Raw genomic sequence first — 72,089 nt, 5'->3', positions numbered from 1 at the left:
TGACCAAATTCACTTGGAAATATTCGGCATGAGTTCGAATCGCTTATTCGAGTAAAATCCCGAATTTTAAGCCGTCGAACGACACCAATATGATCAAATCCGTAAATGTCCTCATTGGGTTCCCACCAGAACCGGCTCCAGGTTGGCCACCTGAAGGTGGTCAAACACACTTTAAAGTATAATGCATGAGCTCCTTTTGCTTTTGTGAGTGAATACAAGTCATTTGGGTATTTAAGCGGTTCCAATATATCCATTTCGGAAGTGTCCACTTTAGGTCCCTACCGGAACCGATATCAAGCAGCCATGTACCCGGAACCAATTGCTGGGTCCTTGAAATCTCAAATATAACATATGATTGCATTTAGATTCACCATTCATAGATTTTTCATGAAAAAAATCATTTTTTCGTGAGTTTCTTCGAAAAATTAGGGTAAAGTGCCCAATAGTGGACCCCCAACCAATAGTGGACCCTCCAGCCATTTTTGCATTATTACAGCAGATTGTAAACATTTTGCTATGAAATTCCATCGGGAGAACCTACCTTACAGTCCTATGATTTGATTACATGCATTGGAAATGCTATGGAAAGTAAAATTAGATGATTTTTTACAATTCTATAAAAAATAAACACGAGAGTGTCCATTATAGGAATATTTTAGGGGGTCCATAATAGGGCAGAAGAACGTTCCGAAACGGAACATAAAAATCAAATGGAGTGTCGACTATAGGGAAGCAAATTCCTATTATGGACCCCCAGGGGGTCTACTATAGGGCGAATTCAGTCAGACTTTAAAATGTTAATTTCAACGAATAACGTCGGGTATTTGAGTGTTTCATGTATGTATCGTGAAGAGGAGATGCAGAGCTTGATATTAGATAACACGCAAAATTAATATTTTGAAAATTTCCACTCCTTATGCCAGGAAGAGCAAAATTTCGCTACTAGGGGGTCCACTATCGGGCATTTTACCCTACATTCTGGGTTACCATAGGTACCCCACCGGGTTTTGGCCTCAATCCGGAACCATTACGAAAATTCACGTCCTCAAGCCATTTCCTGAAAATATATTAAATTTTCGATCCAACCATGCCTGTTTCGTTAAAATCGGGTGATCATTGACGAAATGAGAGCAAATTGAAAAATAATATTTAGTCGTTTTCGTCTGCTGGTATCGTAAAGGTTAATATGCATTTTTTACTAAGCCTCAATTCAGCTACATGTGAATTCTTCGAAAATAATAACGCATAGAAGGTAATATCATCAAGATCTCCAATGAACGTATTTTGAAGCAATTGCTATTTACATATAATCATTTTAAAATTTTCCTAAATCGGGTCTCGAACTGCTGTCATTTGTTCATCCGCCGGTAACGTTGTCATCCGCGCCATCCTTGATTTGTTAGATATGGCTCACTCAATGCATAACATAAATAATCTTATTGCTGAATATGAATCATAATTGGACTCTTATTCAATATGTCGATCTGTCAAACTACAGTTTGTTAATAACTGAACAAGATTTTTATTTCAACCATTGTTCAGCCAACCATCGCACACTAGGAAAAATACGTAAAAATAATGTCGATAAACGATAAAATAAAATCCACCCTAATGCTATTTATGAATTTATGAAAATAAAATCAATGTATATTCGGCCTTCCTCAGAATCTCTTGATAAACGGTTGCGATATGATTGTCAAATGCTAAGATTATTCCAATTTCGCCGCAATACAGTTCGACATTCATGCGATAATATTGGGATTCCACACATCAAAGATTCAATAATTTTCCGACGTTATTCAACGGCGTTATGTCCGGCTTCTATTATTGTCGCGCTTATCTTTTTTTTTAGAGTGCTGCGGCGGTCTTACACTCGCAGGCTCGACTGCGAAGGTAAACGTCAAGATAGCCGCCGTGTTAAAATATAGGCAGAATTTTCCCGCTCAAAACAAAACCACGTGATTTTCGCGAAATGACAGCAGTGCTCGATTGTATTAGTGAGAGGCAACCGGAGTCACTGAGTACATGGAGAGTGTTTATCATGGCAAGTGCATACAGAGGGTAAGATTTTCATTGACTCTGTCATGTTTAGTGACCGTTGCGATTACCTGAGAAGCAACCAGCAGGAAGCCGCAGTATTCTATTTTATCTCGAGATGCATAATAAATTTATTTCCGCATGAATGAAGGATTTTTTTTATTGCTCCAGCAGTTTTGTTCGTTATAATCTCCGACAGCTTAATAAATCACGAATATAAAAAGCATGTCCGCACGTGATGGCATATGAGCAAGTCAAACCACCTTCCTTTTGCCAGTGGAGATATATCAGCTTCCACACTGATATTCTTCCCTCCCCCTTCATACGGGAGCTTGGCAGAAGGAAGGTCGTGTGATATGTGCCATCACAAATATTGCCCTCCGCTCGCTTTCAAATCGACTTCTATAAAAACATTCTTCATGCCTGCCGTATCCTAACGGAACTATCAATTCTATACTTTCGCCTCTAATGCTATCATGAACATGTACGTCCAAGTTTGGAAGATGATATTAGCATTTCCATATCATTGTAAATCGTTTAACTTCACGTAGAAGTAACACACACGAAATCATTAATTTAATGTCTTGAAAATAAATCATTATTTTATTGTCTTTATTGATTTATTTATGTCTATTTGTATTATTCAGCATCTATTTTCCTATAAATCAAATTTTCCAGATCTAGAATCCAGATTTTCTCTCAAACTGAAAAAGCATAATGTTTTTTTCCACTGTGCGATAGATCAGATAAATGTGAAATCCAATGGTTAAGAAGGACAAAGGTTAAAAAGAATGTCTAAATGCTTGCTTATTAACTTACTATTCAAACTCAATTCGACCACCCTTTCAGAGCATCACATCATAGTCGAACAGAGAACTTTAAAAATCATTAGTTCAGCACATTGTTAAACTTTCCCAGTGTGCTAAAATGTGATAAAACGAAAACGTTAATTCGACTTCAAATAAAGGTAGTAAACAAATAAATAGGTCATGTCGAATATTAGTTAGATTAAATACTGAAATGAAATCTGTCTAGCGAATTATCAGCATCCATTTTATTCAGCTACGAAGATCACAAATGAACAATAATTCAACCTAGATGCTTATTTGTAGCTTTTCGTTGTTTGTTGGGCAAACACAGAAATAAATAAAATCCGGAAAAAAATATTATTTATTTTCAAATCTTTCAGAACGCGCTCCAACTTTTGTAATATAAATATGTGCGTAATGCATTTTGTTATTATCAGATTAGCTGGACACACATTTGCTAAGTGGCGCTAGCTTATATGCAATAATTTATGGCAAGTTACTTTGTAGAATACGGCAATATTCTGAAAATTCCAGATTTCGAGATATCTAGCCTATCAGGTTATTTCATATGCACTAGCGCCGCCAATCAGTTAAAATCAGAACTAAACTGACCTCCACCACAATGGTTTTGATGATGAGTACCCGAACAATTTTTCAGCAGACGGCAGATTTTTTATTTATGGGTTACTTTATATTTCCGTGTGATGGTTTGGCAACGGTTGGAGCGGGTCGCCAAATTTGCCAACTCGCTATTCACCGAAGGTTGCGTTTACATTTCCCAAACCCGTTTACCAACGACCGGTGCGAGTTCGCGTCATGATAGAGGTTGCTATTTTGGCTTTATTTACGCACTGGTGGGGATCGTCTAAGCTGGGAGGCGGCTCTGTCCCAGTGTGGGGATGTAATGCCAATAAGAAGAAGAAGAAGGGAATGAAACGATGATTTTTCAATAACTTCAGAAGGCAATGCCCGATCAGTCCAATTTTCAATGGGAAATAATGGGACCCAATTCTACGAAAGCAACTTGTTGCGAGCATATCGACCGATGCCAGTGGTTCCCCCATAGATCATAAATCCAAAAACACGACTTTATCGAAATCCAACAAGCTATCCCTAAACTGCTACTTTATGGTATACTATATAAGATGCAATCGTCATTTTTATAGAATTTGAGCTAATATGCTCTGTATAAGGCTTCGAATTTAAGATAATCCAGTTAAATAAACTATACGTGAAAATGTTGGCATACCTCATGAAACTTATGTTTTACCTCTGAATTCCCTCTAGAAATATCCTCTGAGTAAATATTTACACTCTAATCTGTCATCTACATGCTATTTCAGCTGGGACCGTTCGCATCCAAGAAAATGGTCAACGAAAAAATCTCCTTTGTTTTATGAACGGATTCACAATTTTCTTCTGAATTTCATTATTATCTTCCACCAATAAAATATGTTTCCCCTTCAGATCCCCTTCAGAAATATCCTGTGAATAAATATTTACACTCTAATCTGTCATCTAAAGGCTATTTCAGCTGCGACCGTTTGCGACCAAGCAAATGGTAAACAAATAACTTTTCTATGTTTCTTCAACGAAAACACAATTTCCTTCTAATTTTTGTTATTTTCATCCTTTACGAAAATATGTTTCCCCTTCAAATCCCCTCCCGAAACATCCTGTGAGTAAATATTTACACTCCCATCTTTCATCTAAAGGCTATTTCAGCTGCAACCGTCCACGAGAAAGCTGAAGGTAAACAAATAACAAAATATTTTCTGCTCAATTTAATCGTGTACCGCTTCAATTTCTTTTTGAATATCCTTTAATTGTATTCATATTTCTGGCTGCTACCTAAATGGCATTTCAGTTACCACAGTATGCGACTGAGCTTGGAAATAAATAAACGATGGTAAAAAAATACCAAAATTGATGAACACGAATATTATGTTTTCTTTATCATGGTCAACTTTATGAGACTGAAAAGTATGTTTCTCCCTGATTTCCATTCTCAGACATCTCTGAGAAGATATTTAGATTCTTAGCTGTCATTCAAGAGCTATCTGTGTGCAGATTATTAAATAGTATATCGTGGATTATGGATAATTTATGTGAAAATATATCATATTTAACTTTAAATTGATATATTAAACCTTTTTGCCTTTCTCATATACTAAGTATACATAAAGGCTATACGTTTGAGCTTGAGCTTGAGCTTGAGCTTGATTGACTGCTCGTAGTTGCTACTCCATTATGACCAGATCAGCTGTTCTTGCACAGGGAACCAACAGATGTTTGCTTGGGACTAGCACACATCTTCAATGTACAAGTACTGGTGATCTCATTTGTTAGGTCATACTGGCGCCTGCCACGTCAGAATGCAAGTCAATGTAGGGAAGGGGGAGGAAATGATGATGCAATCACTCGCCCACTGCAAGCCGAATATACCTCTGCACTTGCCACGAGTTTATGCGGAATTTGTTGGAATTTATGGGTTAGGTTGGAGAGGCAGAGGTCCGTCTTGGTTAACGAGCTGCCAATGTGCTAGATAGGAGAAGGTAACTGATGGAATTTCTAATTGGATGTAGGAAACGAGCTATATAAGTTCATTTCCGATTCTAGCAGATTACTGTTAGAATACTCAAGTTGAAGGTATAGGAATAGTAATGGAAACGGTATGGAAGTCCATTTCCAGTTCTAGCGATTGTTAGAACATGAGAAATAAAGAGAAAGATACAAAGTAGGAGAATGGAACGGACCTGGGATTTAACCCACGACCTCCTGCGTATGAGGCAGAAGCAGTAGCCATATGACTACCAAGCCCGCTTCTATACATAAAGGCTATACGTTTGTTCCAAAAACGAACTGTGATAGGATGCCCGGAGATCCATAGCATTAGATACCAGATGATATATGTCTGTGCGTGTGTATGTGTGTGTGTGTGTGCGCAAAAAAACTTATACTTCTAGACCAACATTTGGAAAGGGCGTAACAGCCAATATTTATTCCTTCTGATTCTTCGTCTACAATTTTAGTCTATTATTCTATATATGTGGACAAAGAATCAGAAAGAATAAATTTCTGTTCCGCCCTTTTCAAATGTTGATCTAGACTTAACCGATTTGTTCGGAACAAGTTGCAAGTTGTTGTCGACGTGGAATCATATCCTTTTGTTTTCTAATAAAAATTGGCCAGATCGCACAATGGGTCTAAAAGTTATGGCAAAAATACTATTTTTTCATATGCACTAGAAAGGCATTAACACCGCTAGGTGGATTAATCAGGTTTATTTTCGTTTACTACTTTCACAATAACAAGCATCTTCCCACCCACGCATCTTCCTCAAGAATGTAAATTGAACGTTGTTTGTTGGATTTTTGCATATAATACTGAAATCGGCTCCGTAAAGTATGATAATGACTGAGCCTACAAAATAATTAAAAAATAGGCTGTTTGACCCGACAAATACTAAAAGTACACCAATTTACCGTATAATTTCCGTAACTTATATTTATGACCGCCCTGCTAGGTGAATGGAATCACTAGGCGATGCTTAGTTCCAAAAAGTATGTATTTAAACAATACCCAAGCAACCAAAAGTTCACATTTTACTTAAATTTGTTCCTAACCGAACCAATAAGTTCACTCTTGGTTCACATCGAGTTCCAAGCACTTTAACAGAACTTCAAAGTTCACTTTTGCGCTCCAGCCATACAAAAAATTACTTAAAATGCAAGCTGATTAAGCCAAAACATCCCATCTTATCCGTACTTTTGGTTGCTTGGGTAGCTAAACATGCCTAAAAAACTAGGAAAAGCTTCATTATTTCTATCAATTATATCCAAATAATTCTTAAGAAAAGTACATAAAAACTAAAATAAATTATGTTATAACCTTAGTTATATTGAACGATTTGTCAACAAAAGAAGAGTGCTCACAACCAAATTTTGCAGCCTACTTGGAATGTGGTGAAAAACATTTTGGTGCTAATATGTTGATGACATTCGACATTGCAGCTAAAAATAGACTTAATTTACTGTAAAATACTCATTAGAACTAACTTTTTCAATTAAATCACTCCACACGGTGTAACAAATGGATTTTTATCGAAGTTTCTTCTTCTTCTTCTTCTTCTTCTTCTTCTTCTTCTTCTTCTTCTTCTTCTTCTTCTTCAATGGCTCTACATTCCAACTGGAACTTGGCCTAGCTTTTCAACTTAGTATTCTATTAGCATTTCCTCAGTTATTAATTGAAAGCTTTTCTATGCCCGCCATTGCATGAGTATGTATCTTGTGTGGCAAGTACAATGGATACACTATGCCCAGGGTGTCGAGAATGTTTCCAACCCGAAAACATCCTAGACCGGACCGAGAATCGAACTCGCCATCTCCGGATTGGCAATCCTACGCCTTTGCTCGCAAGGCTACTGGAGACCCCTTATCGAAGTTTCATGTACCTCTAATTTTTTTCACAGAAAGTTAGGCAAGGTAATTAGAAATGAGGTACGGGGTAATTCAAAATATTTCATCGGCGATTTTTTGAAAAAAAAAAGTGATTTTTATTGTTTTTTTCTTTAACATACCGTACAAAAAGTCAATTGTTAACCCAACAAAGGATGTATTTTTGTAATTTACTCCTCAAATTTGATTATATATACATTTGTAGCCTTTTACCTTTTTCGTATCTATATAGATAGCCTATCTTGACACGGGTATAAAGTTTTGAAAAACAGTTCAAACGTTCCTAAAGTATTTTTAGTGTTATTTTGTATGTTTTGAAATCTTTGCTGAAACAATAATCTATCTCTGGCATCAATATTGTTCTCTGATGAATATTGTTTTTGCAATTCTATCTTCTGACATGACACGACCTACTCGCAGAAGTGCGCCGTATTTTATGAGATTCAGAATGTTTTCTCCTTTGAGGATGGATTTTGCTTGTAATTCATGCATATGAGCCACATGTCTTTTTTTTTTGGCCTCTCCCTGAGTATTGTACGCAACACCTTCCGCTAAAAAATTCTGAAAGTATCCTAGCTTTTAACGTTTCAGGTCCGTAATTGCCCACCCGAATCATTGGGGAATTATTGCGGATCTTTTCAAAATTTTCCATTTTGCGGATTCCGCAAAGTTCTTCCGCAGCTGTCAAAGTTCTACCGCAAGCCTGCAAATCTTCAATACACTGAAACAAAAACCTGATATTTGGCGTTGTGATCATAGAATACCATGCCAAACAACAGAGAAAAAGTATGAAGTGACAGCTGCGGTAGTTTGAAAATTCAACCGGAAAGAGGAAAGTTTTCTCTGGAAAAGCAATATAAAAAGCGAATTTCATTTCCATCTGAATTCTTTTTCTTAACATGTATTGTATGAGACCTAACTTAGGCCTAAAACTTCCCAGGTAACCATTAAGCACTTTAATAAACCTTATATAAACCATATAATAACTTTTCAGTGCCTATAAGCTATATAATTGATTTTCAAGTGCTTATTGGCAGTATAAACTTCAAGCAGTAAAAGAAGCCGTCTATCGGTATATAACGCTTCGATGCAATCAAGGATGTTATCGATCATTTAGTAATCTGCCTTCGATCATTTAGTAGTTTGTCAATAACTCATTCCAGAGGCTTAATTTCAAAATGTGTTGTATTGTGTTCTTCTAGTGCAAAGGTTTATCTACAACTCTGCCTAACAGTACGTTGTTTGAATTTCACTAATAACGGAGCTTTAGCGCTAGTAGCAGTAACTCAGACTAAAGGATTGCATATTTTGTAATCATTTAGTATAAGTATAGCAACTAGCACCGTAACTCCATTAATAGTGGAATTCGAACATCGACCTGTTAAAGAGAGTTGTAGAAAAACATTCGCACTAAGATTCCATCATACAACACATTTTGAAATTAGGCCTCTGAAATGAGTTATTGACAAACTACTAAATGATCGAAGGCAGATTACTAAATGATCGATAACATCCTTGGATGCAATGCTGATCAGCCCTGTTGATACAAGCCGAATAAGGGAACTATATTTTCTAATTTAGAGCTACAATCTATGACGTTTGAGTGCAATCAATAACAACAACGCAAAGAATTTCATGATCTGTCTCTTTTACTCGCATTTGAAACAGAGATTGTTTTTAAAGCTGTGATGTATGCCATTCAGTAATAATGGTAATAATTATGATAACGATGATTATCATTTGTATAGAGAAAGAGAACTGCAGCAACTTATGCAAGGAATATGCCTGATGAATGATTAATAAGCTGTAGATTTAGTCTAGAGTGATATTTATTATTTATCTCTTAAAGAATGCTTTATAAATACGAGAAAATTTCCATGTAAATTAGTTACAGATTCATCATGTTTTCATTTTACCTCGCCCTTGATGTGGAGGCAAATAGAATCCTTCAGTTTATTTACCCTTCCCAGACATACATCTACTCAATTCTTTGGTAGATCAGATGGCAAACTCAACAACCGAAACCATATATCCTCCCACCAAACACAGCAAGCGGTTCAAATCCGGAAATAAAATATAATTAACAAAAAATATCAAGTCTCCAATGGGAAGAAAAAAGAAAGAATGAATTAAAATTGTAAATAAATCTCGGGAACTTTTTCAAATCGGCGTATGTAACATTTTGATCAAGCTGAGAAAATGAGCTTGGAAGTTTTCAGATTTCATTTTTATTCCTATTTAGAAACTAATCATTATTATTGCAATTGAATACACCTCAACGATACATTATGAAAAGGTTCATCGTCACTGACTCTGAAATCTGCACTGCGTGTGAACATTCCAGTTATTTTGATAAAAATATATGTTACAACGTTCTGCAGCAGATAAATCACATACGTCGTTTTGATACGTCAGCATGACCGAGGTCATGCTACTTTCGTCGAAATGTTACGCTGCTCCGTACGCTGCATTGTTGATACGTCGAAATGTTGCGTCAAGTTGAAACGTTTCACGCACATGCGACAAAAAAATTGCAACACTTACAACACGACGTAACAACATTTGCTGCATTTTCTTAACGAAAATCAGAATATTCAAGCAATATGCTTAATTTTGAAATCAGTGATGAAAAAGTACAAGCAGACGCACGTTTTAAACTATTTAGTTGTTTGAAAAAACTTTTTAAAGTACATTTTCTGCTAAGCGGTGTATGTGCAATATTTTCAACAATGATGTTACACCGTTTTGCAAAAAATTGATTTACATTTTTAATAACACATTTTCATGTAGCTTTGAAGATATACACATTTTTAGATGAATTTTATACCATATGCTGTTGAAAACGGGTTTGTTTACAATTTGCGACATACGCCGTTTTGAAAAAGTACCCGCGAAATACTTTTCGTTTCATTTTTATTTTCGTTCCATTCCCACTCGTCTAAAATTTTTGACATTTTTGGCATAGGCGTGGAAAAATAGGTAGGGGCAAGCAGTATATCAGCCAAATAATTCGCCAAAAGTGGCTTTTAGGTTCCCCCAAACACACGCGACGCGACAGTCGCGACGCGATTCTATCGCTTGGCGACCGCGATTCTGTCGCCATTGGTATGGAAGCGTAGATAGAAAATTGCCTGCAGCGACCCAACGATAGAATCGCGACGACTAGTTGTCGCCGTCGCGGCGATGAAATCGCTTAGGTCTGGGAGAGCCTTTTGAGCAGCACTACAGCGTAGTTTAGGATTTAATAGCACTGTTAACCATGTTCTAAATACGGCTATAGAGCCGAATTAAAGTCATTTTTAACGGCTTAATGGTTACTTGGGTTGTTATGTACGTCAGAAGTAACCCTGCTTAAAGCAGACATTGATTCAGCTTTGCTGCGTCGCAGCATGCGTGAAAAAATAAAAATGACAGTTGTGCGTTGCTTCCGTATCGAGTGGTGTGCACGCGAAAACGCGAGCACTTTGAAACTTGGATTCTGTCAGGAGTGACCTTGAAGACTTTTGTCTCACTGAAGATTGAGATGGTGAGAAATGACATATCAATTCACACTACCAGTATGAAGTACATTGTTACGTATAGAAATAATAAGAGGATGTACAGGAGATGATTGGAGGCGTTGAAGGAAAAGTTCGCCTTGGAATGCTTGTGAAATGGGATAATGATCCTTAGTAACATCGTTGTACTTTTGTATAAAGGTTTCATAGCACACCTGAAAAGTAAATCGCTATCCTCTAAAACCATTATTATTACTTGAGTGCAAACAAGGTTTTTTATAGCTTACCAGCTTACTGCTCATAAAAGTATGAATGACCCACACAAATATGGAATCAACCAAATGTGAGACAGTTGTGCTTGTAGAACAATATAGCTTCCGTAACATGCAACCGGCAATGGAATTTGCTCTGTATAACTTCATTTAATAGCCTATTTTGGGCATGAAGCGTGGTAATTATAAGAAGCAAGCCAGTAAGGTTTTGGGGTTTTCAAGCAAATTGTGCTGCAACTACATTCGGTAAGGTTATTGTACATTGTATGTACCCCACAAATGAAGAGACACTGTATCTAGAGGAAAATATGAACCCTTTGAAATATGGCAGACTGACAATGGGCTGGTCTCATAGTGCGAATGTCGGAAAAAATAAATGTGAATACAACATTCAATTGAGAACCATATTTGGACTGGAAAAAGATGATAATTGCTAAAAAAATTGAAAATAACGCAAAAACAAAACAAAAATAAAACATAGTTTAGGAAGGCTTGAATTACAGAAATTGATATTTTCCAAAAAATTAGATCTATTTCAAGATAGGTTTTCTACTCAAAAAGTCTACAAATGCGTATACTTTCAGTTTTGATGATTAATTACAATGATTGATCCACTGCTGGTTTATCAATTGACTTTTTGTACGGTATATTAGAGAAGAACACAATAAAAATCACTTTTTCAAAAAATCGCCGATAAAATATTTTGAAACACCCCGTACCTTATTTATGATGCCCTTGCCTAACCTTCTGTGAAAAAAAAATCAGAGGTACATGAAACTTCGAAAATCCATTCCATTTTTTTACACCGTGCTCCACTTTATAACACTTTGAAAACGATAAAAAAACAGAATAATCTACCTAGCGGTGATGATTGCAGTCATTTATTTCACAAACATAAACCAATTAATGGCAGGGCGCTGAAAAGTTTATCGGCAGTACAAGTTTTTAATTATTATATAGACTTCCAGAAGATTTGACAGACATCTTGAACGAATTTATAATAAGCAACATACGATGGGAATCGTTAGTTGTTTTCAGTATTATTTCTGAGAATAAAATTATGTAGAAGAAAGAAGGAGAAAGAAGAAGAAATAAGGAAGAAAAGATGGAGGAAGGAAGAAAGAAGAAACGCGGAAAAGAAGAAGAATTACGAAAGAAGAAGGAGAAAGAAAAAAAGAAGAAGCAAGAAGGAAGAAAAAAGAAGCAAGCAAGTAGAAGGAGGAAGAAAGAATCAAGAAGGAAGGAGGAAGAAGGAAGAAGGAAGGAGGAAGAAAACAGAAGGAAGACGAAAGAAGGAAGAAGGGATAAGAAAAAAGGAAGAATGAATAAAATAGAAGGAAGAAGGGAGGATGGAAAAGGGAGAAGGAAGAAGGAAGAAGTTCACTGTTCTCAGTTCTCAATTCACTTTTCTTTTTTCAATTTTCGCTTCTCACTTCCTTCTGTTCTTCTTCTTCTTCTTCTTATTGTTATTACGTCCTCCACTGAGACATTGCCGCCTCGCAGCTTTTTTTTATATCGGGACGAACCACTGCGTCCAGCTTATTGAACTTTTGTAGTATACCTGTGTCATTTGTTTAGTGCATGTCTTTCTGCTCCATTTCTATTAAGAAGACATGAAGAAGCCGTTTTTTATTCAGATATTTCTCAAACTTAATGTAAGGCCTCTTTGAATTAAGGTACTGCTATTTATACCGTTCGAGAAATGGCTTATACCAACTCTCAAAGGCGCGCCCCTCAATCAGTTTCAGCTCAACAATAAGTGAGATAATACTGATTTTGACCATGCATCGGTACTGTAGCTCAAACATATTTTTGCTTCTTATGACTTCCGAATTCGTTTTTGTACAGAGATCTGATTTCATTGCGTTTGGCATTTCTGAATCTCACCTTTACACAGAGCTCTAATCAATCAGAGGGTTCAGCAGATCCACCAAATTCGTATCCGCTTCTTTCCTAATTAATCAGAGCTCTGGAGCTTGGAGATTCATGTCGTCGGCTTCGAAACCAACCTAAGATTGAGTTACGTTTCTATATTTTACTCCATTGACTCCATCCAAAAGGAGCAAAAGGTGGGTCATCTAAAAGCAATCACCGACCATCACACATAAGTATTACAAGAATAGTAAGAACTAGAACACAGTGTGGTAGATCTTTCTCCGTAATGCAGCACGAAAAGGTGTCTACCAAGCATTACAGGCTCCGTTAACTGCCTGGCTAATTGTTTCACCCCCCAGGCCATTCATACCCTCGGCACGAGTCGCCTGACACCTTGGGATTCAGGGTTAGGGACGTCATATTGTCAGCTTCAGTTTTGTACTGAGCCTGGCGATATGACTGGATTTACACCGCTACGCACTACTTCAGATTATCCATATCCCAGCGTAACGGGAGGCCTCGCAGCTTAGTGTTCATTTAGCACTTTCGCAGTTATTAACTGCGAGGTTACTAAACCAAGTTACCGTTTTTGCATTAGTATCCCAGGCGGGCCCTGTCGCGCTCGGACCACCACTTCAACTTTTGTTGCTTCACGTTTCAGGCGGGTGTACTACAGTTCTGCCACCTTTGCAAATGTTCGGCCGATAATGTCCATGTCACCCGCGAAACAAATAAATTGACTGGATTTGTTGAAAATCGTACCCGGCTGTTACACCCGGCTCTCCGCATGACACCTTCTAGCGCAATGTTGAACACACGAACAGGCACGAAAGTCCATCACCTTGTCTTATTCCCCGGCGCGATTCGAACGAACTGGAGTGTTCGCCCGAAATCTTCACACAGTTGTGCACACCATCCACCGTTGCTTTGATCAGTCTGGTAAGCTTCCCAGGGAAGCTGTTCTCGTCCATAATTTTCCATAGCTCTACGCGGTTTATACTGTCGTATGCCGCCTTGAAATCAATTAACAGATGGAGCATTTTGGGACCTGGTATTCACGTCATTTTTGACAGATTTGCCGTACAGTAAAGATCTGGTCCGTTGTTGAGCGACTGTCAACGAAGCCGGCTTGATAACTCCCCACGAATTCAGACAGACGTCGGAAGATGATCCGGGACTTCACTTTGTAGGCGGCATTAAGGATGGTGATCGCTCGGAAGTTCTCACGCTGCAGCTTGTCGCTTTTCTTGTAGATGGGGCATATAATCCCCTCCTTCCACTCCTCCGGTAGCTGTTCAGTTTTCCAGATTCTGACTATCAGTTTGTGCTGGCAGGTGGCCAGCTTTTCCGGGTCCATCTTGATGAGCTCCGCTCCGATACCATCCTTACCAGCTGCTTTATTGGTCTTTAGCTGTTGGATGACATCCTTAACTTCCCTCAAGGTGGGGGCTGGTTGGCTTCCATCGTCCGCTGAACTGACGTAGTCATCTCCTCCGCTGCCTTGACTTTCCACTGCCTGTACTCTCACTGTGTGTACTCGGCTCGCGGCACGAAGCCTTTGCGGGATGCGTTGAGCTTCTGATAGAACTTGCGTGTTTCTTGAGAACGGCATAGCTGTTCCATTTCCTCGCACTCCCTTCTTCCAGACGGCGTTTCTTCTCCTGGAAAAGGCGGGTCTGCTGTCTCCGCTTCCGTGTATAACGTTCCACGTTCTGCCGGGTACCTTGTTACAACGTGACCGCCCGCGTTGCGTCCTTCTCCTTCTAAGGTTACTCGTATCCCGGCCAGGGCCACGAGGACGTAGGGATAAGAGGCTAAAGTCCGCGAGATGGAGTCTATTTTATTCCTTCCGGTTCGTGAAGTACCAATGGTACGCTATACCCAGCATTTGCCAACCAGCAACCTTGCTTAAATATTTGCAATGCTTATCATTAGGATGTTTTGGGAATCAGAAAGTTCATTAACAGCCCTGTGAATAAGGCCTCCATTAGCATGTTCCACTAAAACTATTAATTTCCATACTGACGGACAGTCCACACGAGAGAGATAAAATTGAAAATTTATTCGGTTTCTACTGGTAACAATCGTTTGAAATATGGTGGTTTATATTTCATGCACCTACAGTCTACACGTAACTGACCATATGTATATGGTGAATGCAAAAAGACTTGGTTATTGGAACAAAAATTCACACAATAAACTACCGAATAGTGCCAGCCCGGATATATGAAATTAACAGCGCGACTCAAGTGTCGGCAATAAATACGATATTTTTTCAGTCCCAGAGTGCTCATTTGCTTTTTGTCCGGACAGTCTGCGGCGGGAGGTGGGTTCCCTCAGAAACGGAACGACACAGGCCAAGCAGGACATGACAGATGATGATGAGGATGGTGATGATGACGATGAAGCTACAAATGGGATGTGGCATTTCCTTAGACTCCTATCTGAACCCAACCCTCTCTGGGCACGATCTATCAACAAGTACATTTACGTGACCTTAGCCACAGATAAACAAGCGAATAACTCTGTAAGGTATTCTTTTGTATAACAGATGGAGGATTATATCCAGCAGTGGCTATATTTTATTTCTGCTGATTAGCAATGTTTTGTTCTTGAAACATGCATAAACATCTGTTTCCTGTGTCCATACTAATAATAGTAATGACGATGAATAAATTCATTAATTATATTTTTTATACTTCCGCCATGCCGCCTAAACGGCAACACAGCTGGGTAAATGGGTGGTGCTGGCGCATGTTTGTGGCGAAAAAACATCTATTTGTGTCATTAGTCAGTAGTTGCAGCGACGAACGACGAGTAACAGACTCTATGGCATAAGCACACACTTCTAGGAAGAAAAAGAATAAGTTATTTTGCAGTAACGATGATGATAATGATAATGTCGTCGGCTATAATAGGTTCAATGAATCTCAACTCACTTATGCATAGAAATAACCACTGACTGGTCAGTTATGGCTTAAACTACTTCCGCATGAGGTGCGAACGGAAGGATGTGAAAAGTTTCCTCCTGAGTGATCGCCTGCAGTCGAGTTATCGCTTTGAAATTTCGCCTGTTGAAATTACAGTTCACTAAATTATTTGTTTTTTTTTTCTAAAAGTTTATTTGTATATCAAAAATTTGTTTTTAAGATGTAGTTTCGATTTTCTTTTTATAAGGGGATATAGACGGGTTACGAAATGTTGAGTTGATATCTGGGAAGGGGCGACAAACATAGCCCTGGTTTTCACAAGTTCCAATTCTCACGCTTCCGATTACAATAGACCGCCAGTTAAGGATTGCGTACTTAGCTGGTAGTGTAGCATAGGCTCTATTGTCCTTCTGACATCAGCTAGAGTTGGGAGGTGGGACCTGGGGGCCTGGCTACGATGTGGTGGGGTTTGACAGTGGTCCCTGTTGAACTTCTATAGATAGCTGCTTGGATTGTATTCGCAAAAGCAGGCCCTTTCAAAGCAACCATGTGACTTTAATCAAACCTGCATGAGCGTCTGCACCGCATGTCATAGGCGTAACTAGAGTCTCGGTCTAGGGGGTGCCATGGCACCAGCTGGTGGGATGTAATTTTCAAAGGCGATTTAAAGCACTGTGCGCATGGATTGCAATAGAAATTGTTTGACTAAGTTTATCGCTCATTTGTCCTAGAACTAACATAAAAAAACCCAGATTAATCCACCTAGCAGTGATGATGCCTTTCTCGTGCATTTAAAATATATTGAAAAAATCACTTTAAAAAGGTCAAAAAAGCTCTTTGGGTGAATAGATCACATTTTTTCGATCATTTTTAATATTTTTGCCTTGCCACCATTCAAAAACAATTGTTTTTTGATTTTTTTTTCCAAGGGGGCCTGTGGGGAAAAAACCATTGTTTTTCAATAATTCCGAAAAGCAATGATCGGGCCCATTTTCAATAGCAAACAATTCCCTGTCGAATGCAACTTGTTGCGAGTAAATCGGATAATTCTAAGTTCTAAAACGTGTGTCTACAAAATTTGTACACATACACATATATACACAAAAAAAAACAGACATCACCTCAGTTTGTCGAGCTGAGTAGATCGGTATATAACACTATGGGTCTCCGGGCTTTCTATCAAAAGTTTTTTTGGAGCAATCATATAGCCTTCCGGTACAACTTTGTTGTACGAGAAAGGAAAAAATGCATATGTTACAAATATGCGATCGTGGGTAAGCGCAGCGTCACGTTTTAAAAAATACATTATAAAATACAATATGGATTAACTGTCCAGACAGCGCGTCTACAATTGTTTTAGGGCCGATTCCCACGTAGTGTTTTTTCACCAATGTAATATTAAAGTTCAATAAAACTAGTTGTATGTCATACATTGATTTTGCATGCCTTTGTGTAATAATTGTACAAGTACATTTGTGAAAATTAACAACACAATTCACATAAATATCAATGGAAAAAAGCCGCATAATATGGAAATAATGAGGTGTATGAAAATGAACGTTAAGTTCAAATCACCCAAATGCCCAAACTACACCATCATTCCACCCAAACCACCCAACCCAATAAGCAGTTAGCCTCAATGACACGCCTCTTCTTTCCTTCCAAAGCAGGAAAAAAATGGCAGCGAATGCGATTTTTATTTCCAACGATGAAATTTTTACAACTGTGTTGATGCGAGCGGATAAAGTCATCGGCTTCGGTCTCTATAGCGCGTGTGTTAGTTTTCGTGTTCCACATTTGAAGCTTTGGAAAGCTTTGCTTGAGAGGTTAGCATCATCAATAAAGCACGAAAGAAGCAACACAAACTTTAATGCTGTCAGTATACACGGTGCGAAATTTATTCATTGAATGTGGAAATGCTACACACTTAATTTGTTTTACTCAATATTGTGCGGTTACTTGCTGAGTTTTTTTTTTACTTTATTAAACTGTTTTTTTTATCTACAGATTATATTCAACACCATAAGGCTATCTGACGTTTATCTTCTTTCACTTGCACGCGCACAGACGGGATAGGGTTTGTTTTCATACGGAAACGTGGCTGGTCCTTATTGCCTGATTTTCTCAAAATTGCACGCGGCGAACCTTTCATGAAAGGTACCGCCGCGCTTTCTGCACCCCGTTTACTTGATTCTTATGGATGAGGTGTATCGTTTGTCGCGGCCGTACTTTTCGACAGTCATTCGCCGCGTGAAGTTTTGTGCAAGTACCCATTTGGGAACATTACAAACGCCGCGCAGTGTATCATATCCAGAAAATCTGACAATAAAGTGTTCGTGAAAGTAGTCGTTAGATTATTCGCTGTTGGTTTGAGCGAGACAGAGTATATGACAAAAAAAAATCAACCAGCAACTTGCGGTTTTTGGTTCGAAATGAACGTTTGTCAGCAATGGAATAATCCATCTAGATTTTCTACTAGATGGCTTTTTGCTGTACTATAAATCTCGCATAACTTTTCAAAAGGGCCTAAGTAACATTTTTTTAATTAATTAATTTGAGTACTGCAATCAACAGAACAACATGAAAACTATTGATTGCAGTGTTCAAATTAATTCATGAAAAAAATGTTACTTAGGTGCTTTTGAAAAGTTAAGCGAGAATTCATGAAAAAATGTTACTAAGGTCCTTTTGAGAAGTTATGCGAGAAATGTAATAGAAATGCATGAAGCCAAATAGGACTTTTTGGGAACTTGCAAGTGTTCTTATTGTTAAGTTGACTTTTTGTCAATTTATTGGTCAATACTTAAAAGGTGCTGTAAAAGAAAAGTGCATACTTAGGTTTTCCAAATCTGATGCAGACTATCTTTTGAAAAGGGTCAAACTTGTTTTTACTGATTTTTTCAAATGGATATAATCGATAAACGACGCTTCCTACAAAAAGTGTTGTATGGGTGACTGTCGCAAAATCATTCAAACTTTCTAATAAAACTTTTGAAAAACTCTTAATAAAACCCTACACTAAAAAAATCAATTTAAAAAAATAAAAGTCAATTTGCAAAAAACGCTCTTTTTGATTTGGAAGAAATTTTGTCTCAAGATAGGTAATTATATTCCCTACCAACCGTCCATACATCGCAAGCCGGGCACTTTTAAGGGAAAAAAGTTTTTCTAACAAAAACTTTTTCTTGACGGAATTGATTTTTTCAGTGTCTTTAAGGGGTGGATTTAACATATGTATACATATATACTCATATTAAGTATTCCTGTACAGTCAGGCAGAGTACAATGTTTTGGTCGTAACTGGTCGCAAGTAAAGAAGCTAATAATGGAATATAATATTTTTTTGAAGATATAAACCCCTTTTTAATATTACTCTTAATTTAAAAACAAACTATATTTAGTGACTAAATTAGACAATGTATCATAAAAATAGATTTGCTTGGGGTTCTATAACGATGGCTTTCATTGGTTTAGTTTCAGATGAAAATACACTGAAAATAATTCCGACAAGAAAAAGTTTTTGTTAGAAAAACTTTTTTTCCTTAAGAGTGCCCAGCTTGCGATGTATGGACGTTTGGTAGGGAACATAATCACCTATCTTGAGACAAAATTTCATTCAAATAAAAAAAAGCATTTTTTCGCAAATCGACTTTAAAATTTTTAAACTGATTTTTTTCAGTGTAGGGCTCAATTTGGATTGTTTCCGATATTTTCACTAGAAATTTTGACTGATTTTGCGATGGTCACCCATACAACACTTTGTTGTGGGATGCGTCGTTTTTCTATTATATCCATTTGAAAATATTAGCAAAAAAATTTCAGCTCTTTTCAAAGGATAGTCTAGATTAGAGGCCTGAATAAGAGAAACGCGGATAGAAAATATGAATCTGCCAACACTGCAGTCAATCTTCTTCATCAAAGACCAGCACATGAAAAGAAAGAAATGGTTTATGTAGATACAATCTTACAATCCGCTATTTAATGTGTCCACATCACATAACAATAGAATCCAATGAACAGTGCAGTTTTATTTCATAATCTATAAATGACTTGCATATTTTATTGCAAACCAATGAAAAATTAATTAAATTTTGCTTATTCAAAAATGGTATAAAATCGAATTTAGCCGTTTTCAGTATTTGAGCCATCATATTGGCTGCTTGACAGGTCTCCTGCTCGATTGGCTGCTGTTTTTTGACGGTTCGATTGGCGGCACATACCTATCCGCGTTTCTCTTATTCAGGCCTCTAGTCTAGATTAAATTTGGAAAAACATTTTTGTTTTCATTTCGGATCATCTGGTGATTTTTCATTTCTCATTTTTCATTTCTTACTTCTTACTTTTCACTCCTCACTTCGCACTTCTCACGTCTCACTTTTCACTTCTCACTGCTCACATCGGCCCATAGGGGAAAGAAATGGCAGAAATGACGCTTAACTTTTAAAAAGAACATATGTCACCTTTTTTTCATGAATTAATTTGTGTACCGCAATCAAAAGTTATCATATTGGTCTGTTGATCGCAATATTAAAATTCATTCATGAAAATATGTTTCTTAGGGTATTTTGAAAAAATAAACTAGAATTTTCAGTGTATACATGAAATCTTAAAATAGGTACTTTTTAACTCATTAATGGGTTTCTATGTTTCTTTGTGAATTTTTTTTTCTTCCGTGTAAGCTGTGTATTCTATGCTGTCAGTGTGCCGGTTTCGAATAAATTGTGTCTTGGGAGAACATAACCTAGAAAATCGATAGCTTATTTGTTACGAAATAATGATGTCTCATAACTCTTTGAATATTTACTATTTTTCGAGCCGTGCCATCATTATGAAATTCAATAGCGAACAAGAAGAAAACATTCCCCATCGAATGCAACTTGTTGTAGCAAAATCGATTCAGGTTTAGTACTAGAAAAATTGTCTAATGTTTCAATGTGCACACACATACGCACACACACACACGGACACACACACGGACAGACAGACATTTGCTCAGTTTGTCGAGCTGAATCGAATGGTATATAACACTAGAGTAGAGTGGGGCAAGAGTGCGCGTGGGGTAAGAGTACGTTTTCGATTTTTTGAAGTAATAAAAAAGAATAAACTAGCAGCACTGCATCAGTTTGACAGGTATTCTGGCCAACTATTATCATGTGTAATTGTAAGCGATTTGAATAAACAACAAGGGAGATATGAAGTTAGATAACTTTTTGGTCATTTTGCTAAAAATAATTGGATTTCCGCAACTAGTATTTCATAACCATATATACGGTCAATCAGGTGAACATTATACCATTTTGATAACCTATTGTATAGAGTACTTTATGGTACAGAACAACAATCCGGTTGGTTTTCCAAGAAGTCAAAACCATTACTTGAATAATTTTTGGGACTGTGGGGTAAAAGTACGCAGGAACCGGTGGGGCAAGAGTACGCATATGAATCTTCAAGTTATGATGTCAAACACGTATCTCCGGCCGAAATAAGACTTCTTCCAAAGCGTAAATATCCACAACTAAGAAAAAAGGGGCAGAATTTGAAATTATCACAAGTTTTTAGGATAAGTTGAATTAATTTGGTGTTAGAAAGGACTTAGCGAACAAAGCACTGAAGCGAAATAATGAAAGTGTATTAGGACTTGTTGTACACCTAAACATAGTACAAAAACACAATTTCATCTAAATGATAATTTCATTTAATCAAAAGAAACATTCATAAATTACGCAACGTTTAGCTGGGAGGGGTTGTGAGATGTGTGACGATTCATATAATTTTTAGAGGATTCATACAAATAGTATAAGATAGGGGTGGAGGGGTGATGAAAAAGCCAAATTTTACGTTACGTGATTGGTGGACTTTCTTTAAGGAAAATGCATTTGTATACGCCACGCGAAACCTGATATATATTTTTACCTCTGTAGTTTTTTGTATATATAAAAACCAATGGTTTTTCCGTATGAAAGTGCACATTTTTAGGACCCCCTCCCCCTTTAAGAGTTACGTAATCTTTAAACATTCCCTAATATATGCTCATTAAACATCAATTAAATGTTATTAACTCTTATTTATGTTAATATATACTTAAAGCACATGATTGGATAAATGCGTACTCTTACCCCACCCGATGCGCACTTTTACCCCACCGGTGGGGTAAGAGTGCGTTTTTCACTTGTCTTGCAATAAGGGTTCTACTAAAACGAATCCCAATAATTTCAATATTTTTTCCACTGGGTAACATAAAGGAAGAGTATATGAATCATCGACACTGATTTGATATGCAGAAGCTTGCTTCATAAGGGCCACATGATCGATTGAAAACTAAGTGCGTACTCTTGCCCCACTCTACTCTATGGGTCTACAAGCGCTCTATAAAAAGTACGTTTTGGGAGTGAAATGAAAGCCTTTCAGGTACAACTTTGTTGTACGAGAAAGGCAAAAATCGCGAATAATACAATTGGTTTCCAATGATGCTGTGATTGCTTCAAAACGCTGTGTCTGTGTCAACTTGTCTTCTACATGTTACTAAATGTGGATAAGTGTGTAATTTAAAATTCAAGAATCTTCTTCAAATTATCTATAAATGAAATTCGATATGAGTATTTTTCTGAAAGTTTTCAAGCATTTCCATGATTACTTAATGCATAAAGATCTCGATTTTTTTGAATCTTGAAATTTTTGAAACTCTTTAGATGGAATAAATTCCACAAAATTTTGTCATAATCAATATAAGTATTCATGCAATTCCAAAATGTATGCTATGTGCTGAAATAGTTAAGTACCGATGAACACAAATTTGGAATTCTAAAGTGTTTTTTATGAGTCATAAATTCCATGAGTCATACAATTATGAGTCATAAATCAAATTCCAGAATAACATAGGGTTTTTGTAGTTACTGACGTTAGGAAGAGGCTTTATTATGGTTTTCTGAATAGGTGAGAGATTTCTCTGCAAAAATCAAAGAGACTTGAGAAGCAACCAAATCGATCTGAATTGTGCTGCAAAAGAAATGTTTTCTGATACGAACGTTTTCTGATACGAAATGTTTTCTGATACGAACGATAGAAACCTTAAATCTATTTTTTTTATCCTAAACTAAACCAGGCACAAAAGAGTTTTCCAATGATCCTTGTGAAATCGCTAAAAAATTAAATGGAACAAGATCTTTTGAGGATTATACAAATATTTCTTTAATGCAATCTCTGTTGTGAGTGCGAAGGTTGCCTAAGTTTTGTCCTAATACTTTCATTGGAATGCGTTGTTGATTTTTCTGTCATTGTAACAAAGATTCTTAAGTTTTATAAGCACAGAAAGATAGTGCCCGAATTATATAGCGAGTGCAAAAAGCTTCATAGGAATTTGATCAACTGTTTTGCGGCATACCTTGCGATTAACTCGAAGATTTTCGAAAGAATGGTCGTTCGCAATTTCATTGACCGGATTTGTGTACATGTGCTCATTTTGATGTAGTTGCTTCAGTCTTTTTTGAAGCGGATGGTAGTTTAATAGAACAGAAATATTTATATCTTAATACAATTATGTTTTTATGTTTCTGCGACCAGGATACTAGTCAAACAAATGCAGAACAAATTTATTATTTTAAGCTAGCAACTGAATTAGAAGCGGCATTGATTTTAGCTTAAAAATCGAGAAAATGTTCCCGCGGGTCCAACTTAAATATTTCGATGCTTTTCTGAACAAATGGTCATAACGATATAACGCAACAAAAAATATGTTTATAGAATTCATAATCAAAATTAAGAAATATGTAGGAAATATGTAAATGAAATAAAAACTGACTAAGTTGGAATTACTTTTCAAAATTTTCTGAGGGGGGCCACAAGTAGGTCTGGAGGGGGCCAGGCCCCCCCCCCGGTCCACCTTATTTACGCCAATGCCGCATGTTAGTAGGGATGAAAAAATACCACTGAAGTATTGATACTTTTACTTTTAAGTAGTATCGTAAAAGTATCGATACCGACTCGTATCATATGAGTACTAATATATTTGAAGTAAAATTCAAAAACAATTGTTTTGTCACTGCCAAGTAGTGATTGATTATTGATGTTCGATGAAACAATAAATAGTGGAACAATTAGGCTCTTTTTATTACTATTTGTTCTTAGAAATTCACCTGATATGAACTAGCAACCCTATAACCAGAGACCGGCGGAGTGAAAAACTGTCGAAATGGCAACGTATGAAAATGCATGAAATCGTGAAAATGATATTGGCAGCACTTGAACTTTTTGCTTGCGTCTTATGGGTGCAAAAAGTAAACAAGTCGAAATGGAACCGCTTTTGACGGTTCGATTGGAAACAAGATGGCGTCTTCGCCGATCTCTTATTCTAGTATTTCTAATATGAACAACAACGGAAATCCACCAAAATATCAATCCAAGCAATCGTGGTATTCGCCAGCAGTCAAAGACATCACGGACTGGAGTGACAAATAATCAGCAGATTACCGCTTGCCTAGCAGCATGATAATCTCCACAATTCTCATCATAATCCGAAAGGAATCGCCGTCAGAATCCGCGAAGAATTTATTCTCATTGGAATCTCTGAAAAATTCCTTTCAGAATCATCGAAGTATTCAAAACGGAATCTACAAGAATTCACATTGGATTCCTTTTGGTGTCATTGAGGGATATCCTTGGGAATCCCTTCATAATCCATGGAATTCCTCCTGAGTCGTTTGAAGATTTGTTTCTGAATCATTCGGAGATTTGCTTCGGAATTCCTTAACTATTCACTCTAACTTTCACCTACTCAGTGACTGAGTAAAATTGTATTGCCATCTCTTTTCTTCCCACGGAAATTTTACTCAATTTCCGTCAAAAGCTGGATTACTCATAGTTTTGAGTTGTCCTGCTTTTGACGGAAATTGAGTAAAATTTCCGTGGGATAGAAAGAGAGAGCAATACAATTTTACTCAGTCACTGAGTAGGTGAAAGTTAGCGTGTTTGTTTCATAATACTTCGATGATTTGCTTCAGAATTCCTCGAAGATTTAGTTCGAACTCCTTCGATGATTTATTTCGGAATATCTCGACGAATTGCTTCGGAATCATTTGACGACTTACTTCGAAATCGTTCGATGATTTGCTTTGGAATCCTTCGAAAATTTGCTTCGGAATCCCTCAACGATTTGCTTCGGGATCCCTCGACAGATTGCTTCTACATCCCTGGAACATTGCCTACAAAATCCCTGGACCATTCACATTGGAATTCCTGGAGGATTTCCGACGAAATGTCTAGAATATTCCCGTTGGAACTCCTGGAACATTCCTGTACGAGTTCCTGAAGTATTTCCGTTGAAATTTCTGAAGGATTCCATCCAGAATATTTAGAACATTCTAATTGGAATCCATGAAATATTTCCATAGCTCTAGAACATTCCCGCCTGAATTCCCGTCGGAGTCTCTGGAACATTCCCTTCAGAATCTCTTAAACATTCCCGTCGGAGGACACCCCCGGGACACCCCCGGAAGATTTGATATCCCTAGAACATTCATGTTGGAATCCCTGGAGGATTGCATTCAAAATATCTGGAGGTTCCTTTCGATATGCTTGGAGGATTCCCGTTGAAATGTCTGGAGTTTCCCGTCGGAATCTTTGGAACATTCCGGGGAAAACACTGAGGGATTCTCATCGGAATCCTTGGGGATCGGAATCCTTGGAATCATTTTATATAGATAAAATATTTATAGAAATATGCAACAAAATTCACCTGAACCTGGAACCTGACGGCGATCCATCACATATTGTCCTTTGTATGTGCGGGACAAAGTCGAGCGCTAATACACTTAGATGTAATAGCCATACACTATCAATTTGAGTCGTTGTAGCAATCATCGGCAGGTAAACAAACACACTTCGATACTGTGGTCTACAACAGAAAGCACAAGCTCAAGAAAAGAGAATATGGATGATTGTGATTGATCCGCAATTGCTTTAGGTAGTTGGACCGAATTTCTTACATTACCACTAAGATAGCTTAATAAGGTGGTAAGAAAAGAAGCTCAAAATAGAGAAAATATATGAAGGGGCTATAAACGACAACCCCCCCCCCCCTTCTAGGCATCGGAGCTAGTTACGCCAATGCCATTATGGCACTTTTACAACACAGCTGTAAATATTAGTGCAAAACCGAGATTACCCGAGATGTTTGAGTCATTCACTATCGAATTTGAGTGAATTTTAAACCGATTTAGGATTGCGTAAAGTGACCATTTTTTTGTTGAAATTGTTGAAAAAATCCTTAGATTGTGGGTAAAAAAAGTGAGTAATAAGAAGTGAGAATTGAGAAGCGAGAAATGAGAAGTGAAAATTGTGGAATTATTCCTTATTGCCCTCTTTCTACTTCTTTTCTCTTCTTTCTTCTTTCTTTCTCCTTACTTCTTACTTTTTCTTTCCTTTTCACCCTTATTCTTCCTTCTTCCTTCTTCCTTCTTTTTTGTTCCTTCATCCTTCTTCCTTTTTTCTTCTTCCTTCTTTTTCTTTCTTATTATTTCTTCCTTCTACTTTCTTCCTTCTTGCTTCTTCCTTCTTCCTTCTTTTTCTTTCTTATTCTTTCTTCCTTCTTCCTTCTTCGTTCTTCATTCTTCCTTCTCTTTTCTTCCTTCTTTCTCCTTCCTCCTTTCGTCTACCTTCTTCCTTCGAACATCTTACTTTTCACTTCACTTAACAGAGAAACAAATTTTAACTATTCGGCCATACGATATTCGGCCAATTGGCATTCGGCCAATAGGCGAATTTGAGTAAAGCTCATCGATCATTTCGACATCTGGTGGTCGTCACAAGAACCACGAAAAAAGTGTCGTTGGCCAAAAAAGTGCATTGGCAGCATACGGAGGGAGTACGGTTTTCGCGTTTTCTGATTAATCCAATCATTTATGAAAGCTGAAATAGTCGCAAATTGGAAGAAAATTTTGTTTTCTTTGGGATAAGCTTCCATCCGGTGTGTGCTCGCATATGATTTTTCCGATTAAACAGCACATCTCTTGCAGTGCCTCCACCGCACAATCTTGGTTATGAATTCCCGGATTTTTAATTCGCGGCTTACTTGGGTGGGATTTGTTTTCAACAGCTGCTTAAAGACTTTAAGAAGCCATTGCCAGTGGAAAACATGAGACTATATACCAAAAAGTGAAGTAAATTTGATGGAGAAAATTTGATTTTGAATGTAAATAATCGCTTCTGACGACTTTTCTCCCAAACTCTCGCAGCGCACTCTACCACTGGATCCTTCTCGAATCCGCCTATTGGCGTTCGGCCAAACGACCCTTTCGGCCAAATGGCATTCGACCAAACGACATTCGGCCAAATGACCCTAAACCGTTATAAAATTTGTTGAAATAACAAAAAAATGTACCAAAATTTCTTCTATAGATTCGACAAAAACTACTGAATATGTTTTCAATTGAACAACACTTTGACTCGATGTGTTACATGAAAAGAAATGAAAATAACTAAAGTTATAACAAATTATGTTATTAAAAAAACAATGTTATAACTGGTTGTGTTAGAAGTATTGCTATTTATAATTATTAAATCACATTGTGTCATCATATGATGGCGAACAACAAGACCATATCAGGTATCAGGTATCAGAACGTCGGTTCAGGAGGTACGTTCCCCTCAATTTGGGAGATTTGTGCCATCGCCTTCACTGGCCTTTCTCATCATTTACCTGACGGAAAAGGAAGTGAAAAGGGGAAAGGAAGAGGAAGTGAAGTTGGAAAGGAGAATTGAACCATTTATAGGAAAGCCAATTATGTAGACTCACACGCATTCAGCTAGGGACTAAAGAGAGGTGTCACAAAAACACAGAGGATGTAACAATGGACGAACGTCAAAGACGAAACACAGAGTGCACTGTGAAAAACGCATGATGCGAATCCATATAGGTGACAATCCCAAAGTACACTGTAAAAATCGCAAACTGCGAATCTATATAGGTGGCTATTTGTTGAAAACTAAGTAAAACACATATTCATAACCTCATTCTTATTGAACCTCACGTTGAGATTGAACAAGAGTAGCCGAACCCGAACCTCAAGAACGAAACACAGAGTACACTGTGAAAAACGCTTAATGCGAATCCATATAGGAGGAATGACGGCTTTGTTCTATTATTGGCAGGGGGTTTTTATGACTGACTAGGCTCAAATTTGGCCTAAACATTCTTTAAATATCAAAGAATATTGTGGCCAAATTTCATAAAATTTGGTCGACAAAAACCCCCCTGCCAATAATAGAACAAAAGCTGCCAAAGCCGTCTTTCCCCCCTAGGTGACAATTTGTTGAAAAAAAAACTTAGTAAACAAACATTTTTATAACCCCACCCTTATTTAACCTCAAGTTGAGATTAAACAAGAGTAGCTAAAGCCAAACATCAAAGACGAAACACAGATTACACTTTGAAAAACGCATAATACGAATCCATATAGGTGACAAACACAAAGTACATTGTAAAAAAACGCAGAATGCGAATCCATATAGGTGGAAGTTTGTTGAAAAACTAAGTAAAACACATATTCATAACCCCACTCTTATTTAACCTCACGATGAGTACATTCAAAGTTAATTGCCTATATGCCGGGTATTAAGCCACCCGGAGTGGAAATTAATTACTATGTCTGAAACTTGATTATGCATATGTACAACATGTGATAGATTTAGTTCGGAAAAGGTATTGGAGGGTTACCGCCCCTTCGCTGGGGTTTGATCCACGACTGGGGTCGTGGGATCAAACCCCACCGAAGGGGCGGTTACTCTCCAATACCTTTTCCGAACCAAATCTATCACATGTTGTACTCACGATGAGGTTGAATAAGAGTAGCCGAATATCTCGTAGAAGTAAATAGTCAACTACGCCATAGCTCCGGTTAGCGCAGCGAGGGCTAAAATACTGTGAATTATGTTATTAAAAAAAAACAATGTTATAACTGGTTGTGTTGTGGAAGTATTGCTATTTATAATTATTAAATCACATTGTGTCATCATATGATGGCGAACAACAAGATCATGCTGAGGTTGGCTGGCTTCGATTCCCGGTCCGGTCTAGGAAATTTTCGGGTTGAAAATTGTCCCTGGGCATAAAAGTATCATCGGGTTAGCCTCATGATATACGAATGCAAAAATGGTCAATTCCCTTATAAACCTTGCAGTCATTAACTGTGGAAGAGCTTAATGAACAATAAGCTGCCAGTCAGTGGATGATGTAACACGCTATGTTTGAAGGCAACTATTATGCAAAGTGAATGCACCTCGGATGTGAAGGCATTAGATCATAGTTTTTGACCTCTAGTTTAAGGATCTGTGTCGATTAAAATATTTCATCGGTGAAATTTTGACTTTTTTAACCATTTAAGGTAATACTTTTAACCTAAAAACATTTTTTGATTTTTTAGATTTTTTTGAAACAAGTTATTCAAAATCCAACCACTAAATTTTTTTTTCTTCTTCTTCCTCTTCTTCATATTGGCATTACATCCCCACACTGGGACAGAGCCGCCTCACAGCTTAGTGTTCATTACGCACTTCCACAGTTATTAACTGCGGGGTTTCTAAGCCAAGTTACCATTTTTGCATTCGTATATCATGAGGCTAACACGATGATACTTATATGCCCAGGGAAATCGAGACAATTTCCAATCCAAAAATTGCCTAGACCGGCACCGGGAATCGAACCCAGCCACCCTCAGCATGGTCTTACTTTGTAGCCGCGCGTCTTACCGCACGGCTAAGGAGGGCTATGCATATTATGTACAATACAAAGTCTTCCAATATAAATTTATAGAATTAATAAAACTTTAGTAATACCTCCGCCATTACGAATTTTCTTCTGAGGAACCCCCTGGGGTCAGCGAAGGTACCCCCGAGGGTACATGTACCCCAGGTTGAGAACCGCTGTTCTAGCGCAATGCTTTGATCAGTCTGGTAAGCTCCCAGGAAAGGTGTTCTCTTCCATAAGTTTCCATAGCTCTACGTGGTCTACACTGTCGTATGCCGCCTTGAAATCAATGAACAGATAGTGCATTGGAATCTGGTATTCACAACATTTTTAAAGGATTTGTCGAACAGTAAAGATCTGGTCCGTTGCCGAGCGGCCGTCAACGAAGCCGGCTTGATAACTTCCCACGAACTCATTCACTAATGGTGACAGACGACGGAAAATGATCTGGGATGTCACTTTCTAGGGGGGGGGCATATAACCCCTTCCTTCCTCCTCCGGTAGATATTCAATTTCCCAGATTCTGACTTTCAGTTTGGGCAGGCAAGTGGCCAGCTTTTCCGGGCCCATTTTGATGAACTGAGCTCCGATACCATCCTTACCAGCTGCTTTATTGGTATTTGGCCGTTGGATGTCATCCTTAAAATACCTTAAGTTGGGGGCTGGTGAGCTTCCATCGTCCGCTGACTGACGTAGTCATCTCCTCCGCTGCCTTGATTTTCACTGCCTGTACTCTCAGCGCCATTCAAATGATCCTCGTAGTGCTGCTTCTACCTTCAGATCACCACACGTTTGTCCGTCCAAGATGCTCTCATCCTAATCCTTGCACATTTCGACTCGCGGCATGAAGCCTTTGCGGGAGGCGTTGAGCTTCTGATAGAACTTGTGTGTTTCATGAGAACGGCACAACTGTTCCATGTCCATCTCCTCGCACTCCGCTTCTCTCCTGAAAAAGGCGGGTCTGCTATCTCCGCTTCCGTCTTCCGTTCTGCCGGGTACCTTGCTGCAGCGCGATCGCCCGCGCTGCGTCCTTCTCCTCCAGAATCTGTCTGCACTCTTCGTCGAACCAATCGTTCCGTCGACTTCGTCCCACATACCCGACGTTGTTCTCCGCTGCGTCGTTAATGGCTGCCTTGACTGTATTCCAGCACTCCTAAAGAGGGGCCCCATCGAGCTCACTCACTTCCGGCAACGCTGCCTCGAGATATTGCGCGTATGCAGTGGCGACATCAGGTTGCTTCAGTCCCTCTAGGTCGTACCGCGGCGGTCGTCGGTACCGAACATTGTTGATGACGGATAGTTTTGGGCGCAGTTTAACCATCACCAGATAGTGGTCAGAGCCGATGTTAGCTTCACGATATGTCCTGACGTCGATAATGTCGGAGAAGTCCTCAATCAGAACGTGGTCGATTTGTGATTCTGTCTGCAGTGGTGATCTCCAGGTGTACCGATACGGAAGGCTGTAGGCGCTGCGAATGGCCATATTCTTAGAGGCGGCGAAATCAATTAGTCGTAGGCCGTTTTCGTTCGTCAGCCGGTGAGCGCTGAACTTCCCAACAGTCGGTCTAAACTCCTCCTCTTGGCCAACCTGAGCGTTCAAATTTCCTATGATGATTTCGACGTCGTGGCTTGGGCAACTGTCGTACTCTCGTTCCAGCTGCGCGTAGAATCCGTCTTTATCATCATCAGTGCTTCCGTAGTGTGGGCTATGGACGTTGATTATGCTGAAGTTGAAGAACCGGCCTTTGATCCTCAACCTGCACATTCTCTCATTCTATGAAAGCTCCTCCCAGCTCGTGTGTGTTGCCGCAACATTGATCCCTTCCAACAAACCTCCTGCAGCGCTACGATGCCGAATCCACGGTCCTTGAGCACATCGGCGAGTAGGGCAGGGCCTGACACCAAACCCCCCTAAATTTCCGGAGGACCAATCCTCCTTATTTCTGGTGGACCATGGTACACAGTTTCACTTAGAGTCCCTCGTTGGCACTCGAACGATGATCACCCGCCCCTAACATGGAAAACAGACGCTCAGTAAGATTTGCACCTTTGGAGAGGAGCAAGCCTCCCCTTCCCTGTCAGCATACGACCATAGTTCCCACCGGGGTTGATTACCCGATCTTACCTAAGGTTTCTCCCGGCCAGCGCCACGAAGAAGTAGGGATAGGATTGGCTGGGTAAGAGGCTAAGGACCGCGAGATGGGGTCTATCTCCGAGGTATCTTCTTCTTCTTCTTATTGTCATTACATCCCCACACTGGGACAGAGCCGCCTCGCAGCTTAGTGTTCATTAAGCACTTCCACGGTTATTAACTGCGAGGTTTCTAAGCCAAGTTACCATTTTTGCATTTGTATACCATGCGGCTAACGCGATGATACTTTTATGCCCAGAGAAGTCGAGACAATTTCCAATCCGAAAATTACCTAGACCGGCACCGGGAATCGAACCCAGCCACCCTAAGCATGGTCTTGCTTTGTAGCCGCGCCTCTTACCGCACGGCTAAGGAGGGCTGAGGTATACCAGGTTTATAAAGGGCTGGATATCGTTAAGCTGATACAACACGACAGACTACGGTGAGCTAGACACGTTGTTCGTATGTCTGAAGAGCGCCAAGCAAAGATAATGTTTAGTAGAGAACCCGAAAGATGCCGTAGGCTTCGTGGAAAGCCATGTAAACGATGGCTTTTTGCAGTAGAAGAGTACCTAAGGGCGCTGAACGTTCAGGACGACTGGAAGAGGTTGGCCCGGGATCGAGTCCAGTGGCGCAGGATACTCCATTCGACGTAGGTTCGTCGAGGAGCTGTAGCCACAGAAGTATGATGTAAGTAAAATAATAAAGTTATGACTAAAAAGTAAACGCGGATTATTTTGCCCCACCCTATAGAGGGAGCCCTGAGCAGCTCGGGGTCATTTTTACGCGATTTGGTTGTGCTTAGTTTTGGCATTTGGTTATAATGAAACACAAATCGGGTAGGAAACATTCTCGACTCCCTGGGCATAGTGTATCAATCAAGATACATACTCATGTAATGGCGGGCATAGAAGGCTTTCAATTATTAACTGAGGAAAAGCTAATAGATTACTAAGAATGAAAAGCAGGCAAGTTCCATTTGGCATCTAGTGCCATGAAAAAAGATGAAGAAGAAGATGTAATGGAGCATTAGGTCAACCTCACGAAAAGCTCCACAACAAAATTGAAGAAAAATAAGACGGATTTTGAATATTTGTAGAAGTTGTAATGAAGAAATTAATGAAAGCTAACCACGCAAAAAGCGACCCAAGTGTAACTAATAATTAAGTAACAACTAATTAAGAATAAGGCGGATATGAATTTAGTAAAACCTTAATGATGTTCCATACAAAACTTCAATGCATAATCAGTCAATAAACTATAATACAGAAAAGCCGCAACAATCCAAAAGTATGATCATCTGTGCAAACAACCAGAAATACCTAGCAAGTTGATAAAAAATCATTTTCAGCGAGTCATGATCTCCAGTACAGAATGTTAATCATTCGAAATAAATTCAAACAAATGTGAACTCATTATGGATATTCATTAATTCAAATATGTTTGCTTACATTCTATACTTATGCAAGCAATATTTCTTTTCATTTGAATATCTGAAAACATTTTGCTTCTAGGAAGTATATAAAACCATCGACTCGATCTACATGCTTCACACGATATCACTTCATCTTGGCATGGAGTGATCGTAACAGGGAAAATGAAAATCTTTGTACCACTACTCACTACCCTGATAGCAGGTTGGACCACTGCGCTGGACTGGTGGGAGCACGGGAACTTTTACCAAGTTTACCCTCGATCATTCAAGGACTCCGATGGCGACGGCATTGGGGATTTGGATGGTAAGTCAAGAGCCAGTGCTAGAAACCTTGAAGCATCTAATAAAAAAAAATTCTCTAGGAGTCACCGAGAAGCTGGAATATCTGAAAGATCTAGGCATGGACGGAATTTGGTTGTCGCCAATTTTTGCTTCTCCGATGGCCGATTTTGGATACGACATATCGAACTTTCGTGAGGTGCAACCGGAGTACGGAGACCTGGCAGCCTTTCAACGATTGTCGGATAAGTGCAAACAGTTGGGTTTGCATCTAATTTTGGATTTCGTCCCGAATCACACCAGTGATCGTCACGAACACTTTATCAAGTCCGTACAAAACGATACAACATACAGGGATTTTTACATTTGGCACCCAGGTGTAGACGGACCGGACGGCACGAAGGTACCGCCCTCAAATTGGATCAGCGTCTTCCGAGGCTCTGCTTGGGAATGGAATGAACAACGACAGGAGTTCTATTTGCACCAGTTCTTGAAAGAGCAACCTGATCTGAATTACCGCAATCCAGCCGTAGTGGAAGAAATGAAAAACATATTACGTTACTGGTTAGATCGAGGTGTATCGGGATTCAGAATCGATGCCGTACCCTACCTGTTCGAGAGTGTGGAGCAAAATGGACGTTACATAGATGAACAACCGAGCGGAACTACAGACGACCCAGAGAATCCCGCCTATTTGATTCATTCGCAAACCTTTGATCAACCGGAAACGTACGACTTGGTATATCAGTGGCGTGCGGTTTTGGACGAATACACTCAAAAGGACAATAGAACTCGAATCATGATGACGGAAGGATATTCCAGCTTGGAGAAGATCATTGAGTTCTTCGGAAATGCCACTGTCAATGGATCCCACATTCCTTTCAACTTTGAGTTGATAAGTAACATTCGCGATACGAGTAACGCAGCCGACTTCGCAAAATACGTTAAGCGTTGGTTGGACGCCAAACCGGCCAACAAACGATCCAACTGGGTTCTAGGAAATCATGACAACAGCCGCATTGGGTCCCGTCTAGGTGAAAACAAGATCGATTTGTACAACATCGCCCTTCAAACGCTACCGGATATTGCCGTCACTTACTACGGTGAGGAAATCGGAATGCTAGATCAATACATTCCTTGGAATGAGACCAAGGATCCGGCCGCGTGCCGTTCGAGTGAGACCACATTCACAGCTTATTCAAGAGATCCAGTTCGCACGCCAATGCAGTGGAATACAGCAAAGAACGCCGGATTCTCATCAGCAGCCAAAACTTGGCTTCCGGCTGCCGATAACTACAAAACGCTCAACGTTAAAGCTCAAGACATGGCCCGCAAAAGCCATCTGAAGATCTTCAAAAAGCTGACCAAATACCGTAAGCGCCAAATCTTGGCCGAAGGAGACATCGACATTAAAGTGTCCGGCAAAAATCTGCTCGCATACAAGAGGAAGGTCGACAAAGTGGGCTACGTTGTCGTTGCACTCAACTTCGGAACGGAAGCGGTGGAACTGGGCTTGTCAAATTTGTACGAGCATGTGGATCAACGTATGCAAGTCGTGGTATCGTCCAACAAAGTCACTACTTCGGACAAGTAAGTTTGTCTATTAATTGTTTTTTTAAGCAGAGTAATAATCAATTATAATGTTTCAGTGCATGGATCGACGTGGACAGCTACAATCTAAAAGGGGAGAGCGGCATCGTATTACAGTATCTGTGGGGAAAGAATCCGATTGTTTCCTAAACTGAGTCCTAATTATGAAATATATCTTTAGCACAATAAAATGAAAACTATATTATGTGCACTGCATAAAGGTAGCGGATGTGTTTCTTTTATTTCGAACAAGCTCAATGATTTTTGCAAACGGAACTAGATTTAAGTAGTTCTAATTTAACAACATTCATGACACCCTTTGGTCGTTTTCGGTGGAATCGTGTTCCATTTGGGCTGAATAATGCTCCAGAAATGTTCCAACGTCGAATGGTCCAGATATTCGGTGACATAGACGGTGTTGAGATCTACTTGGATGACCTGACGATTGCGGGTGTTGATGAGGAGGACCATAACCGAATTTTGTCAATAGTTCTTGAAAGTGCACGGCAACATGGTGTGAAGTTTAATCCAGACAAGCTACAATTCCGATTACCACAAGTGAAGTTCATGGGTAGCATAATCGGTAATGGAATGATACAGCCTTTGGATAAGGATATTCGAGCAATTACTCAAATGCCGAAGCCAAATTGTGTACCCGAGGTTCTCCAGCTTCTTGGTTTGTTGAAGTACTTACCAAAATTCTTTCCGAACCTATCACAACGTACAGCGAATCTACGCCAGCTTAGGAGCAGAATGGTTATGGACTTCCGAACATGATAGGGAACTGAAAGATATTCACTCATCCATAACAAAAACATCAGTGCTTGCAATGTTTAACCCGAAAAAGCCAATTACGATACAAACAGATAGTTCGAAGGATGGACTCGGGTGTGTTTTGCTTCAGGATCATGGACCAGTAGCCTTTGCGTCACGAACTCTGTCTCGTAGTGAACAAAAATGGGCGCAGATAGAAAAAGAGCTACTTGCTGTCGTGTTTGCCTGTTCACGCTTTCACTATTTTCTGTATGGACGAGAATTCAAGGTACAATCTGATCACAAGCCACTTGAGACCCTTATTAAACGGGACATTGACGATGTGTCCTCACGCCTACAGTGAATGTTCTTAAAACTCCTTAAGTATCATGGATTGTCAGTTGTGTACACTGCGGGAAAAGATATGCTTGTCGCTGATTGTTTATCCAGAGCTCCTTTGCCAGAGATTGGAGAAGTTGATGTTCAGTTGGAAGGTGTAGTGCATTCTCTCGTGTAACAAGCGTGCATGTTAGAAGACAATATGAACCTCTATTTAGACATCCTCAAACAAGACGAACGTTACATGCGCATTGTTCACTTCATCGAACAAGGTTGGCCATCGTATCACAAGCTAGATGATCTCAGTCAATCTTATATATAAAAATGAAATGGTCTGTGTTCGTATCCGCATAACTCGAAAACGGCTGGATGGATTTTTTTCATTTCTTCAGCAGAAACATTCGTTTTAGTTTCCGACGGGTTTATATGATATTTCCTAATGCGAAAATCACGAGTAAAGTTGAGCAAATCGTGAAAAACTAAAATTGTGATTTCTATGCGAACTTTGCATGGGCAGTTCGGAACGCCTACTATGCAGGACAACGTCTGCCGGGTCGACTAGTTATTCTATAAATATCGTAATGAACTTCATTATGAGAACGGTTTACTCTTCAAGGATCTTCGACTGAGTATTCCAACAAAATTACAAGCCTTAATTTGTAAGTGGCTCCATGCACCGCATCTTGGAATAGAAAAAAAAACTCTTGCGAGGGCAATGCAGTTTTTCTGGCCTGGAATGTCCAATGATATTTCAGAGGTGGTCAAAACTTGTACAACGTGTGAAAAATTCCAGCGCAACAATCCCAAAGAGCCGCTGTTACAGGACGATTCGCCAGAGTATCCTTTCCAGAAGGTGTCTACGGATATTTACGAATATGGTGGTCATGATTGGTTGGTGCTGATTGACGCATACTCTGGTTTTGTTTGTTCTGAACGACTTCAGGACAAAACAATGCGAAGCGTATGCATATTTTTCGATAGGTTTTTTAATGCTTATGGATATCCTACTCAAATTCGAAGTGATAACATCCAATTTGATTCATTGGAGTGTGAACGATACGCTATGCAGCTAACTCCAAGCCAACTGTTCTTTGGAAGACAGCTTAAAACACGTCTGCCTGTACATGAATCTCTCTTAATTCGTGAGAGTGTGGCAGAAAATGTCATTCGCAGTAAATTTGAACGAAGACGTGCAATCCAAAAGGAAAATTATGATAAAACCGCAAAGCCTTTGCTGCCGCTCCTTGTTGGTGATCGATCACATGATTCAAGAAACGATCGAAAGATTGGAAATATGGAACAGTTACACGTGACGTCAATGGCCGGTCATACATAGTTAAAGATGGGTACGGAAATCATTTCAGGCGAAACCGCAGGTTTATGAAACGTACTACGAATCATGGGACTAATCCACAAGATCTTCTAATCGACGATCGTCTTATTGAATATTCTCAAAGTCATGAACAACCTCAAGAGGATTTCTCGAAACGGCTGTGTGATGAGAAACCTCAAAACAATGAAGCTAATCCTCCAATTATCAATCCTCAATCACCACTGCCTGATTGCAACAGAGACTCCACAAATGCCTTTCTCGAATCCCCTGCTAACGCTACGACTGCTGATTCTACTCCCGTTTCTGTTCGCTCTCCGGAAATCGCTCTAGAATCTTGCCATAATTCAACATTGCCCCAACTCTTACCACTGTCACAAGATGGTCGTGTGAGCGAATCTCACGGCGACAGCCGAATTAGTCGTAGTGGACGTTCAATAAAACCTCCCCAACGCTATGGACAATGACTTTATTAATTTGAAAAGAAAGCGTGTAATAATATTCATTAGTTTTCATACCCTGACCTTAAGTATGCACTGCCATGGATGGTCGAACAAACACACACATATGTATAGCTAGCATAGAACTGCGTCACTCTATTTAATAAATCAGTCAGTTCAAATTGTACTACCCTGCTGTACGCACGTCGTAAATAAAGTTGACTCATACTTAAAACATCGTACCTGCTGGATCGGAAGCGAACACCATCTTTGCAGGGTTGCTGTCCCGCATTCTTGCAACATGCCCTGCCCATCGTACCCTTCCGGCTTTGACTACCTTCTGGATACTAGGTTTGACGTAAAGCTGGGCGAGTTCGTGGTTCATTCTTCGCCGCCACACACCGTCTTCTTGCACACCGTGCTTTGGACGTCTCTCGAATACTCCGAATGCTTGCAAGTCCTCCTAGAGTATTGTCCATGTTTCATGTCCGTAGAGGACAACCGGTCTTATTAGCGTCTTTTGGTGCGGTGGCGAATCTTTTTTGACCGCAGTTTCTTCTGGAGCCCGTAGTAGACCCGACATCCACAGATGATGCGCCTTCGTATTTCACGACTAACATTGTTATCAGCTGTTAGCAAGGATTCAAGGTAGACGAATTCCTCGACCACCTCGAAGGTATTCCCGTCTATCGTAACCGGCTGTTACACCCGTCTCTCCGCATGACACCTTCTAGCGCAATATTGAACAACAGGCACAAAAGTCCATCACCCGGTCTAAGTTCCCGGCGTGATTCAAACGAACTGGAGTGTTCGCCCGTCCACCATTTCTTTGATCAGTCTGGTAAGCTTCCCAGGGAAGCTGTTCTCGTCCATATTTTTTCATAGCTCTACGCGGTCTATACTGTCGTATGCCGCCTTGAAATCAACGAACTGATGGTGCTTTGGGACCTGATATTTGTATTAGATAAGATCTCAGATGGAATAGAAGAATAAAGGTTCCCCCAAACACACGCGATGCGACAGTCGCGACGCGATTCTATCGCTTGGCGACAGCGATTCTGTTGCCATTGGTATGGAAGCGTAAATAGAACATTGCCGGCAGCGACCGAACGATAGAATCGCGGCGACTAGTTGTCGCCGTCGTGGCGATGAAATCGCTTAGGTCTGGGGAAGCCTTAAAATGTTTCAATAATTTTATCAGTGCACACTTGGTTATCATCATCATCAATTGATGACAGCAAATGAACTCCGACTGCACAAAAGATTCCTTTCGCCAGTCGATGCGTTTTGTGTAGGTGAGAGGGAGAACGAAAATAAAATTGCTGTCACGTTAGGCAATAGACCTGTGCAGGAGTTCATGAAATTCACTCACCCGATGGATTTTGACATTTGAGCGGGTCGTCTTCTCGAACAAAAGTTCATTTTGCGTTCATTATGCGACCCGCTCAAACGTCATAATTTCTTGGGGGAGTTCATTTTGCGTTACCCCATACCTGCGTATGAGGGAAGAAGGAAGCAAAAATGAATGCCCCTTGCAATAGTTTCGAGCGAGTTGGTTGAGCAAAAGTTGGTTGCAAACGGATACGAATGATGTTCTGCGAGAGAGAAAGACCTGTCGGCTTCGCTCGTCGAACGGTTGAGATTGAAGTTCTCACCAAGGAACTTCTGTGTCATTCTATTGGCGATTTTCAAAGCGATAGGACGTATTTTGGTCACGGTTTGTTGGCTGACAGCAGCCGAAAGTTTTAGTTTCGCGAGTGGCGTCATGCCAGTATTCACGGCATTTTTGAAGGATTTGCCGTACAGTAAAGATCTGGTCCGTTGTCGAGCGGCAGTCAACGAAGCCGGCTTGATAACTTCCCACGAACTCATTCACTAATGGTGACAGACGACGGAAGATAATCTGGGATATCACTTTATCCGTCGTTGATCGGCCCTCACGAAAACCTGCTTGGTATTCACCGACGAAGGACTCTTCAAGAGGTCTCAATCTGTTGAACAGAATACGGGACATAAATTTGTACGCCGAATTAAGGAGGGTTATTCCTCGGTAATTGGTGCACTCCAGTCTGTGCCCTTTCTTAAAGAGAGGGCAAATGAGGCCGTCCAACCAGCTAGCAGGCATTTCGTCGTCTTCCCATATTTTCGACATAATATGGTGCAGAACTTCATAAAGCTGCTCACTGCCATGTTTGAGAAATTCAGCCGGGAGCTGGTCCTTCCCCGCAGCCTTATTGTTTTTCAGCTCTTTAACAGCTTTTTTAACCTCATCTAGTGTAGGTGACTCCAGCTTGTCCATCGTCGCTAATATTTATTCTGTTCACCGATGCATCGTCACTTCCTCCATTCAACAAAGTCTCGAAGTGTTGCTTCCACCTGGCAGCCACTTCAGTTTTATCTGTCAGCAAATTCCCTTGTAGGTCGTTGCACAAGACGGGATATGGCGCTGTCTTTCTCCGCACGCCATTGACAGACTCATAAAACCTCCGCATATCGTTCTGCTCCATTTTTTCCTGCGCCTCACTAATAACTTGTTCTTCGTACTCTTTCTTCTTCCTGCGGTGGGTTCGTTTTTCGGCTGCTCTTGCTTCCTTGTACCGATCTCTATTCGATCGGTACCTGACACCAACATCCGGCTTCTGGCAACGTTCTTCTCGTCTGTCACTCTCTGACACTCCACATCGAACCAACCCGTCCTGGGTCGCCTCTGTGCAGTACCTACCACTTCTCGTGCTGTTGTGCTCACCGCTCCATGGATCGACTCCCATAGATCGTTGATGTTGTCGCTAACGTTGATTGCACTTATCCGTTCGTCGAGCTTCTGACGGTACTCAGCCCATACTCCTTCCGCCGACAATCGCTGGATATTGTAACGCATCGTTCGCTGTGATCTTTCGTTCGATACAGTTGACAACCGTGATCGAATTTTACTGACAACGAGTTAGTGATCAGAGTCAATGTTCGGACCTCTGAATGTCCGCACATCGATAACATCCGAGAAATGGCGCCCATCCACCAGAACATGGTCTATCTGGTTGCAAGTTTCACCATTTGGGTGTCTCCAGGTGTGCTTTCGGATGTTCTTTCGTGCAAAGTAGGTGCTACTGATGGCCATCCCTCTGGCAGCAGCAAAATTTACTAGCCGTAGGCCGTTGTCATTGGTAGCGGAGTGAACGCTCTCCCTACCGATTATGGGACGGAAAAAGTCCTGTCTACCGACCTGAGCGTTAGCGTTTCCGATAATCACGTCATGCTTTGGGCACTCTCCATAGGCTTTATCAAGTCACTCGCTTCATCTGCTTGCCCATCACTACGAAACCAACTCCATGCTCTGCTTTTTCACCGCCGCTGTGATAGATGTTATACTGGAATGCAGTGTTGGTCGTAAGGTCCAAGGCTCGGAATTCACGTTCTCCGGATCTAGGCCATCGGACTTCTTGAATAGCAGCCACGTTCACTCCAACCTTCTGCAGTTCACGAGCCAGAAGGCTCACTCGTCCAGGTTCATTTAGGGTTCTGACATTCCAGGTACCGAGTTTCCAATCATAGTCCTTATTTCGTTGACGGGTCGGTTGCCAAAAATAACGTTCTCTTTTTCTTCTATCTCCATTTTTCGTGGTATTTGAGAGGCTTCAGTAAGCTACCTTACCGGGGTCGCGTTACCTACATCGCGATGATGGGGCTGCCACCTTAGGTATAGCTGACGCTATACAGCATTTCGATAATCAGCCGCTGGGTACCAGACAGACGCTGTTTGAGCCGCACCTCCTGGTGAACAGACGCTCGATGCGTACCTTCTCACTCTAGCTGATGTCAGAAGGACAACAGTGCCCAGGCTGCACTACCAGCTAAGTACACAACCTTTAGCTGGCGATCTTTTGTCATCGGACGACCCGTGGAAGCGTGAGATAGGGACTTGTGGGGACCAGAGCTCGATGGGGCGCTCCTTCCTTGATGTCAACCCACTATTTTGCAGCCCCGGTTCAGAGTACACCAATCGGCAATCGGCTATTGAGGAGATGCGAAGAATATCTTCAGACCGTCCGCAAAGGATAGCCGTGGTCCATCGATTACATGGTGAACATCGTTGAAGTAAAGCAGGAAAATTAATGGCCCCAAGTGGCTGCCCTGCGGTATACCAGGCGAAGCGCGGAAACTATCTGAGCGACAATCGCCTAAAGCGACCACAAGCTGGCGTCCGGTTAGATATGATCGAAACCAATCGAGAAGATTTCCACCGACTCCAAGTCTGTCAAGCTTGGCTATTGCAATTTTATGGTTCAGCTTATCGAATGCTGCAGAAAGATCCGTGTAAATCACGTCCGTTTGAGTGCGTGCAACCAGAGCTGTAAATATTCAATTATTTTTTATGAAGCCCATCGGCCTTCTTTGTCACTTCACTTCTAAACATATTCATTTTCGGCTCTGCACCGTCAATTTTCAGAATGAATATGGGTCAGTGAGTATTTATTTGAATACCACAAATTATTAAATGTTGTGATAAATGGGCCGATGATTTACACAACAAACAGATTAAAATCTTTATTTAAAACTAATTACAACAATTTAAAAACGCGGCGTGGTTACTGTTGCAGTGGTGGTGAATGCACTTAATGAATGACTGTTGCTGTCGGCTGACAGATCGCTTCCTCTCGTTCGCTCGCTCGGTAGACGTCTGTCGCTCTGACAGATTGTGTCAGACGATGAGCCCACCGTTAAATAGATGGTGCGTTTCAGGGTCGTAGGGTGGTCCTCCCAACACCTCCCCCTCTTAAAAGAGATGATACGGCTCATACCTCACGGGTTGTCTTCTGGTTCTCGAAGACTGGCGAAGCTGGCTCGGTTCCTGCTGAATAGTAGCTCTTGGTGGCTTGACTGGTGCTCGGCGATGAACCTCCCTTGACTGTAGTTCATTGAGGATATTGCTGCTTGCTGAAGCTGACTGCAACGGTTCGGATGGTTCTGGTACTGCTGGTACAGTAGCTGTAGGTTGACTGAGACCGCATGAATCCAAAAGTATACTGAGCGGGATTTGAGTACACTTGTTTTGCGCTGTTGATGATAGTTGTTCTGATTCATACCGTTTCTTCAGTTGATTGCAGTGTGACCTAATAAGGTTCCGCTTTTCCGGTAGCCACACGTTGTAGATGACTCGACCAATCCGTTCTAGTACTTGACCGGGTTCCCATGACCAGGTATTGTTTCGATGTATTTTCGTCCAAACCAGCTCTTCTGCATAGTAGTTTCTTGCTTTCGTGCCATGCTTACGGTTGAACTGACTTTCTTGCTTTGATTCGGCTTGCTTGTAGAACGAAGTTGGTGGTTTCAGTAGATCTAGTGATGTCCTTAGTTTTCTTCCCAGTAACAGTTCTGCTGGTGACTTCCCTTCAGGTGCGCTACGACAAGGAGTTGAGCGGTAGCACAGAAGAAAAGTGTCAATAGCATCGCGGAGTATTTCTCCCCCCGATGTGATTTTACGAAGTCCTCGCTTGAATGTGTCGACGAATCTCTCGGCGAGTCCGTTTGACTGTGGATGATACGGCGGCGTTTTCAAATGTAGGATGCCACTGTTACTTCAAAAGGCTTCAAAATCTTCACTGGTGAACTGTGTACCGTTGTCTGTAACCAATGTTTCCGGCATTCCATTTCTGGAAAAGATCTCACGGAACATGGCCACTGTAGCGGACGTTGTAATACGTTTGGTAGAGATGACTTCTGGCCACTTACTGAATGCGTCGACAACAATCAAATAGTAATTACCGTCGACTGGTCCAGCATAGTCTGCATGAATCCGCTGCCAAGGTTTTTCTGGTGTAGGCCAAGATTCCATGTTGGTTTTACTGTTGGTCTTGGCTGCTCTCGAACATTCTACGCACGTACGAACACGATGATTGATCTGCTCGTCGATTCCAGGCCAATAGACGTAGTTACGTGCTATGGATCGCATTCTTTCTACTCCAGGATGTCCTTTGTGTAGTACTCGTAGAACTCGATCTCGAAATTTTGATGGAATAACCAGTCGTTCCCCATAGGTGAGGCAATCGGAGACAATGGCTAAACTGCCCCGACGCTGGTAAAACTGTTGAAGCTGTGGATCGCTGATTTTGGACTGATTTGACGGCCATTCTGTTTGAACGAACTGCTTAACCTGCTTCAATACTGCATCCGACTGTGTTCCTGCTTGAATCATCTTGAACGTGACTGGCAGAGCTTCCACTGATTGCTTGACGATGTCTTCCATGGTGTCTTCCAGTTCAATCGATGCGATGATGTATTCTTCATTCGGACGGACGTGAGTGTTGATCAGACGAGAAAGGATATCAACATAACCAAAACTTTCCGTACTCACGTATTTGATGTTGAAGTCGTACAGTAGCAGCGTTTATGCCCATCGCTGAAGTCTGTTGGCTGTATATACTGGAATGCCTTTCTTGGAACCAAAAATAGCTAGTAACGGCTTGTGATCCGTTTCCAGTATAAACTGTCGTCCAAAAATCATACGGTGGAACCGGGTTACGGCGAAAATCAGTGCGAGTCCTTCCTTCTCGATTTGGCTGTAGTTGGACTCGGCTGGTGTAAGACTTCTCGACGCATAGGATATCGGTTTCACTGATCCATCTGGTAGCTTGTGGGCAATGCGCGCACCGATTCCGTAATTTGACGCATCCGCCGACACTATGATTTCCAAGTTTGGATTGTAGTGTGAAAGTGTTAACGGTGACTGCAGGATTTCTCGGAACCGATTGAATGATCGCTGACATGCTTCTGACCATACCCACTTTGCTCCTGATTTCAACAGCTGATCCATCGGAAACCGTAACTTACGCATTTCCGGAACGTATTTTGCGTAATAGTTTACATTTCCTAGGTATGAACGGAGTGACGAAACATCTTGAGGCGGTGGCATGGTGGCGATAGCTGCTGTCTTATTCGGATCGGGTCTGATTCCATCACCATCCAGAATTTGCCCCAAGTATTCCACTTGTTCCATGTTGAAATGGCACTTCTCGATCCGTACTGTAAACCCGTACTGTTCTAACCGTTGAAGCACTTGTTTCAGATTGTAGTCGTGTTCTTCTTTAGTGCGACCACCCACTAACACGTCATCCAAATAACCAGAGGTCTTTTCGATACCACTCAACACTGCGTCCATGATCTGCTGGAATGCACCCGGAGCTGATTTGATACCAGGTGTGAGGCGTGTATAGCGGAAAAGTCCCTTGTGGGTGTTGACTGTTAGCAGATGCTGATCTCGGGGATCCACTTCCACTTGTAGATACGCGTCCGACAGGTCGATGTGACTGAAAAACTTGCATCCGGCCATCTTGGTGAAAATGTCTTCTGGCAAAGGAAGCGGACACTGATTCGACTCCAAAACATCGTTGAGACCCGTCGAAAAATCAGCACAAATGCGAACCTTACCGTTCGGTTTCCGCACTACGACGATCGGAGCTGCCCAATCTGAATGATTGATTGGTTTGAGGATTCCCAAATTCTGCAATCGATGAAGTTCATTTTCTACCGCACCTTGTACACTGTATGAAACTGGACGTTTTGGTCGGTAAACTGGTTTTGGTTCTCCTTTCAGCGTCAATCGCACTTTTGTTTTTGTGCAAAGTCCCATTTCGTTTGAAAACACTTTTGGGGACTGAACTTGCAGAGACGAACTGATAGGCACGTCCCATAATCCGAAAAGCTCAATCCAGTCAGAGCCAAGAATGTTTAACTCCAGATTGGGTGAAGCAACACGACACGAACATCTCTTCGTTTTGTCACTGATGTTTACATTGCACAAAAATTCCCGGGCGAGATCAAGTGATTCCCCTGAAGCAGATTTGGCGTTGCATGACGGTGGAATTCCTTGAGGTTGTACGATTTTTCGCCACAATTTGTCGGAGATAATTGTTATGTCCGACGCTGAATCAAACTGCAACCGAACCGGAACATCGTTGATATAGATTTCCACGAACTTCCTCCGCTGACTGATGTTTTTCACTGACACAATATTCACATCCTTTCTGTGCTTAGAACTGTACTTTTTCTTCTTGTCTTTACTGCCGCTGGTATTTCCAGATAAAAAACAGGCACAATATCCTTCTTTATGTCCTTTTTTCTTGCACTCGCGACACTGATGTTCACGGAATGAGCAATCGGCAGAAAAATACATTCCCCCACATGACCAACATGGGGTTTTCGGTTGATTGTTGTTCACTTTCCTCCAGGCACCTTGTTTGTGTTTAGGCTTGAAAGGTCGATCCTGATGAACTGCATTAACAGCACTGAATGATTGCTGTTTTTCTACAAGACTGTTGTCTTGTTTCAGGTTCAGTAAACTTTTACAATCTTCCACCACTTTTTCCAGAGAAATGTCTTCTGTCTCATTCAATTTGGTAATCAACCTCATACGAATGTCCGAATCTCGCGACGATTTCAGACCGCACACAAAAATGAGACATTTAAATTGCTCTTCGGACAGTTCTCGCAACTTGAAGTCCACACACGCTTTGTTCACTTTGCACGAATACGACACAAAATCATCCGAATCTTCTTTTGTCGTTTGCAGACACAAATAACGGCGGTGAAACACTGAAACTGGAGATTCAAAAATCGTTTTCAATTTCGCGACTGTTTCACTGAATGTTAACTCTTTTGATAGTCTAGGCAAAATAAAACTTGTGAACCGTTCATGCGCTGCTGGATTCAATTTCCTCATCAGCAATCGGACTTTCGCAGCATCGTCGAGTTTTTCGGCATCTTTGTCGAACAAATCCGTAACCGTGCGTACCAAGAGTCAAAGGTACAGCCCTGCTCCGGATCATAAACGAACTCAGTGATGTTGCTAGAGAGCGAATCCAAAACAATTTCGTCCCTCGACAACTTCTGAATGGCCAGCTGGGTTGCTGAAACCTGCTGAGTGAGTTGCGTCATCAACTGCTGCTGCTGTTGGAGGATTTGCATCAGCATCTGGTTGGAATTCTGCGATGCACCTCCTGATGCCTGCTGTACAGTTGGATCCGGCATTATGCTGCTAACCTTCACTTTTCACTGCACACACGCGGTATTTTTGTCGACCGAAAAACTGACTTTTTCCGACGGAATTTCGCGAAACCGACACTGAATATACTCGTCGCCACTTTGTTGTGATAAATGGGCCGATGATTTACACAACAAACAGATTAAAATCTTTATTTAAAACTAATTACAACAATTTAAAAACGCGGCGTGGTTACTGTTGCAGTGGTGGTGAATGCACTTAATGAATGACGTTCGCTCGCTCGGTAGACGTCAGTCGCTCTGACAGATTGTGTCAGACGATGAGCCCACCGTTAAATAGGTGCGTTTCAGGGTCGTAGGGTGGTCCTCCCAACATTAAATAATCGTAAAACGGAAAACATTTTTGATGATTTAAATAAATACACGCATAGATCTAATCCCGACGTAATCAATTGAATGAATTTATAAAGAAGTAAACTGAGTAAGTCATTATATGTTTTGAATAATCAAAACACGAATGTCAAAAGTCGGAGTGAATGTGCTTCATGAAAGTGAATATTTTATGCTCTGCGTGCAATCATGCTATCCGTGACGTACGACATTAGGCACAACAAGTTAGTGGTTGTTGAACGGCTAGCTGTAAAAGCATGTTGTTAAGCGCAAACATATTGTTTGCAGTGGGCATTCAGCGGGTCCATGATAACCAATTCAAAAAGCTTCGCTATTGCACTATCACGCTTGCTCCCCTTTTTGTAGACCGGAAACATATCTGCAGTCTTCCAGCAAGGTGGAAATGTGCCGCTGGATAGAGAGAGTTGGGAAAACAGAAGAAGGAGTTCAGGTAACAGGTAATATTCTTTTTGAGAATCATCGATGGAACACCGTCAGGACCAGGCTTAGATGATATCTTAAGCTTGGACATCGCTCTTGAGATGGCTTCAACATTCTCCTCGATATCACCGAGCGATTGATTCGCTAATGGGACGTTGTTGGCAGCGGTGGTAACGACATCAACAGGTAGTTGTTCGTCTTCAAACACACTGGCGAATTTAGCTGAGAACAGGTTGCATATACCTTGTTGGGTGCTTGCAGATTCACTATTGAATACCATGGACGATGGAAATCCAGTCTCTTTGCACTGTTCATTTACGTAGCTCCAAAAGGACTTTGGGTGAGATCTTAGTCGTCGCTGTCTCCCTCTTTGGTAGCGTAGGAAATGATAGCGACTGATCCGCTTATACTCGTTGTTGAGTCTGACATAGTGGAATTTGAGTGGCAACGTACGGTGTTTCGTGTAACTTCTGAGTGCAGCTTTCTTGCCCCTTTTCAGCGACCGGAGAGCATTCGTCATCCACGGGATCCGAGAGTCTGATTGAACGGACTTTTTTATGACATGCCTGTCGATGATGTACACCATGATATGAGAAAAAGTTTCTGTATCAGAATTAATGTCCACTAGATCGAGAATGTGTTCCCAATCCATATTTGATAGCACTTCAGAAATACTGCGATGGTCCGCCTTATGGAAATCGTACGACACCACGGCTGGGGGGTTGAAGAAATCACGCATAACTTTATCTTCGACGGCAATCAATAGAGGGCGGTGATGAGCAACATCTTTAACTAAGGGTGCAGGAGCCAAACAGATGGAAGGTGCCGTGGTACGACAACTCACAAAGCAGAGGTCCAGAGAGCGATTATTCTCGTTAACCTCGCCATTGATTTGAGATAGCGTTGCGATACTGTAGTTATCCAGAAGTTTAACGGCACCTGCGTGGAACGTGGAGCTTTCAAGCTCCGGGTGGAAGTAGCCGCTATGAATAGGAGTCCATGTAATGCACAAGATACAGATCGGCAGTGTGTGTCAATGAGATCCAAGTCGCGAGTCCGATCCGGAGGGATGTACACAGCACAGAGGAATAGTTGCCTGCCACCAAGCTGAATAACAACCCATACTTACTCAACGGTGTTCCAAGAATCGTCCTCAACCAGTTTTGCTTTCAAGATGGAGTTCTCCGTGTTGCGATCACAGCGAAAAACTTTGTAGCCGGCTCCAAAAACGTAGCTCGAAATAGCGCGAGAATCAAGCCAGGTTTCAGTAAACACTATGACGTCTTAGTTCTGATCCAGAACAGCTAGTCGATATTCGTCCAGAAGGCCGTTAATTCCTCCAACGTTCCGGTAGTAGATGGATATGTCGGACTGTATGTGGCGAGGAGCGGATGGAGCACTGCAAATCGGAACACTATCAGGCAGAGAAGAATTCATTGACTGAGAGTACTTGCCGACGTAAGGAGTTCGGAAGACCCCATTTCCTGACCTAAGCACAGGCCGGGACGTCTGCTGGTCGCTGGCAGGAATGACACGACTGAGTTGGAAGGATTAGGGGCTTCCTCAGAGCTTGCGGATTGAGTGCGTCCCGGGGGCGTACTGGATGTAGTAGAGGCAAGGTTTGCGATATCATATCTCGGTTGAGCTGACGGATAATTATGTTCTTCGGCGTATTCAAGTTGTTGGACGACCCTCTCCCCGCTTCCGGAGCGACTGTGATGAGCGGAGATGGCAAGAGGCTTGACTGAGTCGCAGAAGTTGAGGGCTCCTTTGAAACTCTCTGCGGCGCGTTCCGGATATATGGGAATCAGCGCATAGATTTGTCGAGCGCAGGATACTGAAAAGTGGATCGGCATCAGACGTCGGAGAAACAAAAACTAGATTGTACTTGCCTGTCGTCGGATGCTGGAAGACCCTCGATCTGCAGCTAGCGTCAGGACCAGGACGACAGAGGTGAGCGCAGGCAGCAGAAGGCAGAACTCGCGATCGGTCCGACGGGCACAAGAAGACAAGGTGCGAAGCGGGCAAGGCGGATCGATTAGGTGGAAGATGACTTGCGGACCCTCCGTGGACTGCGTGGTTGGCGACGTGTAGCCATGGACCGAGCCGAATGGAGAAGACTCTTATATATCGCACAGGCCACTTCGGCCTTAGTCTGAATACATAAATAAAATAATAAATAATAATCTACCACTAATAGAGAATAAGTGCGTAGGAAGTTCTCAAGCCGGCTCTGTTGACGACCGCTCGACAACGGACCAGATCTTTATACACCCAGGTTTTTTTTTTTACACGGTTTGGTTTTGGTCGTTTAAGACCTTCAGTGTCAATGAAATAATGAGTTAACCCCACGAAAAAATTCACAAAAAATCAAAGAAAATTCAGGGGGTATTTAAAAAGCTGTGAAAATTCATGTTAACCCTTAAAGGCGCAAGGCGATTTTTTTAGAAATCGTCGAAAGTATTTTTAGCGTAAACTACCATTAAAATTATTAACATTAAACGTATTTTCGGTTTGTTGTTTTAAAACAACATTGCGCATTTAAGGGTTAACCGAGAAATTAATGAATTCCAACCGTGTAAAAAAAAACCTGGGTGTATTTATATTGTCTGAAAGAGCATTCAAATAAGATGTGTGATAGATAGGTGCCTGATAGATATCCTAAGACGTTCTAGTTACGGACATTTTCGGATCAATCAACTATCGAGTGGGTAAAGTATGTGCAATGCATCACATAGAATTATTATATTAGCAAATGTAATAAACGTTAACGGACCAACTCAATTGGCCCCTAATAGTTATTCATGACAAACTAATAACTGCACTATTACTGAGCACAATCTACTAAAATAGCACAGAAGTACCAGTCAGAAGAGGCATTTTAGTTTACCTTCAGTTGCTTGGCATCGTTAAGAACCCTTTTCATAACCTGTTCCACGTCCAATTTCACTCCGACGGGATTCTCCTCGAGCAGGGTCGTTTTGCGGCCCTTGTACTCCACGTTTCGGAAGGCGCAGGAGGGCGCTTTTGCCGGCTTCCATCCGTTGGGCAATCCGGCTTTACGTGTAATAAATACAGTCTGTTGATTGAGCTTGAGATCCACTTGATCGAGTTGCGTGCCGTCGGCTGTAAGCAGTTTGTAGACTTGGTCGTTCAAACCGAATAGAGAATGGATTTCCGTGTTTAGCTGGTCTAGGGTCAGCAGGTCGCCTTTGAAGTTGGTCAACAGTACGGTTGCTTCTCGCGACGGTTTGGTCTGATAACGTGGGGTAATTTTTTCGTCCAGGAGCAAGTTCACCCAAGGACTGGCTGGCATTGGTCGATCCACTGGGGAGCAAATAACTATGTTCATCTGGACACCCTTTAGTTCCTGGGATTCTTCGATCAAAATTTGTTTTGAGGCAGCTTCCGGACCGTATGGTAGGAACGGCGACTTGACAGTGTTTACAATGAACTCCTGATGACTTACTGCGACGCTCTTGATTTCCCCGTCCTTATTGACAGTGTAGTAAATCAGCACCGGATCTGTTGGAATTAGTTTAGCCTTCTTTTTCAACTTTTGGATGCGATTAATTATTTCACGGGCAACGCCTTCCTTCATCAGTTCCTCATTGGGAGTCATATCAAGCAGTACTAATACGTCGTTATCGCTATGGGCTTCGTAGTTTTGTCCATTCGATTGATTTTCATCAAACTGGTAAATCAGTCGAAGTTCGTTCAGTTCAATTTGATGGCCAAGTACAGTAAAATGTCCCTGTTTCACCTGCTCATTGATCTGTTCATCGGTCAGAGCCTTCACCGCTTGAAGGACCTGTTTGAAATCGTTCTTCAGTCGAATTCCAAGGACTTTATGATCGGGTTCCGCTCGCAGCTTCACTCCATATTTCTGCTTGTCCGAACTCAAAGTAATCTTTCGCACGTTCAGCTCGTCTTGAATAAAGTTTTCCAACGATTTTATGTCATCAAGGTATTCTTTGCTCTGATGGATAACGATGACCTCAGTCAACGGATATTTAATCGGGACGGTTCTGCGATCACGCATTACGCGACCCAGTTCGACGACGGCCTGCATCCTCGAAACTGCACGCTCGATTGGAACGTTGATGTACTTCTTGTTCGATTCGGGCATCATTTGGAAGTGCACGCTTCCTTCGATTTTCTCCTTGTTCAGCAATCGCAGCCGCTGGAACATATATTCGGTCAAATATGGGGTAAACGGCGCCATCATTTTAACCATCGCCAACAGAACGTCGTACAAAGTATCCAGCGCATGTTGACAGTCTTCAACGCCATACTCGCCCTTGATACGCTTGCGGTTCATGCGCACGTACCAGTTGGTCAACTGATCGATGAATTTGGTCAACCGCGGAACTACCGTGTACAGATGGTAGGCCTTCATTTCCTTAGCAACAAAATCGAGCAACGATTCTTTGAAGGATGTGATCCACACGTCCATTACGGTTTCGGACCGATTCTCCGCGTGACGCACGACGTCGTAACGGTAGACAATCTTCTCTTCCTTTTCCAAGCGATCCGCATTTTGCAGAAGAAAACGGAACGCGTTGTACCACGGTAGAAATACGTCTTTGAGGATGTCCTTCACGCCATCTTCTTTGAACCTGAAATTGGAAGGAAATTTAAGTTAGGGATAATTTAGTTTCAAATGTTGAAAATATGAACATCGATCGTTTTTCTTCGTCGATCACTGTAGTTATATCCTCTTACTATTATGCAGCATATTTTTTAAGCTTTCCGCAATCGGAACCTAGTCTTACAGTCTTTCCAACTATGTTAAATCAATTTGATTAAGTGCAAGAGTTTCCAAAATCTGATGATTCATGTAGCATTTCATGATTGCTTAGCATTAAATTATTTATGATTCCAAAACAGTTCGTATTTTGAGGAAATTTACAGATGGCTTTCGTCATACCAATGTTTTGCAGTCAACTTAAAATCGCATATCGCGCAAAAAAGCAAGCGCCAAGATGCGGTACTGTAGGTAGAAAATTATGCAATACTGCATTTGATTCATTATTTTAGGAAGCCGAGAAAATTTCCAGATTCAAATTATCAAGACCAGAACGATGCTGGTGCCTAGCCGCCCTCAAATAAAAAAACACCCTAATTTCGAGAAACCTAGTCTAGAGACCAATGACCAGAGCACCAATGTTTTGTTTTACAAGTAAATGGAATGCAAACGTTGGCATTAAGTTTGAAACTGTAATGGAAGCATCATTGCATAGCAATGCGATTAAAAAACCATAATAATTTGTTTTACTGCTCCATAAATCAAAACAACTGTCAAATCCCTGCAATTCAGCAATTATGAATAGATAACGAAAAATCGCAAAAGAAATCAATTAACGATTACTGTCGTTGCTGTGTTTAAATACAGTTACTACGTAACCAAATACGCTAATTATACAAACATCAAGCTGACTCACCTTAAATTTTCGGCTCGCACAACCGGCGAGTTGATCAAATACAACCGCAACGCATCAGCACCATACTTGTTGACCACCTCCATCGGATCGGGGTAATTCTTCTTACGCTTGCTCATCTTTTGTCCGTCTGCGGCCAGGACCAGGCCAGTACAGTTCAGATTCTTAAACGGCGGTTTGTTGAACAAAGCCGTCGAAATAACCAACAATGTGTAAAACCAACCGCGTGTCTGGTCAATACCCTCAGCAATAAAGTCGGCCGGGAAACTGTTACTCAGGAAATCAGACGCATTCTCGAAGGGGTAGTGGTTCTGGGCGAACGGCATAGAACCGGACTCAAACCAACAGTCGAACACCTCCGGAACACGTCGCAGTGGCGGGTTTCCTGATACGGCCGACGGAATTTCGATGTGATCTATACTTTCGCGATGTAGATCGTTCACCCGGACGCCGGAGTACTTCTCCAACTCTTCGATGCTTCCGATGCACACAATCTCCTGGCCATCGGGAGAAATCCAAAGCGGAATTGGAGTACCCCAATATCGATTACGACTGATAGCCCAATCACGTGCATCCCGCAGCCAATTTCCAAACCGTTTCTCCTTCACATAATCAGGAACCCAATAGGTTTGGGAACTACAACTGAGCAATTGCTTAGTCATATGTTCGACCCGAACAAACCACGATGGGACGGCCTTGTAGATCAGTGGAGTGTCTGATCGCCAACAGAATGGATAGTTGTGCTTTACTTGGCTGCTCAGCACCAATCGTCCCCTTTCTTTGAGCAACTTGATGATGTTCTTGTCCGCGTCTTTCACGTACTGACCCTTGAAATCCGATACTGGATCCATGAACTTCCCACTGGGATCGACGGGGCAGACAATTTCTTGATCGCGCGTGATCACTCCATTAGCTAAGCAAACGCGATAATCGTCCTCGCCGAAGTACGGAGCCTGGTGAACCACACCGGTACCAGATTCTTCTGTGACGTAATTGTCCAACAGCACACGGAAAGCCACGTTGTCATACTTGTTGAAATAATCGAACAATGGTTCGTACTTTAGACCGGCAATCTTGTTACCGGGGAACCGATCCATAATTTCGTAATTTTCAGGACCCTTAAACAACGAATCAATGCGACATTCCATCATGATGTATACCTTGCCGGTTTTCAGTTCCTTTACGCGGGCATAGACGAGCTCGGGGTGAACGCAACATGCTAAGTTCGACGGCAGAGTCCACGGGGTGGTCGTCCAACCAATGAGGGCGGCCTGAAAAAAAGTTAATAGTTATGCGATTTTAATTCAGGAAATTAATTTAACGATTATTTAAGTTACATGATTTATTTTCATGTGATTTTATTCATAGCACAAAAACATAACCCATTAAAAAAAACTGTTTATAAATTGAAAGACTAATAAAGAATGGAAATCGATGTATGTACTCACATTATCCTTATCGCCCAAAATCGGGAACGACACGAACACGGCCGGATCGGTTACCTCCTTGTAATTCTGTCCTGACTCAAAGTTCGATAGCGCCGTCGTGCACGCCGTCGAGTACGGCATCACCTTGACGCCTTGGTAAACCAGTCCCTTCACGTACAACTGCTTGAACACCCACCAGATCGATTCCATGTACCACGGGTACAGCGTCTTGTAGTCGTTCTTAAAGTCAATCCAACGACCCATCCGACCGATGATTTGCTCCCACTCGTCCGCGTAGCGCATCACAATCTTACGGCACTCGTTGTTGTACGCCTTGATGCCCATCTTGGCCACATCCTCCGGACCGCGGATGTTGAGTGTTTTATCGATTTCGTACTCGACCGGCAGCCCGTGGCAATCCCAACCGAAGCGACGCTCCACGTGGTATCCCTGCTGGTGGGCGTAGCGGGTAACGATATCCTTAACCGTCCCGGCCAGGATGTGACCGTAATGGGGCAAACCGGTTGCAAACGGAGGACCATCGTAGAAAGTGTACCTTAAATAAAACAAATAAGGTCATAAAATCAACAATACTTAACTAATACAGAAAATTCATTGATGTAAACTGCATCCATATTGCATCAGATGCAGTTCCATATTTATGACAATGAGTTCTATTGAATTTGATATCCAACAATGCAAATTAAGGTTAGAAAAGGAATTTTGCATCTTTTACATTTTATAATGAGCAGAGGAAAAGCTATCATTTTAAAATCTTACCTAGGTTTTCCTTTGGATTGCTTTAGACATGCTTCGAACACTTTTTCCTGCTTCCAATAGGCGAAAACCTTTTCTTCCTCGCTAGGAAAACTGATAGTCTCCGGAAGCCGGCGCAAATCTTCCACCGTAACGCTATTCATTTCAACACTACGCGAAGGAATCGATTTTCGACCTGGTCTTCAATTTCCAAATGTCCAACACTAGCAACTTTTATTTTATGGAGGATAAAAGCACTTTCCACTGCGACAAAAAATTCCGCTAGCACATTTTCGTCTGAAAACTTCGATCGAAAAGAACGATGACCAAATTGCGAATGAATGAAACACACGCGAGTGGTGGAAAATGACAGCTTGGCGAAATGCCAACACGCACGCCGACATCACCAACACACGGGCAAGATTTTTGTTTCTGTTTTGTTGTCAAGCATTCGTGGCGCAGTGTTGCAAGAAAAACAGTTTAAATATATTTATACCATGTTCACACTACGCACAAATATAATGAATAATATAAATAATATAAATAATAAATACATAATATATAATATAATATATAATATTTTATATTATAATAAATAATAAATACATAATAGATATTATTGTTTAACATCGCGCATTTATGCACTACTAAAAATCCACACATATTTATTGGCAAAAATCCATAGATTTAACTTATGATGTATATCAGCGCACACATAATCATTCTCCTTGCGAACTACTAATAAAATATATATCCAAATAAACTTTATGTGTGGTCCCGAATTAGCAATTATTTAATTTATGTGTGGTTCTATATCGATTATATTAGGGTGGAGCTATTGCAAAAATTTATAACGGCGACACATATATCTTATATAGATATTTTTGGCAGTGTGGTATCGCGTATATAAATACCCGAATATAAAGTACCATGAAAACATTTTTGTTACAATAAAGAAGAAAACAAACTACAATAAAAATAAATTGTAAGTTTAACAATAAAAATACATTACAATATGTGTCGGGAAACCGGTGTACCTTGCTGATTTGGGATTATGGACTGTAGGAATGTATTCCAACATCAGATTGTTGCATGCGACGAAGGTGAATCTCCTTTCCTTTCCGGGTTGGTCGACGATACAGTTTCCTTTCGAAGACCTCGTAAGCGTTATCCAAGTCTTTACGACGTTAAGGATTCCTGGGTATTCCGATTTTTGTAGCATGCACGATTCAAACACAGATTTTAGCGGCAATCAAACACACAATTATATTGAAACACTACATACAACTACACAGTTTATTGCTTAAAGTAACAGATTAAAATTTGACACGCGTGCCTCACTCCTTGGATGCTTATATCTAACTAACCGACTACTCATCTTACAATCTACACATTTCCCAGAATATACAAGCAGCCTCACGATGCGATGTTTACCGAACACGATTAGAGATCATTGCGCAGTTATCTCCAGTTTATCTCCTCTCACATATAGTTTAGCTGGACATGTAGAACACTACCAGGGTTGTAGCTAGTATCCAACATCCTCACCCACCCAGACATGTTCAATTTCTGAAAATAAACAAATCCTCTTCGACACAAAAAGGGGGTGGGAAGCTCGATTGAATCTATAATCAAATTTCTAGTTCGGAGTCCTCCTCGTGATCCATGTATGGTAGCAAGCAAAGCTTTTCCACTGCTCTTTTTAGCAAGCCGGTAGCAGTCCTTAAAGTTACTACACTGCCAAAAATATCTATATAAGATATATGTGTCGCCGTTATAAATTTTTGCAATAGCTCCACCCTAATATAATCGATATAGAACCACACATAAATAAATAATTGCTAATTCGGGACCACACATAAAGTTTATTTGGATATATATTTTATTAGTAGTTCGCAAGGAGAATGATTATGTGTGCGCTGATATACATCATAAGTTAAATCTATGGATTTTTGCCAATAAATATGTGTGGATTTTTAGTAGTGTACTCTTACGACTCCATCGGATCCAGGATGCAGTTCACAAATTCGTCCCATTTTCCAATGTGACGGCGATTGATTATCATCTTGGATGACCACAAGCTGACCGATTTTGACATGAATTGGTGGCTTCCACCGTTTGGTACGAGCCTGCAATGTGTGCAGGTATTCTCGGCGCCATCTTCTCCAAAACAATTGCACCTTCTGCTGCATTCGCTGCATATTGCGAAGACGATTGGCAGGAACATTTTCATAATTCAGATCCGGGATTGCCTGAAGCGATGACCCGATCAGGAAGTGAGCGGGGGTTAATGGCTCCATGTCGTTTGGGTCATCTGACATCGCAGTCAGAGGTCGCGAGTTCAAGCATGCTTCTATTTGTGTCAGTAAGGTAATGAGGTCTTCTGGTGATTCAGGATTCTCTCCTAAAACCTTCAGCAGATGATGTTTGAGGAGCGTACTGCTGCCTCCCAAAGGCCCCCAAAATGAGGTGAACGCGGAGGAATAAATCGCCACTGCATGCCTTCATTGCTACAATATTTGTCAACCGCCTCCTTATGATCCTTAGAAGACAGTAACTTGAACAATTCAACAAGCTTGTTGCGGGCTCCAACAAAGTTGGTCCCATTATCTGAATAAATTTCAGCACACCTTCCTCTTCGAGCTACGAATCTGCGTAGCGCCTGAAGAAATCTATCCGTAGACAGGTCCGTCACGAGTTCCATGTGAACAGCTTTTGTACATAAACAAATGAAAATCGCTACATACGCTTTCATTGCTGGCCGTCTCGGAGCAGGTCTAACGTAGATAGGTCCAAAAAAATCTACTCCAGTCCTTAAAAATGGTCGTGCAACGGTAACTCGGGATGCGGGAAGCTCACCCATAAACTGTTCCATAGGTGTAGGCTTCGCTCGATAGCATATTTTGCAACGATGCACTATTCCTCTGGCTGTATTTCTCCCTCCTAATGGCCAAAAGCGAAGTCTGACAACTCCTAATAATAATTGGGGCCCAGCATGTAATAATCTCTCATGATAGTATTGCAGAAGCATCTTGGTGAATGAGTGTTTAGCTGGTAATACTGCTGGATGTTTCACTTCCTCGATTTCCTCTGATTTTCCAAGTCTCCCACCGACTCTAATAACACCATCATTTCCGATAAACGGGTGGAACCAACGGAGTGGTGATTTTCGAGAAACTGGATTGCCTTGTTCCAAAGCCTTAAACTCATCCATAAAAACCTCTTGCTGCACTAGACGAACTAACAAGTATTCCGAGTTACGCAGCTCATTGGTTAATAGAAAACCAGTGTTTAAACGGTCCTCTTTTGGCGTTCTTAAAAGCGTCATTAAGCGAATCCAATATGCTGTTTGACGCAATAGTTTGCTATACGATGAAAATTTTCCTAGGTAGAATACGTTGAAACACTCTATTTCCGTTGCTCCGACTGCCGCCACGACCCGCCTTCTTTCCTTTTCCACCAAATCTAAAGTTGTTGTTTCAAAACTGATTGGCCATTTGGATGGTTCCTGTTGCAGCCAATTTGGGCCATGCCACCATAGTTGACTTTTGACAAGTTCTTTCGGCGCAATACCCCTTGAGATTAGGTCTGCAGGATTGGTAACTCCTGGCACATGTCTCCACTGGTACTCGTCGGTGATTGTTTGTATTTTCGCAACCCTGTTGGCTACAAAGGTAGCCCAAGTCATTGAAGGAGCTTGTATCCAACGAAGTACACATGTAGAGTCCGTCCAAAAGTGTGCTTGAAAATTTATGTCCATAGAATCTCGAATCCTTTCAAACAACTGTGCTCCTAACATTGCCCCGCAGAGTTCAAGACGCGGTATTGTTTGTGCCTTTAATGGTGCAACTCTCGACTTCGAAGACAGCAGTTCGACAAGTACCCTTCCATTCGAATCTGAGCTTCTAACGTAGATACAACAACCGAAAGCCTTATCCGATGCATCAGTAAAACAGTGTATCTGCACAGAAACAGCCTTCTGAAGCAATACACACCGTTTTATCTTGATATCATTCAAAAGTGATAATTGCTGATAGTATTTCCTAAAGGTCTCACCCACCGTTGAAGGTATTGGTTGGTCCCAATTAAGCCGTTGGCCTGCTTCATCCGTTAATGTCCACAACAGCTGCATCAGAACCTTTGCGGTAGTGATGACAGCACCGATCAAGCCTAGCGGATCGAATAGCATAGCGATAACAGATAAAATCTGCCGCTTGGAAAGCTCTGCGGTCTCTTCTATGATGGGGAATGTGAAATCGAATTTGAAGCAATCTGTTTTAGGTATCCAAGACAATCCTAGGATTTTCACCCACGGGTCTGGGTCCAAACCATTACTGTTTTTGGTATGAAGGGCCAAGTTTTCTTCTGCAATACCGTCTAGGGCTTCATGACAGTTCGAAGCCCACTTTCTTAGCCTAAATCCTCCGCTACTTAATAGCCCTTCTAGTTGCAGTCGCAGTTCTAGTGCCTCCTGAACGCTGTTAACGCCACTCAATACGTCGTCGACATAAGTATCTTTGTGAATCGCTTTTGCTGCTAATGGGAAGCGATGTTCTTCGTCCTGTGCCAATTGGTGTAACGTTCGAGTTGCCAAAAACGGTGCTGACTTTGTCCCATACGTGACGGTACAAAGCTCGTATACGTTAACATCCGCAGCTGGTGACGAACGCCACAGGATACACTGGAGATGTCTGTCTTCCTGACGTACGAGAATTTGCCGAAACATTTTCTCTACGTCTGCCACCATCATGATATACTTCATACGGCATCGTAAAATAATGGAACGAAGATCCTCCTGAATAGTTGGTCCGGACAACAGGCAATCGTTGAGCGCAACTCCTGTGGATGTTCTACAAGAAGCGTCAAAAACCACCCTAACCTTTGTTGTCGTACTCGCTTCTTTCACAACAGGATGATGAGGGAGATAGCTTCGATCACATGGATTTTGATCTGAAACCTTCTGCATATGTCCTAGCCTTAAGTACTCTTCCATAAAGCTGTAATACTGCTTGCATAACATGGCATTTCTCGCTAGTCGACGCTCGGTAGCCTGGAATCGCCGATACGCTATCTCTCTTGATTCGCCAAGCCGTTGAACCATATGATCGATCTGTGGTAATGCAACTACGTAACGACCTTCTGAAGTGCGTTTCACCGTTTCTTCAAATATTTTTTCGCACATTTGTTCCTCCTTGGAATACGTTTTGGTAGAATCCAACTCCTCACACTCCCAAAACCGTTCGACCAACGTTTCTAATTTGCAGCTTGATGAGACATGACAGTTGATTCGCAAAGAATGCTGCATACTTGAGACACCGCCACCTATTACCCAGCGGAACACCGTTTCAGTGATTGTTGGTAGGTGTTCTCCTAACGAAACTGGACGACCAGTATGGAAAGTCCAAGAAAGATTCAATGCCTAAGAAAACATCTTGGAAGGATCCGCTAATGTAAATCCGGTTGGGATGGACCATCCTTCTGTACTGACTCTTGTCGTCGGCAGGTTAACCGTTACCTTGGGAAGAACCAAAAACTCCATCTTCCGCGAAAATTCGGTGTTTCGCGATAATACCATTGTCTCGATGCGATGTTTGACCTTAGACGCAGATTCGCCAATACCCATAACAGAAACGTCTACTGTGCTTCGATGTACTCTCATCCGTTGACACAATGATTGAGTAATAAAACTACTTTCGGACCTGAATCTAGAAGTGCTCTAGCTACAAACCGATTACCGTCCTCGTCTTCAAGAAGAATAATTGCTGTTGCTAGCAGGACTTGAGAAGAGATCTGATTAGCCACGTTAGATGCCACAACGTCAGAGGCTGCCACTTCAGCGACTTGAGAAGAACTTGCGTTGCTTGATGATCCTTTAGGTTCCTTAGGATTTGAAAAGTTGCTAGGCTTAGGATGTGTTCCAACTCTCACGTCATTATCCGATCTGAAGCATACAAGAGTATGATGCCTACGTTGACATTTCCTGCAGGAATATCTTGATTGACAATCCCTTGCCTGATGACCAACCTTAAAACAGTTACGACACAGACCATTGGCCTTCAAAACTGAATCCCGTTCCATCACCGATAGCCTTTGAAATCTAGAGCACTGGTACAACATGTGATTATCCTTGCAAATCACACAATTTCCAGCAGAGCTCTGCACCAGATTGTAGCTCGTCCTTACAGCCGTAGATTTCACCTTTGACGAAACTTGTAATTGATGAGTATTCCTCTCCATTGCCTTCGGCGGCATGGATTCCAGTATTCTTAACCGCCTGTGGAGGAATTCCGTAATATCTTTCACCGTATCTTGGTCCTTGTTAGCCGATTGCTCTTCCCAACTCCTGCGAGTCACCGGATCCATCCTTGTGGTGAGAAAATTTACGAGAAGCAGATCCTTATAGTCGCGAGGCTGAACAACCTGATCAAGGGTTTGCACTATCCTCTCGAATCCTTCAAGGAGATTGTGCAATTCTCCCACTGATTCACGTTGAAGTGCTGGCAGTTTGAATAGTGCTTGAATTTGTCGTTTTCTCAGCACCTTACTGTTATCGTACCTTTTCACCGTCGTACCGTCTACCGTATTCCAGGCAACTTGATAATTCGCTTCGGTTAATGGCAACGGATCAATTAAATTTTTTGGCTCCCCTTGTAGACAGCCCTTAAGGTAGTGGAATTTCTCTACCTCCGGAAGTTCCATCTTGTTGTGAATAAGCGAAGTAAAAAGGTCCCTGAAGCTTAACCAGTCATCCACCTCTCCGTTAAAAGACTGTAATTTAATTTGTGGCAACCGGACATGATCTAGCCCTCCAAGCATAGACACGTCACGAATAGATTGGTTATGTTCTAATGCAGGCTGACGTTCTCCCGCCTTATCAAGAAGAAACGATTTCATTTCGTAGAAACGATCACTATCCTTCTCCCTCTCCCTTTCGTATTCATCCTCTTCCTCCTCAAACTGCGCATGACCCAAAATAGATACCAAAGTTTCCGAGTATTTTTCCCACAAGCTATCTATCCTATCTAAGCGTATAGTTATTTGTGTAACAGAAGTGTCTTCCTTGAACTGCTCCACGAATCGAGATATATCGTTGAGTGAAGACTGGATGCCTTTCAACTGAGCCTTCAATGCCTTTAGGGTAGAGTTGTTCTTGACCGATGGTGCCATTATGATGTGATGTCACGTCGAACCGGCAAATGAATAAAAAACTGGTGTAGTATTCCGACTGAAGCCTTGCTTCGGCGGACATATACTGCCTTCACTAACCTGTGCAACAGTTAGCTGCAGCCTAACTCCGATTCTTCAACCACCGGTCTCCAATAAACAGTACTGAATGTGATGTCACAAATCCGTAGAAGCTCAAAGTTGCATGTAAATTGCGGAGAAGGAGGATATGTTATGTAGTACCTGTCGTCCTAGGCCTCGGCAGGCCATATACTATGTATCTCACCTTTGAGAAATAACAGCTACACTGATGAAGACAGATACAGTTTAAGGTGTGTTCAGTGTACAATAGATCCGTTTCAACTCGCAGCCAAAAATGTGTCAATAGAGGAGAGAAAAATCCGTATGTATTTTCTGGAAACCAATGCTTCGGTGGACATACACTGTTGCAACTCACCCGTGAGAACAACAGCTGCTCCAGTCCAACGAGATAATATCGAGGCAAATCCAATTAAATCCAAGAAAGTGGACTTGTTCTAACGAACAGTTCTCGTATTCAGGGATTCGTCGCAAAAAAGTGTCGAAGAGGTTTAAATTTCATTAAAAACAGGCAATATCTATTTGCTAGCTTCGGCAGTACTTATTCTATAGCACTCACCCAACCGAATAATATATGATGCCGCCTCTTCATGCTATTATTTCCATGTAAGCTACTGCTGCATGGTCCAAGATGTCCAATAACCATTTGGCGATTGTGTAGGGTTAACGATCTCGTAGTAATAATGGCCCGTCTTCCTGCCGATTGTATCTACCGACCATTCACCAAATCGCCCTCGTATTGGTGCGTATGAGTTGTGACACCATAAAGATCCAGGAGTAGGGTTCACTGACCAGCCTCGTCCAGGCCGATTCAAAAGCACAATGGAGAAAACATCGAAGTTGGGGTGTTAGAAAAGGAAACTGTGGCTTCAGCCAGACATACACTAATCTATTCTAGCTTACCTGTGGAAACAGAGCTTGATGCGGGATTAGTGTTCGGTCCGACAATGCCAATTGATGTCCGTATTAATTCCGTATCTACACAACGCATTGTTCCATGCTACAATGGCGTGTATTTCACTCAAGATGACGTTTGCTTCAAGTGGCGAATTGCAATGGCTGGTTTATAATGGCTATTGTTCCGAAGTGTGCAGTTGCCGCGTGGTTCAAACTGTGTCCGTCCTTCCTGTCCTGTCCTTCCGTATCCGGATCCAAAGGACCAATTGATGTCGGGAAACCGGTGTACCTTGCTGATTTGGGATTATGGACTGTAGGAATGTATTCCAACATCAGATTGTTGCATGCGACGAAGGTGAATCTCCTTTCCTTTCCGGGTTGGTCGACGATACAGTTTCCTTTCGAAGACCTCGTAAGCGTTATCCAAGTCTTTACGACGTTAAGGATTCCTGGGTATTCCGATTTTTGTAGCATGCACGATTCAAACACAGATTTTAGCGGCAATCAAACACACAATTATATTGAAACACTACATACAACTACACAGTTTATTGCTTAAAGTAACAGATTAAAATTTGACACGCGTGCCTCACTCCTTGGATGCTTATATCTAACTAACCGACTACTCATCTTACAATCTACACATTTCCCAGAATATACAAGCAGCCTCACGATGCGATGTTTACCGAACACGATTAGAGATCATTGCGCAGTTATCTCCAGTTTATTGTCTGATTTTGTCAAAATTGCACGCGGCGAACCATTCAGGAAAGGTACCGCCGCGCTTTCTGTACCCCGTTTACTTGATTCTTATGGGTGAATAGCATTGCGGTGTATCGTTTGGCGCGGCCGTACCTTTCGACAGTCATTCGCCGCGTGAAGTTTTGTGCAAGTACCCGTTTGGGAACATTATAAACGCCGCGCAGTGTATCACATCCAGAGAATCTGACAATATCTCCTCTCACATATAGTTTAGCTGGACATGTAGAACACTACCAGGGTTGTAGCTAGTATCCAACAATATGAACCATAAAATCCATTTTTATTTAGACTTTTACAATTAAAACGTTTTGTTGTTAGTTACCGTAACAATGAGAAAATATCTTTTTTCACAAAACAATAATTTTTATTGTTTTTGTCAAGGGGCACGACACTTCCGCTTTTTTGAAAAAAAAAATGGGGTTGTATACAAGACACGACCAGGCCTGGGATTTGTCACCTTCATACAGAAAAACCATGCGACAAAACCAAAGAGAAAACAGTCACCTCAAACTGGACAACACAACCTAACCAACGTAGTTCGATACAGCGTACTACTGGTCTCTCGCTCCGACAAGACATTTTGAATCTTGTCACATACTTATTTTGTTACGATATATTTGTCGTGTGACGATTTCCATCACGACTAAGGTTTTGCACAACCAGACGGATTAGAATAGTTGTCTTGGTTATTGACAAAAAAGTTCGTCATGTCACCTTAGAATTTTGTCGCGACAAAAATTGTTGTCGTTGTCAGCAAAATGTTGTCATTATGAATTGATGACAAAACGTGTTTCCCTGAAATGAAATGGTGTGGTTTCTGGATTTTACAGCAGTTGAAGCCGAGCTCATTATGAAAACGGCTAATATGTACGGCATAATAATGTGTCGAATTTTGGTGATTTTAGTCCAGCTTCTCCTGTTTTACCAAAATCCGTCATTTAATTACATATCTAAAATGTATGTTTAAAAATCACGAATGGTTTGAAATGATCTATATCCGGAAATCTTTTAAGCGGGCCATTAACACTCGAGCACACAAGCTGTTGTATTTTGAACAACATAAACCAAAAACATAAACCATAGTACATAGCATGAACAATCCCGCATGAGCGTTTCATGACCGTACACTTATTACGTAAGCACTTATGGGGGGAGTACTATCATTTTCTTCCTCTCCATATAAATAAAAAATAATGTGTAAGAAAAAAATTTTACATAAGCAGGAAAACACAGAAAAATGCACCGTAATAAGTATACGGCCCCACTACAGCGCGTGCCTAGCGATTAAAATTTAATACTCTGCCCAACTTAACGTGCAGTAATTCCAATGAATCAAAAATGTATCGAATTTTCCTTAATTGGTCCTTATGTAGGATATACGCTTAAATAAAATTCCGTTTTTCTCTTATACATAGAATATTGCAGTCAAATAACCGTCTATCAGGCAATGAATTATTGGTAGTGGCTGATTTCCTACCCGCCGCTTCCACATCCAGGCGCTATATCGTATATGCGCCAACAGCCAGCATGAGTTAACCGCCAGAAATTCGTATGGTGAAAGGCATCTAACGCGGGTTTTCTCAAAATTAGGATCTTTTCATGAATAACTAGTTGGTACCGGTTATGTAGGAAGGTGTCCGCTACTACGCCTACCAAATATTTTTTCGATAAAGGTGCTGAATTTTGAAGAAATCGAGCCTTAAATGCCTTTTGCCATACTGATTTCAGAAAGTTAACTCCTAGTGTGCCGCTGTAAGCACCCTCAAAGCAGGCGATTCATTGCTACAAACGGTGTACCGGTCAAAATCCACTAAAGTCGATACTTACGCGGACGATTGTACTGCGTAAGTCAAAACCGCGTGAATCACAAAAACCGCGTAAAAACGACTCAAAAATTGCTGTTTCGTACGCTCCGATTTTTTTTTAAAACCACGTGAACAAAATCGGTTAAAAACACGCATTAATCCAAAACCCGCTTGAAAAGCACAAAAACTCCATAAACCGCGTGAAAAGCGAACAAACTTGCGTTGCGTTAAATAGCTCAGTTATTCGACACTGGAGGATCTTTCTCTATACAAGAGACACTTGTTTTTTTGTTTATGTATTATTATGTACATAACAACGCAAAAATTGAATAAAATTTCTTATTTCTAAACAGAAAATCTGTCAAGAGAACAAAAAAAAATAATTGTAAAGTACTCTTTTCGGTATGATATTTCAAATTTGTCCGCTGCTATTGCTTCTCCACGCAGATGGACAACCAGAAGATGCGACATAACTTACTTTCGGGACCAATGTTGTGTCGTGTACAGAGCCGAAAGTGTATGCGTTGTCACACTTTTGTCGCAGATGTGCTCTAACAAGACATACAACAAAAGCAAATTGTCGCGGTTGGAAAAAGTTGTCATCTGGTCGTGGGGATCCAGTCGTGCGACGGAAAACTGGAAGTTGACAAGTTTTTCTTGACTGACCATGTTTTTATGTATCTTGTCAGGTGTCACTGACAAACGCGACAATTCCCAGGCCTGGACACGACTGCTACGCAAACTACGTAAAACTAAATATAGTACGCTGAACCAATCAATCCGCTCTATATAGAAGAGAAGGAACCATCTGGAGCACCCCATTCATACACTCCAGTTCAATAATTGATAATACCCTAAAAGTATGCAATTACCAACGATTGGAACACACTGTATAGGGGATTCATGATACATGAAAGAACTAAAATTTTCAATAGTTCAGCGTTGATAACCGAAAGGTTCAATACAAGTACTGGCAAATTGGTGGAGAGTTTGCGAATTGATTGATGTATAAATCTTTTAAATTCATTGAAAGATAAAGGGCCTATTTATGTTACAAATCTTTCATGATTTCGTGACGGTCCCAATTTTGAAATTTTCATTTTACAACCTGTATCCGAGTCTTCCCCTTAGACATAGTTTACGTTAAAAATCACCAAAAGACCATAATATTATCAAACTCAAAGCAGGCATGGCCTGACAAGAATTATGTCTGATGGGATGGAAGTGAACTTTCCCATGGGGTCTCCCCGGTCTCCCCACCCAGCGACTGGCAATTATGTTATTCACCGAGTTATAATTTATACAGCCGGAGCACAAACCACTATAAAACTTATTATTTATTATAGCACATTTGAATCAGAGTTTCGAATTTCAATAGAAGTAGAGGTCTTTGGCATAAAGCACCACGTGAGAAGAGGAAAAATTATGATCATTCTTGAGACTAATTTTGCAACGAAAGCACGCTGAAGAAGTTCTCGGAGTCAATTGGAAGAAAATTATTGAATTTAGTTAATTATATAATTAAAAATTAAAATATATATTTTAAAATGGAAAGTCGTGAATACCACACATCGGTACGCAGATATCACTCTGAGACACATCAAGCGATACGTGCTCTCCAGTTTCCGCAAGTAACTGGTTACCCCCAGAGCTCTCGCCCAGGACGGGCCGCCGTACGTCTATTGGCGCACACCTTGGAACTGTTGGACATCATCGTCGATAATGCAGCAACCACGCATATTCGACATCTGTACATCTGGCACGATATTTTGAAATCAATCCTATAAAGTGCTATAAGCGTGCAGTTACTTGACTACTTTGAACGAGGGAGCACAAATGCGCGAGACTCTACATAACTTTATTATGGTTTGCTTGCATTCACGCTTCAACCAGCTGTTGGATTTCGTACATTTTCATAACAAGTGCTTTTTAATTGCTTTCCTATACTAATAGACCAGTGCATGATGACGTAGGTTGACAGTTCACAGAGTTTTTTCTCCGGGACTTAGCCTCCGGCTCGGCTTCCGATAAAATTGTTTCGTCAGTTTTTTCGCATGTAGATGTCCTTTGAGATTGATTCCATGCTGAATGCAAAGAATAACACTAAAATATTCGGATCACAGCAATTTTAAACTAAAAATATGAATATTAATTTTCCTTTGATCGATTTTTCTTCTAACACCTTGTAAACAAGCTCTGTGAACTGTCAAAATAAGTGAGGTTAAGTTAGAGTTTGCATTGGTCTATAGGCCTTTTCATGTGACACTGCCGGGACTGCACTTGTTTACAACCGCTGAGCAAACCGTTCAAATCCGACGCTGTCACTTTCATATAAGAACTGTCAATTGACGGTAAAATCAGCTGTTTTCAAACGTCTAGTGAAAAGGCCTATTCGCCGCTCGAAATATAATGGGAAAATAAATAGTTGTTACCAAACATACAAAACATAAACATATTTTTTTTTATTTCCAACAATACTTCTCAATATAAGATTTGAAACGAACATAACCACAATCTGCAATGTTTGGCTCCGGCTTAATAGGCAGTTTTGGCTTCAGTTTGACAAGCAAATCGATTTTATCCGCACCACCCAGGTCGACATGGCTGTCGAAGGTCAGCTTGTCGTCTATTATGACCTCAAAGAGCTTCAAACTCCGCTTTGATGCGATCACGACTTTACCCTCATGAACCACTGCATGTTAAACCGGCTTGCGGTTGTTGACGATAACCACCTCCGTCTTATGTGGAGCTGCGGTTACACCAGCGGCGAAGCCGAAGATCTTGACACCAGGAGGGAGCTTTAGGGCCGATGCCCACGTAGCATTTTTTTCAAGCTGCGTGCACGTCGCGTCCACGCAAGGTACCCAGCATCAAGTGTAGTCGTGCACACGTTTACGTGTGCATTACTCCATTTGATGCTGGGTACCTTGCGTGAACGTAAGTAATAGGAACGCTTTTCTGACCGGCATCGATCTCGTATAATAGTACTCGGTTCTGGAAATGGCTTTCCAAAAACCGGTGCAGGCCCATCTGGAGGCTAAGCAGGTATAACGATAGCGCGATGGCATCCCAGCTCGCACTGTTGAATGCGTTCTTAACATCTAGTGTCACTAACTCGCAATATCGAATACCTCGCCTTTTTCGTTGGATCGCTATCTCAGCGGTCTTTACCACTGAGTTGATAGCGTTGCTCGAGGAGGGCTTGCAAGCACTCGGTGTATTCGAGAGACGGATGCTTAGGACCATTTTTGGCGGTGTGCAAACCCAGTATCCAAAATGTAGCTAAAGCCGGAAGGGTATGATGGGCAGGACATGTTGCAAAAATGCCGGACAGCAACCCTGCAAAGATGGTATTCGCTTCCGAACCGGCAGGTACTAAACGGCGTGGATTCGAGAATGGAGAGATGCCTCGAACCGTGTATTGTGGCGTCAAATTGTTGAGTGTTATCTGTTTAGATGTAAACTAAACAATTGAAATGAATGATAGCGTCCAACGTGGAGCGTCCAACGCGTCTAACAAAGGGCATCTGATCATATTCCCACCCAGCAGGCAAAGTTTGGTGGCAGAATTGGACAGCGTGCTACAAGGCCCGCCACGATTCTAGGGTACGGAAGGCAGCCTAACCATTAGCCCACTCGCCGTTTAGAGCCGTGTCACTCGGCTCTACTAAGAGAAATGAATGTCAGGCTCCCAGCCCTCGTCTTCACAATATTACGATATCCAAGACAAGGTTAACACGCGCCCAGAATGCCATAACCCTAAACGTCCTAAACATGTCCCCTAACTCGCAGAGTCCGTGGGGAGGGGACGTAAAGTGCTTGGAAAGGCAGTTTTTTTTAACTAAAGCGAAATACAACCAAATGAAGCATCCACCGGATATAATTATGTCTTCGCTATTGGATGATGTAGTTTAGAAACAAAAATACTTACCCCATCCAGCTGGAGACTGCTTTTTATACTCGGTGGGTGGTTTTATAACGGAGGGTGGTACTAGCACGTGGCTGTCTTTCTCGTCAATGACTGGATGACGGTAATTTGAGCCTTAATTTAATATCAATAGTGAGGTCTCCTTCAGCCTCGAATGTAAAAAATTGTTTTATATTTTGGTAGTTTTGTTATCATACTCTAGGAGGGTATTTACCCAAAGGAGTGAGATTTAAACCATGTTATAAAGGTTTTACCTTAGTTTTTTCTCGAGGGCACCGTCTTGGTTCATATTACGATTATAACACAAAATCCGTAGACACCTCAGCAAACAATTCAAGCTGATTAAGCCAATTTTTAGCGGAATAAGCCTTGTGTCAGCTTCCAATGTTTGTTGGGACGTCCTCAAGAGTTTATACTTAGTATGAAAGTTGGAGATTACTAACAAATGCATATCCCTATGGAAAGAATGGCCTGATTGACACCGACATGTCTGTTTTACAGCGGGTATTCGGAACTGGTACCAAAACTGTATAGGTATCCATGTCATGTGATGTGGATTGATGAGTGAAAATCTAGTCAACCGGAATCAGGATTGAATACCAGCCGGCGCGCACGTGAGACAACGATGTCGATAAATAATGATTGACATCGTCATTTAGGCGGTGCGACATCGACACGTGTTCTATGGTGTGTGCACTGAAATGGTGGAGTGTGCATAGGAATTTAAATGATCCCGTAAATATACCTTCTACTCGGAAACAGATTTTTTATGCACACAAATATTTGAGAACGGCACCCAGCATCAACGAAACTTTTAACTAGTCCGGTCAAGGATGTTTTCCGGTGGGAAACATTCTTGGCTCTCTGGACATAGTGTATCATTTTTATCACTTGTCACAGAAGATGCATATTCACTTCATACAATCGGTATGCATAGAAAGCCTTCAATAAATAACAGTGGAACTACTAAGAAAACACTAAATAACAATTCTCCATCTTCGCTTAACACTTAGGGCCGATGCCCACGTAGCGTTTTTCAAGCTGCGTGCACGCCGTGTCCACGCAAGATACCCAGCATCAAATGTCGTTGTGCATACGTATACGTGTGTATTACTCCATTTGATGCTGGGTACTTTGCGGCGTGCACACAGCCTAAAAAACCGCTACGTGGACATCGGACCTTAGGCTCGATGCCCACGTATCGCCTTTTCTACGCTGTGTGCATTCAGCAGGTGTGCTTCGGGAAAAAGCAGTAACGCAGCGTTTCCGCGCCGATGTTCACCTGCGTTATTTGACCGCTGCGCGCACGTGGCGTTCAAAAGACGATTCGGTTCGAAACTCCCTACTTCAAGCTCTATCTGGTAAAAGGGCGAATGTCGCAAGAGAGAATTCTCTTCGTCGACTTCCCCTCTTTTAAATAAAAGTGACAAGCAGAGGATTTCTTTGCAGTTTATCCCCTCAGAATGCAAGTTCGCATTGTTTTCTATCGTGCTGAGGTGAAAAACCACAAAGAAATCCGCCTCTTGTCACTTTTATTAAAAAGAGGGGAAGTTGACGAAGAGAATCCTCTCTTGCGACATTTGCCCTTATTCCAGATAGATCTTGACTTATGGGGGTCCGTAGAATAGTTGGCAACACGTCTGACTCTAAATCAGATGGTCAATGGTCAATTTAGAGTGATTCTAATTTTGACTTTTTTGCTCCCCTATGCTTAAACGATGGCATTTGCTATTTTAATAATTGTCCTAAATTTTTAGCTAATTTGGATGTAATTTGACTAAGCACAAGCAGTTTGAAGCTTATATGAAAATTACTATTTTTGTCAAAAACCGTTCCCCATCATTGCCCATTAAGCTCTAAAAATGTATGAATACGTTAGCAACATAGGGAATTTACCAAGGAAAAATATCGTCGTTGTTGCTAAACGATTTGATGCTGGCAACAAAAGTTATTAGAGAAATACTGAATTGTGGGAAATTCAATTTAACACGTTAAAGAATAACATCAATATCAATAATGAGCATTTCTGTTTTCTTTATAATTTGGCAAACAAAAGTCAGATTGCTTCGCAAC

At 41.3% G+C, this 72,089-nt stretch overlaps 4 protein-coding genes across 4 annotated transcripts; 1 reads left to right on the top strand and 3 right to left on the bottom strand.

Annotated features, from left to right (window-relative positions):
• The first annotated feature begins 33,289 nt into the window (after nt 1-33,289).
• Nucleotides 33,290-35,274, top strand: LOC134219846 (probable maltase). Its single transcript, XM_062698732.1, has 3 exons — nt 33,290-33,485; nt 33,544-35,050; nt 35,110-35,274. The coding sequence occupies exons 1-3, from the start codon at nt 33,344-33,346 to the stop codon at nt 35,198-35,200; spliced, it is 1,740 nt and encodes a 579-aa protein (XP_062554716.1). The 5' UTR covers nt 33,290-33,343; the 3' UTR covers nt 35,201-35,274.
• A 7,166-nt stretch (nt 35,275-42,440) lies between these two features.
• Nucleotides 42,441-44,246, bottom strand: LOC134223223 (uncharacterized protein K02A2.6-like). The gene has a single exon (XM_062702367.1). It carries the CDS (start codon nt 44,151-44,153, stop codon nt 43,488-43,490), a length of 666 nt encoding a protein of 221 aa, XP_062558351.1. The 5' UTR covers nt 44,154-44,246; the 3' UTR covers nt 42,441-43,487.
• A 48-nt stretch (nt 44,247-44,294) lies between these two features.
• On the bottom strand, nt 44,295-46,933 carry LOC134221814 (uncharacterized protein K02A2.6-like). The gene is made up of 2 exons (XM_062700991.1): nt 46,714-46,933; nt 44,295-46,498 (listed from the first exon to the last, which is right to left on the bottom strand). The coding sequence occupies exons 1-2, from the start codon at nt 46,931-46,933 to the stop codon at nt 44,295-44,297; spliced, it is 2,424 nt and encodes an 807-aa protein (XP_062556975.1).
• A 3,516-nt stretch (nt 46,934-50,449) lies between these two features.
• Nucleotides 50,450-55,717, bottom strand: LOC134225547 (isoleucine--tRNA ligase, cytoplasmic-like). Its single transcript, XM_062705727.1, has 4 exons — nt 55,386-55,717; nt 54,627-55,161; nt 53,182-54,449; nt 50,450-52,356 (listed from the first exon to the last, which is right to left on the bottom strand). The coding sequence occupies exons 1-4, from the start codon at nt 55,523-55,525 to the stop codon at nt 50,619-50,621; spliced, it is 3,681 nt and encodes a 1,226-aa protein (XP_062561711.1). The 5' UTR covers nt 55,526-55,717; the 3' UTR covers nt 50,450-50,618.
• Nucleotides 55,718-72,089: the final 16,372 nt, after the last annotated feature.

The sequence above is a fragment of the Armigeres subalbatus genome, chromosome 3 (assembly GCF_024139115.2).
Source record: "Armigeres subalbatus isolate Guangzhou_Male chromosome 3, GZ_Asu_2, whole genome shotgun sequence".
NCBI classification, from domain to species: domain Eukaryota; kingdom Metazoa; phylum Arthropoda; class Insecta; order Diptera; family Culicidae; genus Armigeres; species Armigeres subalbatus.
The sequence above is the reverse complement of the archived record's forward strand: the minus strand, read 5'-3'. Positions and strand labels throughout refer to the sequence as shown.

Bases quoted from the DNA above. Each gene is read 5' to 3' on its own strand.
- LOC134219846 (XM_062698732.1), top strand. From the start codon at position 33,344: ATGAAAATCTTTGTACCACTACTCACTACCCTGATAGCAGGTTGGACC. The intron at 33,486-33,543 runs GTAAGTCAAGAG...AAAATTCTCTAG, and splicing joins CGGCATTGGGGATTTGGATG to GAGTCACCGAGAAGCTGGAA. The intron at 35,051-35,109 runs GTAAGTTTGTCT...ATAATGTTTCAG, and splicing joins AAAGTCACTACTTCGGACAA to TGCATGGATCGACGTGGACA.
- LOC134223223 (XM_062702367.1), bottom strand. From the start codon at position 44,153: ATGGAAGACATCGTCAAGCAATCAGTGGAAGCTCTGCCAGTCACGTTC.
- LOC134221814 (XM_062700991.1), bottom strand. From the start codon at position 46,933: ATGCCGGATCCAACTGTACAGCAGGCATCAGGAGGTGCATCGCAGAAT. The intron at 46,499-46,713 runs GTACCTTTGACT...CTCCAGTTTCAG, and splicing joins TTATGATCCGGAGCAGGGCT to TGTTTCACCGCCGTTATTTG.
- LOC134225547 (XM_062705727.1), bottom strand. From the start codon at position 55,525: ATGAATAGCGTTACGGTGGAAGATTTGCGCCGGCTTCCGGAGACTATC. The intron at 54,450-54,626 runs GTGAGTACATAC...ACTTTTTTTCAG, and splicing joins TTTTGGGCGATAAGGATAAT to GCCGCCCTCATTGGTTGGAC. The intron at 52,357-53,181 runs GTGAGTCAGCTT...TTCCAATTTCAG, and splicing joins GTGCGAGCCGAAAATTTAAG to GTTCAAAGAAGATGGCGTGA.